The 72,089-nt window shown below is 32.8% G+C and overlaps 2 protein-coding genes across 2 annotated transcripts; both read right to left on the reverse strand.

The window, feature by feature from the left end:
* Window positions 1-13,599: 13,599 nt before the first annotated feature.
* LOC149519034 (uncharacterized) lies at window positions 13,600-20,840 on the reverse strand. Its single transcript, XM_089758904.1, is given in 2 exon segments — window positions 13,600-17,209; window positions 17,263-20,840. Coding segments are annotated over 2 exon segments (7,173 nt in total). The 5' UTR covers window positions 20,827-20,840; the 3' UTR covers window position 13,600.
* A 41,673-nt stretch (window positions 20,841-62,513) lies between these two features.
* LOC111287814 (21 kDa seed protein-like) lies at window positions 62,514-63,440 on the reverse strand. Its single transcript, XM_022878481.2, has one exon. It carries the CDS (start codon window positions 63,396-63,398, stop codon window positions 62,736-62,738), a length of 663 nt encoding a protein of 220 aa, XP_022734216.1. The 5' UTR covers window positions 63,399-63,440; the 3' UTR covers window positions 62,514-62,735.
* Between the last annotated feature and the right edge of the window lie 8,649 nt (window positions 63,441-72,089).

The following is a 72,089-nucleotide window of genomic DNA, read 5'->3' on the forward strand; positions in this document are numbered from 1 at the left end:
TTGATCGACAGCTATTAGAGGATTTGCTTCAAAAATTTATAGATGTATTTGCTTGGTCCTACCAAGATATGCCTAGACTTAGCATCAAAATAATAAAGCATAAGTTACCATTGAAGCCATAATATAGATTAGAATAGTAAAAACTAAGAAGAATGAAACTGGAGATGTTGTTGAAAATAAAATAGGAGGTTAAAAAGTAATTCGATACAGGTTTCTTATAAGTGACCAAATATCTTGAATGGGTGGCTAATATCGTACTTATTCTAAAAAAAGATGGTAAGGTGCATATGTGTGTAGACTATAGAAATCTAAACAGAGCTAGCCCTAAAGATAATTTTTCTTTTTCTTACATTGATACTTTGCTGGATAATACAGCCTTACATTCAGTATTTTTTTTCATAGATGGATTCTTTGGCTATAACAAAAAAAAATGGCCCAAGACGACATGAAAAAGACTACTTTTATCACCATGTAAAGAACCTTTTGCTACAAAGTTATGCCCTTTGGATTAAAAATGTTGAGACAACTTATCAAAAGGCTATGGTAACATTTTTTTACGATATAATGCATAAAGAGATTGAAGTGTATGTGGATGACATGATTAACAAGTCCCAAAAAAGAGAGTATCATGTAGTCAACCTCAAAAAGTTTTTTGAAATGTTACGAAAGTTTCAGCTTAAATTGAATTCGACTAAATGTACATTTGAAGCCAGGTCAAAAAAATTACTAGGATTTATAGTCAATGAAAAAGGAATAAAAATGGATCTAGATAAAATCCAGGCAATCCATAATTTGTCTCCACCAAGTACATAAAAAGAGGTTCCCAATTTTTTGGGTAGATTAAATTATATTTCCTGGTTCATTTCTCAGCTCACCCTCAGATGCAACCCTATTTTTAAACTCCTTCGAAAGAATAATCTCGAAGAATGGAATGAATAATGCCAAAAAGCCTTCAATAAAATTAAGTAGTACTTATCAAACCCTCTAATATTAGTGCCTCCTGTCATCAAAAAACCATTAATTTTATACCTAGTAGTACATGAGGGCTCGATAAGATATGTACTCAGCCAATAAGATGAATATGGCAAGAAAGAGAAAGTTATTTATTATCTGAGTAAAAAATTCACAGAGTATGAGTCAAAGTATTCATCACTAAAGAAATGTGTTGTGCTTTAGCTTGGATAACTAAAAGACTTATGTAGTACATGCTATACCATATAACTTTGCTCATAGCTAAATTGGTTCCCATCAAATATATATTCGAGAAGCTTTCACTATCAGGAAGAATCGCAAGATGGCAAGTGATGTTTTTTTAATATGACATAGTATATGTGAGTAAAAAAGTAATCAACGTGTTACTGCTAAATTCTTAGCAGGTAGGGCCACTGATGATTATGAGCCCATAAAGCTTGATTTCCCATATAAGGAATTAATGACCATCTTAGAACTAGAAAAAAGATGACGATGAAGAAGAAACATGGCAGATGTATTTCGATGGGGCCACTGATGCCATGGGGTACAAGATTAGAGTAGTTTTGATATCCCCAATGAAGTACTACTATCCTATTACAGCAATATTAAATTTCAACTGCACCAATAATATCACTAAATATGAAGCTTGTGTCATAGGGTTATATATGGCTTTGGATAGAAAAATTGAAATACTAAAGGTGTTTGGGGATTCAACTCTAGTCATTTATCAATTGAAAGGTGAATGGGAAACAAGGGATTCTAAACTTATCCCTTATCATAAGTACATTTTAGAGTTGAGCAAACAATTTAAAACAATTCAATTTTAACACTTACCTTGAAAAAAAAATCAAATTGCAGATGCCTTGGCTACCTTGATCATAATTGTACATATTGGTGACACTATAACAATTCAACCTAGCAAATTGGATATCAAAGAAATACCAGTACATTATGCTAACTTGGAGGAAGAGAAAAATGGCCATCCCCGGTATCATGATATTATGAGATATCTAAAGAACCAACAGTACCTAGACCTAGCCATAGAAAATGATAAAAGAATCTTGAGAAGATTGGCCATGGGATTATTTTTAGACGGAAAAGTTTTGTACAAAATAGGTAAAGACCAAGTGTTACTACATTGTGTAAATGCATCTGAAGCTAAAAGAATTGTTAAAGAGGTGCATAGTGGCGTATATGGAGCACAAGCAAAAAGATACATAATAGCAAGACAAGTTATGTAGGCTAGATATTACTAGTTTACAATGAAAAAAAATTACATCAATTATGCTCGAAAGTGCCATAAATGTCAGATTTATGCTAACAAGATTCATACTCCACCCAATGTTTTGTATGTCATAGCACCACCTTGGCCATTTTCCATGTGTGGCATAAATGTCATTGACCCCATCACACCAAAGGCTTCAAATAGAAACAGATTCATTTTTGTGATGATTGATTACTTCACCAAATAGATCGAGGCTGCCTCTTTCATAATAATGACTAGATCAGTTGTCTATAAATTCATCAAAAGTGATATAATTTATAGATATAAGCTTTTAAAAAGAATCATATCTGATAATGCAAAGAATTTGAATAGCAAGATAATGTAAGAAATATGTGTTTAGTTCAAGATCAAGCATCATAATTCAATCCTATATCGTCCAAAAATGAATGAAGCAGTGAAAGTTGCAAACAAAAACATCAAAAGAATTCTAGAAAAAATGATTGAAACGTATAAGGATTGACACGAGAAATTACTTTTTGCTCTACATGCGTATCAAACTTTTGTATGTACCTTTACTAAGATAACTCCCTTCTTCTTGGTTTACGAGATGAAAACTGTATTATCAGTAGAAGTAAAAATCCATCACATCGTTAACTACTATCTTTTGATCTTTCCAACCTTATTTAGTGTTGAAAACTTAATATTCAGATGAGGAGCTGAGCTAATCATTCTCATAACATATTGACTAGGTTAACCTAAAATTATGTTATAAACTGAAGGTATGTCCATCACTATGAACTTAATAATTGAAGTGATGCTTTTTGATTCAATACCTAACAAGATCGATAGTTCAATAGTTCCTTTCACTAGTACTTGCTCATTTTTAAAGTCGATCAATATGGTAATGTATAATTTCAACATCTTTTTCTTTATACACATTCTTAACATTGTGAAATAATATAAGATGTTTGTCAAATTTTTATTATTAAATAAGATCCTCATCACTACATGATTATACATAACAATAGTGATTTCGATGGCATCATTATGTGGAAAATGGATCATTTCCATGTTTTTTAAAGAGAAAAAGATCAGTTTATCTTTCCAACTCTTCTCTTTCTTGGTTGAGACCCTAATGCCATCACTATTCCTTGATCAAATTTTTTTTTAGCTGAGGTAAAGTTCTCTCCACTTATCACATTAATAATGCTCATTATAGGCCTATTATTTATAGCTCATTTTCCCCTTTCTTGCTTGTTTTTTAGGTTTCCACCACATTTGTTTCCTTTTTCTCTATCCTCTTGATTTTTTCTTATCTTTTTTTCTAATTCCGTATTATGAAATCTACTCTGCCTTGATCTTGCCTTATTCTATCCACAAACCTATCTAATCAACCTCTTTTAATCAGATCCACTATTTAATTTTTTAACTTGATGTAATCTTTATGTTGTGATCGATGTCTTTATAGAGAGTGCATATCTTTGTAGGGTCTTTTCTTATGTTATGCCTTAGTGGCTTTTAGCTATTTTAGCTTAGAATCTCTTTTAATATGAATTAGAATCCTCTCTCGATAGGTATTTAGTTCAATGTAATCTCTGCATCAGCTTGGGCTTCTAACTTTTGGATGCCTTAATCTTTTTCTTATTAAGGAATTATAGCTTTTTTTTCCTTTTTTTTTAGCAAAAGAAAGGGATTAGTCTCTCTCACTTCAACCATCGATGAGGGGAGAAGAACCTCTCTCACCTTGCCTATTTTTTATTATAGTTTTAGCATTGATGTACTTCTCTACAATGAGTAGCACATCGACCAATGTTTTAGGCAACTCTAAAGAAAAGGATAACTTTAAAGTGATACTCTTTATCAATGAGCCCACTGGTTAGAGCAGTAATTGTAGCTGTTTGTTTCAGGCCATTCACTTGAAACATTTTTGCATTAAAATGCATGACATAGTCTTTTGAAGACTTATTTCTACCTTGTTAGATTGACATCAAACTAAGTGTAGTTTTCTTTGTTCATTGACTGCAAACAAATCAGGACAGAAAAAAGTGGCTAAGCTATTTAAACGTGGTTATGGACCTTAGTTGCAAAACTAGAACCAAGTTACGTCTTTGAGTGTAGTGGTTAATCCTTTGCAAATTAAAGCTTCATCAACCCTTTGCATTATCATATTTGTCTAATAAAGTTATAAATGATTAAAAGGGTCAGTACTACTATCATATGTTTTCAAAGTCAGCATATTGAACCTTATTAGGGGAATGGTCTGAGCTATTTCCTTGATGAAGGGCGAAGTTTCTAAAAATTTCAACTTGTCCTCAAATATAGTGCCTTTTTCTTTCAGTTCTTTCTTTATAGCTTCCATTTAAATATGCAAATCTTGGTTCAGTTGAGGTTCAAAGATGATTTTTTAGACTTTCAAATGGTAGTTTGTATCAAGACATGAGTATGGTAATGTTGGTTGGAGTAACGTTTTCTTCTCTTAAAGCTAAGAAAGCTTCAATATCATTGTAGGTTAGTAGCTTTTCTTGGTGTAACTTTCTTGGGGTGATTGGATTAGGTGTTTTTAACATTTATGGTGGAGTGAGGTTTTGGATCATCTCTTTAAGAGGCTATAGTTATCGATTTAAGGCTAAAAATTACTTCATTATAGGTTTTACTGGTGTAGGTCAATCTGTGAGTTGGCTAGTTTGGGTTTCTATCCTAATTGTAATAATTAGATCTCCTTTTTTGGCAATTTTTTTTCTCAATGGCATAGTGTTTTAGCTCAGCTAGAAAAAGAAATCCCCCTACCTAGTGCCCAAAATGTTTATGTCAAGTTGCTTTATGAGGGGTAAAACTCTAGAATCAAGAAAAAAAATAGAGTAGTTAAAGAAAAATGTTGGGAGTGGTCCTAGCATTTATACTTTAATGCTCAAGTTAGAGATCAATAAAAGAGGATAATCAGAAGAAAAATGTAAAGAAAGTAGAAGAAAGCAAGATGGTGAAATGGTACTTAGATGGTCTTATTTATACATGTAAAAAGATGGGACATAGGTAGTTTAGGTTACCCAATGTTAACACTAGAACCTAAGATGACCTGGTAGACTATACTGACCTGGACATTAACCGTCCATTCTAGGAATGACAAGTCAACATTAGGGGGCCTACTAGTAGATTAGTGAGGTGGTCGAGCTGATGTGGCCCTATAGAATCAAGTGATCTGCCACATCAACTTTACCTAAAAATAAAAATACCCTTGGCTATCCGTTGACAGTCTCTAATGAAGAAAAAGATTATTTTACCCTTTGAACCTAAAAAGTCCCCTAACAGATCCAATTAATATAGTCATATTTATGTCATGAGAAATGTTCTAGATTTGAAATTTAGGCACTTTCCTTTTAACAATAAAACTCAACTTCTATCTAATTAAACTACATAATTATTGAACACTATTTTGTTATATAATTAGATATGTGAGGTTCGAGATTTTATTTTTTAATTTTATTTGGGTTTTAATGTAATTAAGTTGCTAGTGTTTTTTTTTAATAACTAAGTTGCCTATATATTCTTTTAATTCCGTACATGATTTTTTTTTCTATTCTAGCAAGGTATAGTGTAACCATTTTTTAATCAAGTTTACCATTTTGACCATTCAAAACCAAATTTATCATTCTTTTCTATTTTAGCAAGACTCTTTTCTATTTTTACTCGGGTTTTAATGCAATTGACCATTATTGATTTATTACTTTTTGTCTTGTTATCCATAATATATAATAGCAAATTAATACATGAGTAGAAGTATAAAATAATTGCTCCCAAACATATATAGGTATACTCAATTGTGTCCTCTTCATTATTTTTTTTAAAAATATACATGTCAATTTTCATTAATTTTGAAAAATGTGAATATTTTTATTTTTTATTATTTTTAATTTGCAACTTGTTTTCTCATTTTAAAAGGAGGAAATCAGGAAGGAAAGCTTATTTTCATCAAAATCAAAATAGGGAGGCCTAATTTAGTTTCTTGGTTTGACAAACACACCATTGCTTGTCTTTGTCTTCAATTTCTAAGCACTTTTACCTTCATCTCATTTTGTTTATGATTTTGAGCTCTAAGCAGAGCTTCAACAAAATTCTTTAATTAAAATCAATGCAATTATCTAAAAAATAAACAAGAGAAAAAATATTAGCACAACTTAAACATCTACTTGGAAGTTATGGTGGAAGACAAGAATTATCACAACTTGAATATGTCATGAACGAGATAAGCTCAACGAGACACGATAGCAAAAGCCAGCCATTGCTTTTCACAACTTGAAAATTTTCTTTTAGATTCCTCAACTTTTTTGAAAGAATATGAAACAATTCTTTAATTTAAATTTCTCTTTATAATTTCCATAACTAAATTTCTTCACATTTTTCATTTTTACCAAACACCAAAAACAAAAATTTTAATTTTTGTTTTCCAAATTTTCCATAAATTAAACAAGCATAACTATTATTGAATACCATATTCATAAATAAATCTTAAACAAGTAATTAAATAATCTGCAAAGACACGTACCAGCACAAAAAGGTTTCTTACTTTACCTGTGGAACAGTGAGACTTATTAGTGTATTCATAGAGATTTTTTTTTTAATTTTAATCTATTAAAAAATTAGAATTATGGAGGCATATGCTAGAGTCTTTATATTTTAAATTGAGTATATCTAAAATTAAATATATGAAACGTAAGTTTAATAATCATAGGAAAGTTAATGCTAATGTGATTAAGTTGGATGGTGAAGTAGTATCAAAGAGTAGTCATTTTCAATATTTAGATCAATTATTTAGAGTGATGTTGAGATAGAAAAGGATGTAACTCATAAAATTCAAGTAGGATAGGTGAGATAGCAAAGTACGTTGATTGTATCGTGTGATTGCAACATATTTTTTAAGTTAAATGTGAAGTTATATAAAAAAACCATAAGGCCTAAATTATTATATGGGATTGAGTGTTAAGTGATTAAGAAATAATACGAGAAGACAATGAGTGTAGTTGAGACAAGGATGCTTGATGGATGTGTGATAAAACTAGAAGAGATAAAATCATAAATGAAGATATTTCAAAAAAAAAATTAAGGGTAATTTGAATTAAGGAAAAGATGAAAGAGGGCAGTTTGAAATAGTTTGGACATGTGAAATTAATGTAAGCCTATTTGTGTATTAGTTAAAAGTAATGCCCTTTTAGATTTAGGAGAAAGCAAAACTTCTAAAGATAAATTACGAAAAACATGGATACAATTAAGGAAAAAAATGAAAAGGTTATTTTTTATAAAAATAAGTGGCACAAGAAAATTCAAAACTATGGTCTCACATTATTTCTTTTTTTGGCTTTTCATACAACAAATCCTAAAGTTATGGGATATAAGGTTTAATTTATTGTTGTTTTATATTTATCTTATTAAAGAGAATATTACACACATAAACTCCTTGAATTTATAAACTTTAAGTGTCAACTTCAATATCATACAAATTGATCTAAAAATCAATTGGGAATATATTCATTTAGATTTAAAGTATATATAAATGCTCGATAATTATCAAAATATTTTCTTCTCACAAATAGCTATCAATTTATCACATCAAGTAACATAGGTGCAAGATTTTTCATTTTTTTTCCTTATCGTCAACAAGGGATAATTCTTTTTATTACAAAGTGAAAGAAAACAAGCTATTTTGTTAAACATCCTTTAAAAAAAATAAAACTAACATGTGATCCATAAAATTTTAAGGAAATTTTAATTTCAACCGTGATTTGAAAAGGAAAAAAAAAAACTAGTGTTTATCATCTATAGCTTTAAAAATACTGTACAATTATCTATATATTTGCTAATTAAACATTGAAAATTTAATAGAAATTGTTTAAATAACGTTATTTTATATTTAATAAATATATAATTTTTTATAATTTTATATTCAAATTAATTCTATTCACTTACTGTTATTTGATTTTGAATTTAATATTTAATATAGTATCAAAGTCAAAAAAAATTTTTATTATTTTTTTTAAATTTATTACATAATAAGTTTCTTTTATTTTTATCTATACATGATAAGAGTCTGTTAAAATAATATTATTTTATATCAAATAAATATATAATTGTTTGTAACTTTATATTTAAATTAGATTCATTCATTTATTATCAATTAATTCTAAATTTGATTCTTATCAAATCATAAAATTTTTGTATTCTCGATGAATCGCTCTTGATGCATATTAAAATCATAATTATAAAATCTTGAGACGGATCCGTAAGAATATTGGGCAACTCAAGATGTATGGTCGAGTAGTAAAATATTTGCTCGCGGCAACTCGGGGTGCACTTGGTCTCTTACCGAGACAAGCAGCTTATGCATGATTTTGTAGAAAACATTTTATTTTTAATTCTTTTTGCTATAAAAAATTATTTAAAGAATAAAAATACATTATTTATAAATATAAATATCATAAAAATTTTCATGAATTTTATATAATTTTCAATAATAATTGAGGCGATAATTGTGGAGAATAATATACTCAAATTTTATTTCGCATCTAGCATACCAACCTATCACATCAAATCAAATTAAATAACGTTGATCCAAGCTTTTCTTATTCTTTGTCTTCTTCCTTGAATTTTTCATTATAATAAAGCAAAAATAGATAGCCTTGATCCAATGCGGTCTAAACAATAACAACAACAACGTGACTACATTATTTGAGACGGACAAAACCAAATTTGACAAAAGAGGTGAATAAACCCAAAGCTGTACACGTCACCCAAAGCTTTTATAGGTAACAAACTGATTTGGCAATAATACCACATGGTGTTTTTCTCGTGCAATAATGTGAGGAATATTCTACAAGAATTCTCACGGCAAACAATAAAAAATAAAACTCTGAATTTACATTTAGGAAAAATTTTATTTACAATTTGAAATTAATTACATTTAAATCTATATGTCTTTTGTTATATATAAATGGGGTTTAAGTGCATAAACATTTGTGAGGACAAATACTTATACCTTTACTGCTTGTATTATTTTTTAAAAAATATTATATTAAAATTAGGATTTTAAAAGGAAAGATGTTAATGAAGTTAATATGATATTTATGAAAAAAAAGGTTATAATTAATATATATTCTTATAAAAAATATCGTAGCTCAACATAAAAGAATTGGACTATCAGAATCATATAATTGGGTAGCTTGTTTTCTTTGGTTGATTTTTGCTGTCGGTTTTGTAGCTCTTTTTTAGCTCGTACAACAATTCCCCACTTATTTTTGGTTAAATAAATAAATAAAAGATAATTATCGTAACGATTTTGTGTTCGTCCGATGAATTTAAAAATAAAATAAAAAAATAACGGAGTCGTCACCAATCTTTTTTAACTAAGTGCGATTGACCACCTATTAAAACATATCTTTTTAATGAAATCTTAAAATTAATTAAAATTTATTAAAAAGATAATTTTAGGATCAGCGTAACAGTCTGAGTTCGAGAGTCGGTTACGTGTGGGGAAAGATTAGTACCCCCACAGCACCCGTTAAAAAACGGTACCAATTAACAACGTGTTATTCTTTTGATTTTGATAAAAATAATCTAATTTTCGGTGTTCAAAAAATAATTTTCTTAATTTTTTATTTATTAAAAAAAATTTATTCTCGAGAAAAATAAATTAAAACTTTTTTATTGAAATAATTCTTAAAATGTTCCAGTACGTTGGTAATATTAAAAGAACTCTTTCTCACCTAGAGATTTGTTAAAGCATCTCTACTCGGAATACTTTTAAAATCTCATCTTTGGAGGCTCGAATTTATTTTTCGTAAGAAAATGTCATGTTAAAAAAAATTATTCTCTAAAAAAATAAATTAAAACCTTTTTATTGAAATAATTCTTAAAATTGTCGTAACGGTTTTGCGTCCGCCCGACGAATTTGGAAACGAAATAAAAAAAACGGAGTCGCCACCAATCTTTTTTGGCTAGGTGCGATTGGCCACCTATTAAAACATACCTTTTTAATGAAATCTTAAAATTAATTAAAATTTATTAAAAAGATAATTTTACGGTCTGCGAAACAGTCTGAGTTCGGGAGTCGGTTACGCGTGAGGAAGGATTAGCACCCCCACAACGCCCGTTAAAAACGGTACCAATTAACAACGTGTTATCCTTTGATTTTAATACAAACAGTCTTATTTTCAATATTAAAAAAAATTTTTTCTTGATTTTTATTTATTAAAAATTATTCTCGAGAAAATAAATCAAAACCTTTTTATTGAAATAATTCTTAAAATGTTCCAGTACGTTGGTAACATTAAAAGAATTCTTTCTCACCTAGAGATTTCTTAAAGCATCTCTACTCGGAATACTTTTAGAATCTCATCTTTGGAGGCTCGAATTTATTTTTCGTAAGAAAATGTCATGTTAAAAAAATTTATTCTCGAGAAAAATAAATTAAAACCTTTTTATTGAAATAATTCTTAAAATGTTCAAGTACGTTGGTAACATTAAAAGAATTCTTTCTCACCTAGAGATTTCTTAAAGCATCTCTACTCGGAATACTTTTAGAATCTCATCATTGGATTAAATTTTTTTCTTCCTATTTTATTACTTATATTTTTAATATATTCATCAATTTTTATTTATTATTCTTAAAAAAGAAAATCTTTACTGTATTGAAAAATTTTTTTATAAATACTCCAATACGCTGGTAGTATTTAAAAAAATCTTCTCACCTAGAGATTTCGTAGGCATCACTACTCGGAATACCTTTAAATCTCATCGTCGGATAAAAATTTTCTTTTCTTTCATTTTTTATCACTTTAGTATTATTATTAAATTTATTTTTATATAATTGTTTTTAAAGTTTATCTTAAAAATAAAAAAATTTAACTACAATTTCATCAATTAGTTTAACAAATATAAACATTTTAACATACATAAATATTAATAAAATAAAAAGTAAAAAATAAAAAAAAAAATTTTTACCTGAACCGGACCGGTCAACGGTCCGGTCAACGCCCGGTTTGGTTCGACGGTTCGGTTCGGTCTGGACGGTCCAGTACCGGTTCGGTTCGGTCTGGGCGGTTCGGTTCCGGTTCGGTTCGGTTCTGGTCCAGTCAGACCGGTCAGATGCTGATGAAGGAAACGGGTCGCGGGTCGGGTGCGCGGACCCAAGGTCGGGTCGCGGGTGGACGCGCGGATCCTCCTTAGCTGAAACGGTGTCGTTTTGGCCCTATGCCCAAAACGACGTCGTTTTGCTTTTAATTTTTTCTATAAATAACTTGAAAAATTTTTTTTTGTTCATTTGGTCCTGTTTTCAGAAAAAAAACGAGAGAGAGAGCTCTGGGGGAGGGGTTCGGCCGATCGCCGTCCGGCCGTCGGATCGCCTTGTCGGCCGCCGCCTGGTCCACCGTCGGCGGTGGTCGCCGGTGATCGGAAAATGGTTAGAAGGTCACGAAGACTCCTCGAGATGCCCTCTTTCCAGATCCGGTCTCCTTTTCACCGGAAGCAGCCCCGATCAGCGTAGATCGAGGTTCAAAGTTTCTGTTTTCAAGACTTTTTTCGTTTGTTTTGTTGAAACAAGATTGATGCAATTTTCTTTGCTTTTGCAGGTAGCTTCGGCGCTGGGTTCCTCTCTGCGGGGAGGACTGTGTTGTTTTTTTTTGTTTTGTGTAGATCTGTTTTCGGTTTGGGTGCTTTGGGGGGTTGCGTGAAACTAAGTTTTTTACGCGTAGGAATGGGGTCTGTCTGGGGTTGAATGGGGATTCCAGAGGGAGATTGAAGGGGATTTCAGCCAGCTCTTTTTTTTCTTTTTTCCTTTTCGAAAAGGAAATGGCTGGAGATTTTTAAAGGCTTCAATTAGGGGAATCTAGGTTTCTGTAAGGTAGTTGGTTGGTGGCTGTAGGGTGACTGGTCGGGAGGCTGGTCGGGGGGCTGGTAGGGTAGTTGGTCGGGGGCTGGCGACAGCGACGCCGTACCAACTCCCTGACTTCTAATCTTATTCTGTTTCTTTTGTTTGTTTATTTTGTTTTTTTGTTTTGTTTATTAATAAAATGGTAGACCCGGACAAAATCGGTATCTACAGTTGCCCCTCTTTGCACATTACTGAGAATCAGTAATAGGGCAAAGACAAAGACAATGATTTTGTCCGAAAATAGATCGTGAATTTTTTTTATTTTTTTTTTATTTTTGTTTTTGGAAAAGCTCCTCTGCTCTCAGCAAAAGCTCAACAACTTTAAAATTCTCATCTTGAAAAAGCTCATCTATTTTCAGTAGAGGCTCAACAACTTTAAAATTCTCATCTTGGAAAAGCTCCTCTGTTTTCCACAGAGGCTCCACAACTTTAAAATTCTCATCTTGAAAAGCTCCTCTCAGCAGAGGTTCCACAACTTAAAAAAATCTCATCTTGAAAAGCTCCTCTCAGCAGAGGTTCCACAACTTTAAAAATTCTCATCTTGGAAAAGCTCCTCTCAGCAGAGGCTCAACAACTTTAAAAATCTCATCTTGGAAAAGCTCCTCTCAGCAGAGGCTCAACAACTTTAAAATTTCTTCTTGAAAAAGCTCCTCTCAACAGAGGCTCCACAACTTTAAAATTCTCATCTTTTTCAAATTTGAGTTCTCATCTTTGAACAAGTAAATTTCTCTCTTTTGAATTCCTTTGTTTGATCATTGTCTTTACCAAAATCTTGTTTTTTTCATTACAAAATGGAAAATTTCTATCTTTGTTACAACTTCTCATGGATGCATGTACTGAGCGCTCATAATGCAATGCATGTAATGCAATCAAAATCATTCATTGTAGTAAAAAGGTTCTCGAAATCTCTTACTTTTGGCTTCTTTTATCAGAATTCTCATATGATCAATCTGTTATCAACATCTGACCATAATTTTTTCAAAAGTCTGCAACATCAATGTCTTGTCATGCTTTTCTCATCCTTTTTCATTTGCCTTTGTCAGCTTTAAAAGTAATGCTGAGATCTTTCATGTTTGTTTTTCTTTTTATCATTTTAAGTTCAAAACAAATAAAATGCAATCACATTTCTCTGATGGACAAAAATATTAGATAAGGATAAAGGAAAGGATAGGCATTATTTTTAATGGAAAGATAATGTATTTCATATGGCTGATAACAAGTGCATGTCAAAGTGTTTGAGTTAAAACAAAGGTGTCAAAAGAATGATCATAAGATAATCATGAACAAAATATTCTCAGATTCTTTCTCTAAAACTAAATCAGATGATTTCTTTGATCATTCAGAGTTCGTCAAACTACACTTGCCCCTGCATTGTGGGATCTCTCTCTCTTTTTTTTTTTTATGATGCTTTTATTTCACATCCAAGCCGCTTTTTCAGGTTTTCAGCTTAGATAAGTCATCATTTTTTTCTTTTTTTTTTTTTTTTTTTAAGCAAAATATTTCTTCACAACATCTGAATTTATTGGGGTAGGCAAATCACCTCTGTCCATTTCTGCCAAAATCAATGCCCCACCAGAAAAGGCCTTTTTCACCACATACGGGCCTTCCCAATTTGGTGTCCATTTTCCCCGATTATCATGTTGATTTGGAAGGATTCTTTTTAGCACTAAGTCTCCTTCCTTAAAGCAACGGGGATGAGTTTTCTTATCATGTGCTCTCATCATCCTCTTTTGATATAATTGACCATGACAAAGTGCTGACAATCTTTTCTCTTCGATGAGGTTTAACTGCTCGTAGCGATTTCGAACCCATTCTGCTTCCTCTAACTCTACCTCCATCAAGACTCTAAGTGAGGGAATTTCCACTTCGACTGGTAGTACAGCTTCCATACCATATACCAAAGAGAACGGTGTGGCTCCAGTAGACGTTCTGACTGATGTTCTATAAGCATGCAAGGCAAAAGGCAATTTCTCATGCCAATCTTTGTAAGTTTCAGTCGTTTTCTCCAGGATTCTTTTGATATTCTTGTTCGCAGCCTCCACTGCCCCATTCATCTTCGGACGATATGGTGCCGAATTACGATGACGGATCTTGAACTGAGTGCATACTTCATTCATCATTTTGTTGTTCAAGTTTTTGGCATTATCAGAAATAATTGTCTCCGGAAGTCCATATCTGCATATTATCTCTCTTTTCATGAACTTACATACCACAGATCGGGTCACGCTAGCATATGATGCAGCTTCTACCCATTTGGTGAAGTAATCAATAATTACAAAAATGAATCTATGCCCATTCGAAGCTTTTGGAGTGATGGGACCAATAACATCCATGCCCCACATAGAGAACGGCCAAGGTGGAACTAGAACATGTAATGTTGATGGCGGAGCATGAATCTTGTCAGCATAAATCTGACATTTATGACATCTCTTAGCATAATCAATACAGTCTCTCTCTATTGTCAACCAATAATAGCCAGCCCTCATAATTTGTCTAGCCATCATATGACTATTTGCATGTGCCCCACAAACTCCATCATGCACTTCTTCAATAATCTTTTTTGCTTCAGCTGCATTTACACATCTTAAGAGCACTTGATCTCGACCTCTTTTGTAAAGGATATCTCCATCAATGAAGAAACTCATAGCCAATCTTCTGATAGTCCTCTTATCATTTTCAGTTGCATGTTCTGGGTATTGCTGGTTTTTAATGTATTGCATGATATCATGATACCATGGCTTCCCATCAATTTCTTTTTCAACACCTGAGCAATGTGCTGGAACATCTTTCACATCCAGCTTGATGGGTTGGATTTCAGTATTTGCATCTATTTTGATCATTGCAGCTAGAGTAGCCAGTGCATCAGCAATTTGGTTTTCCTCTCTAGGTAGATGCTCAAATTGAACTTCTTTAAATTGCTTAACCAACTCAGAGATATATTTATGGTACTGAATCAGCTTAGAGTCTCTTGTCTCCCATTCACCTCGTAACTGATAGATGACTAAAGCTGAATCTCCAAACACATCTAACACTTTGATCTTTTTTTCAATTGCTGCTTGTAGACCCATAACACAGGCCTCATATTCAGCCACATTGTTTGTGCAATTAAAATTTAATCTGGCTGTGATGGGGTAATAATGTCCATCAGGAGATATCAAAATTGCCCCAATACCATGACCCAAAGCATTAGCAGCTCCATCAAAATACATCCTCCATGATTTTTCAACAGGTTTATTTTCTTCAATGGCCATCACATCCTCATCAGGAAAATCTAATTTCATTGGCTCATAATCTTCGGCTGCACGATCAGCAAGGAATTCAGCTATTGCACTCCCTTTAATAGCTTTTTGAGCCACATAAATGATATCATATTCTGAAAGCATAACTTGCCACCGTGCTATTCTTCCTGTCAATGAGGGCTTTTCGAAGATATACTTAATAGGATCCAGTTTTGCTATGAGCCAAGTAGTGTGATAAAGCATGTATTGTCTAAGCCTTCGAGCTGTCCAGGTTAATGCACAACACATTTTCTCTAATGGTGAATACTTTGACTCATAATCAGTGAACTTCTTACTCAACTAGTAAATTGCTCGTTCTTTCTTATCAGTTTCATCTCTTTGCCCCAGCACACATCCCATTGAATTTTTATGCACTGTTAAGTACAAAATCAAAGGTTTTCTTGGCATTGGTGGCACCAACACAGGTGGATTTGACAAGTATTCTTTGATCTTATCAAAAGCTTCTTGGCACTCATCATTCCATTCTCCAGGATCATGTTTTCTGAGAAGCTTGAAAATAGGATCACACTTATAAGTGAGTTGAGAGATGAAGCGAGCAATATAATTTAATCTCCCTAAGAAGCCTCGCACTTCTTTTGAAGTATGAGGAGGAGATAAGTTTTGGATGGCTTGTATCTTATCCGGGTCCACTTCGATTCCTTTTTCACTGACTACAAAGCCTAATAGTTTTCCTGATTTGGCTCCAAATGTACATTTGGCAGGATTCAACTTCAACTGAAATCTTCTCAACCTGTCGAACAGCTTTTTGAGATTGACTATATGATCCTCTCCTTCACGAGATTTTACAATCATATCATCCACATACACTTCTATCTCTTTATGCATCATGTCATGAAAAAGAGTCACCATTGCTCTTTGATAAGTAGCACCAGCATTTTTCAACCCAAAAGGCATGACTTTGTAACAGAATGTTCCCCACATGGTCACAAATGTAGTTTTCTCCATATCATCTTGAGCCATCTTGATCTGATTATAGCCTGAGAAACCATCCATAAAGGAAAATGTGAAGTGCCTAGCAGTATTATCCACTAGAGTATCGATGTGAGGTAAAGGAAAGTTATCCTTGGGACTTGCTCTATTTAGATCTCGATAATCGACACACATTCTCACTTTTCCATCCTTCTTAGGAACTGGCACTATGTTGGCTACCCATTCAGGATATTTTGCCACTTCTAAAAATCCAGCATCGAATTGTTTCTTCACTTCCTCTTTAATTTTCAGTAGCATCTCTGGTTTCATGCGCCTTAGCTTTTACTGCATCGGCTTACATCCTGGTTTTAAAGGTAACTTGTGCTCTACAATATCAGTGCTGAGTCCTGGCATATCCTGGTAAGTCCACGCGAACACATCTACATATTCTCGGAGTAACTCTTCTAGCTTCTTTCTTTCAACTGGTAAAAAAGATGTACCAATTTTGACCTCCCTTTTATTCTCACCATCTCCCAAATTTACTGATTCAGTAATTTCTTGGTGGGGTTCAATTGGCTTATCTTCATGTTCTATTAATTTTAACAAATCAAGAGGCAGTGTGTAGTTATCTGAATCTTCCTCATTATCAAGTTCATCAACATGAATTAAATTTTCAAAATCAAATCCGAGATTATTGCCATGATTATCTTCATGTTCATTGTTTGGGACCCTGCAAAAGGGTAATATGAAGAAAATATTGGCACACAAAAATGGAATGGCAAGAAAATGTAGGAAAGAAAAGAATGAAAGGTAAAATGAAGATAATAGAAGAAATGTGGATGCATCTTCTAAGTCTTTTATTAAAATGACAAACATAAACACACCATAAAAGATCTCCTAATACTCGTAGAAAGTAATTAGGGATTTAAAGTTTCACATTACTTTTCCAAAGCTTTAAAAACAATAGGCAGCTCCGTAACTTTCCAATTATCCAGCTCAAAATCTGAAGGACAAGGGTACACGAACAGCTCTTCACTTCGACTCTTCTTTTCTCCATCCACCATTTGAATGGCCAGCTCTGAAAATTTTTCCATGAATCCTGCACTTGAGGCTCCCGGTAAATCTGAATAAATGTATCCTCCCGAGTGAAAAGAATCATAGAGATATGGAATGACTATGGGTTCTGACTCTGGTTCATATCCCTTAAGATTAGCTATCCTCTTATATCTTTTCTCATTCCCCATTCTTACTTTATCCCCTCTTGTTGGCTTATATCCCAAGCCAAACCTGTCTCTCTTTTCATATATGGCCGATGGCTTCGTGATTCCTTGCAGGTTCTTCTCAAGTCCGGCTTCAGGTTGCCATCCCATCTTGGTAAGCTGTCTGACTACCATTTTAGTAGTCGTAGATAAGTGTGGCGAATACAATTTAGATCCTTCAGCTATATATGTTGCATTGGTAATCTCGAAAGATCTATAAGAGCATTCTAAAGCTTCATCTGCCGATTCCACATAAGGAGTATTTATCGGTTGAGTTACCAATAAATCTTCTTCTCCTGCCACACATGTTAGCTTCCCTTCAACAATGAATTTGACTTTTTGATGTAATGAGGATGGGACAGCACCTGCCATATGGATCCACGGTCTACCCAATAAACAACTATATGAAGGAGAGATGTCCATGACTTGAAATTTCACATTGAAAGTACATGGGCCAATCTGCAGTGGCACTTCTATATCTCCCAACACTTCTCTTCTGGTTCCATCAAAAGCTCTCACTATCATATGACTAGATTTCATATAAGATCCATCAACAGGGAGTTTTGCCAGAGTAGCCGTAGGCATAACATTGATGGATGAGCCATTATCAATCAAAACCTTAGCCATTATATGACTTTTACATTTCACAGTAATGTGAAGAGCCCTGATACTTCCTCTACCCTCAGGAGGAATCTCTTCATCATTGAAAGAGATATAGTTTGAAATCGTCAGATTACCAACAAGCTGTTCCACATATTCAACAGAAGCATTGTGAGACACATATGCTTGATTTAGCACCTTCAGTAAAGCATTACGGTGTGACTCTGAATTGAGCAATAATGACAATAGCGAAATTCTAGCTGGCATCTTGTTAAGCTGTTCTACCACGCTATACTCACTATGTTTTATTAGCTTCAAAAATTCACCTGCTTCACTCTCAGATACTGGCTTCTGACATTCTTTTTCTGGTGTTGCATCAAGATCACTCTGACTTTCATTTTCTTCCCCTACCTTGGCTTTCTCCTTTCTAGCTTTTTCTAGAGCCTCTAGGGTATAGCACCTGCCACTTCGGGTTATGCCTCCTACACCCGTTATATTAGCAGTATCTGGGTTGACTACGACACCATAATCGTACTTCCAAGGTACTGCTTTATCATTCTGATATGAAAAAGGGGCAGGAACTTTAATTGTCACCACTGGTCGAGAGACGAGTTTTTCTAGCTTCGATGTTGGCTTCTCATCATAATAGATAGTTACTGGTCTACGCCCAAACTTATTCTTTGAATCAATGGTAGACACTTTCACCAACTCTTCTCTCTCTTGGTAAAACTCTATTCGACCTTCATCCATCAATTTTTGCACCTCTTGACGAAATTGGTGACAATTCTCGATATAATGCCCCAGAACATCTCTGTGATAAGTGCAGCTTTCAATTGAGTTTATCATTTCAGAGTAATTTTGAGGTTCTATTGGCTTCAACATGTCAGTTTTGACCAATACTTCGAACACCTTAGCCATAGGAGTTTTGACCTCCTCTATTCTTCTTTTCACATAACTTGTTTGCCCATCAATCAAAGCATTTATTGATGGTTTGGTATGATTTGGTAGAGGGTTTCCATTGACATTTGGAGTCCTTTGTTGGCTGGTATCAAAATTTAATACTCCTTCATTGATTAACCCCTGCACTTTACGCTTCAAAGCAGTACAGTTCTCAGTGGAATGACCTGGATTCCCATAATGATAATCACAATGTGCATTGGGGTCATACCATTTGGGAAACGGAGGTTTCATAGGTTCAATGATAACAGGAGCAAGCAGATGTTTCTCAACAAGTTGAGGATACAGATCTGTATATGTCATGGGAATGGGATCGAAAGTGAATTTTTCTTGGATATTTCTTGGGGCTCGTGGACTACTATTAGGTCTCCAATCTGGTCTTGTAGGTACAACAGGACAGTTATAGGAATAAGTGGGTGTTCGAAAGGATGGTTGAAAATGAGGTGAATAAGCTGGTTGTGGTAATGACTGGTATGGTTGATGTGAATGAGGGATGGATGTAACATGGTTTACAGAAGGGTAATGGGTCTGGTATACTGGTGTAGGATAAGGTGTGAAACCTCTGAATTGTTGCCCCATATAGTTCACTGCTGGAGCTTCATTCTCCTTCTTTCTAGGAGCTCCACCTTTCTTTATTCCACTTGTCTCTCCCGCATCGAGCTTACCATTTTTTATGGCATTTTCAATGATCTCACCGGATATCACCATATCGACAAAATTCTTGGTTGCATTACCTATCAATCTTTCATAATACGGTGCTTTCAAGGTATTCACAAATAAAACAGTTGTTTCTTTCTCAGTGAGAGGGGGTTGAACTTGTGCAGCCACGTCTCTCCATCTTTGTGCATACTCCTTAAAGTTTTCAGTTACTTTCTTTTCCATGCTTTGAAGAGACAGACGATCTGGAACCATATCCGTGACATGCCGATATTGTGTAAGGAATGCCTTTGTAAGCTCTTGCCAAGAACGAATATGAGTCCTATCTAGCTGGACATACCACCTAGCTGCAGAACCCGTAAGACTATCTTGAAATATGTGCATTAACAACTTCTCATCTCGAGCATATGCTGTCATCTTTCGACAATACATGGTGATATGGGTCATTGGGCATTTTGTACCATCATATTTTTCAAATTCAGGGACCTTGAATTTAGGTGGAATTACCACATCTGGAACTAAACAAAGATCAGCTGCATCTGTGGAGCCATAAAAATTCATTCCCTCTACAGCCCTAAGCCTTTCCTCCAATATCTTCATCTTCTCCCGGGCACTGGTATCTTCTACTTTTTCAGGTGTCTGCATCCCTAGCTTTTCTCTTTTCTTGGGATCATCTAAATCAGGAACTAAGATTGGCTCAGGTGGTTTTTCCATCATAATGGGATTAACAAAATTCTGAAATTGTCCTGGAGCAGGTGTGGATGTCATTCCTGGATAAGGATTAGGATATCCACCAGGAGTAAAAATTGGTACTCTAGTTCCTTGTGAAGGTTGGTTCAGTCGTGGCTCAAACCCTGGAGGATAGACAGGATCTACCATATCTGGCGATTGTTCTTGAAAGCTAGGATTTTCTTCCACTGTTTTTCCTTTGTCAAGTTTCTTGAGCATATCCATTATTATACTAAGATCTCCTTTTAGTTCTTCTTGAGCTTTTTCAATTCTCTCAAATCGACTGGCCTGTTCTTGCTCCATGATTCTTGTCTGTGTCCTGGTATTGTATGAATGACGAGTAGGTTGGGCCGAAATTTTTGATGGGCGAGCTATTCTTGAACCTTTATTACCACAAAATTTTTTTATTTTGAAAAAGAAAAGAAAAAAATAAAATTAGAATGCTATGTGTTAAAAATTTTACTTTATGAAAAATGATGTATATGATGCATGAATGCAAGTGAGAGATATTTGTTCTTGAACGAATTTCAACATTAGAAATTTTTATTGATCTCATACAACTTTTTTACATAGGATTTATCATCCTAGAGTTATATCCATAAAAGCATTTGACTTGCTCATAATGGTCCTTCACCTCATCTAGAAAGTTCACTAGGCACTGTCCATATTCTCCTATGGGATTGACTTCTCTTCTTAATGCTTCTACCTTTTCAACCATCTCCCATGCTTTCCTCACTGCCTTGCAAACTTGATTAGTCAAGTGCTTTATGTACTGTTGCCTCCCTAAACTTTCTGCCTTCCATCTCATATGAGCATCCCTTTCTGAATCACATGTGAAGATCCAATCTTTTTCCCTTCTATGCCACTCATCTATCATTGCTGAAATATGACTTTTGTGGTCTTGCAGTTGTAGCTCTAACCCTTGGATCACTTGGTGAAGCGATTCTTTTTCATTCAATACTTCGAAGTGCTTTTTTCTTTCTTCTGCGAGCATGACTTTTAATCTTTTCTTTTCATTTTGGCATTCCACCAATCTTGCTGAGGTTGTAGAGTATAATCCCTTCCAATTCTGACATTCTTGAGAAATTCTGGTGGTCTCCTCTTGCTTTTCTTGAGCTTTGCCCTTCCATTGGTTTATTCCCTCTCGGAGCTTATCCATTTCACGTTGTCGGCCAAGGTAAGACTTGGTAACTAGTAACCTCTTATTTTCTTGATGTAGATCTTTCAAGTCACTATTAGCCAAATCTCGCTCTTTTATGACTTTTTCTAATATGCTCCCTTGTATCTCCGCTTCATATCTTAATTGCCCTACTTTTTCATGAAGTCTCAAATTTTCTCTTCTTATTTCTTCTTTTTCAGCTTCTAATTCTTTCTTAACAAGCTCAACTTCTGATAATTGCACCTCTTCTGAAAGATTAACCAATTGATATGAGCTATCATCAGGAGGGAGTACTATGTCTCTAGGCCGCATTGCTTTCCAAATCTGATAATCAGAAGTGACTTTATCGATGAGAGGCCCTAACCTCATTCTTTGTGTTCTCTTCCATGCTTGGATCAACTGCTCCGAAGTTCTTGATGGATTTGATTCCCCATAAATGAATTCTACTTGGACCAGGCCATGAGTAGCAGGAACAAACTGTTTTGCACCAAATTGCCTAAGTGCCATCAATGGAGCATAACTTACAACACCCCATAGCCCTAATAACGGAATCCATGGCTCATTTCCTCCACGATACAACAAGGGCACACGAGGCATCCAAGGCACCATCCATTCGATTTCATCCCCAGTAATCCTTCGTAAGAAAAGGACCCATTCTTCCTTAGTCTTTAATGTCGGCCATTGGCTTTTGCAAAACTCTTCGAGTGGTGCTTTATTTCGAAGATATGGTTTCGAAAATGCACTTTTCCCACATTTGAAATGACTTCTGACCCATACGTATAATAGAGATGCACATCCTATGAATCGACCTTTCCCATTTCGTCGACAAAAATTCAATGACCTGATGGTTTCGGCTAGGACTGCTGGAGCGGGATTAATTGTTTGGGTTTTAATTTGCTCGAAAAAGTCTACCACAGTTATCTCAATGTAACCCAAAGTCTTTGGAAAGATTACCATGCCATACAATGCTAGAGCAAACACATCCATACCTTGATCATTATCCAAATGCTCCTGAATGAAATTTCGAAGAAAGTCCCAACGAATGCCGAGATGTTTACCTTTAGACTTCACAAAGGAATCAATGGTTTCTACTTTAACCTCCATAAGCTTGGCTAACTTTTTACGATAACCTGATTTTGGCTTTCGGGTAAATACTTTATCTGGACATTGTAATTCTATCCCGAGCAAAATCGAATACTCCTCGATGGTTGGCACCAAATCTTCCTGATTAAAAGTGAAGCATCTATAGGATGGATCCCAAAACTGTATAGCTGCTTTGACCAGCTGTTCATCAACCACTACTGAAATGAGAGATGCAATCTGCCCATACTTTTTGCAAAAGCTTTCTTTTCTTCCTTCACTTAACTGACCCCAGATAGCAGCTAACTCTTTTAAATCATTCTGTGTGAGATCTAAATGCACTTTTTCGGGTAACTCAGACATATAACTGGTATGCAAACAATCTCCGTTCTTTTGTTGAGCCTCTTTCGACCAAACATGTACTTCATTATACGACTCACATGGCACACTGACTGAGGATGAGCAAATCTGTAGTTCTATGGGATCCATGAAAACTTCTCGGGAGAAATGTCCTTGAGCAAATATCTCGATGCAAAACTGTATGATATGATTAATGTAACAAAATTGAGTTAGTGTGAGGATGTGATTTTAAAAAAAAATTGTTTTTTTTTTTTTTAGAGATTTTTTTGTTTGTTTTGTTTTGTTTTGTATTATACACAACTTTTATTCTTGGATATTTTTTACAAGAAAGTGGATGGAGCTCTACATAAGGCTGGTTTCCTAGGCTTATTATATGCTGGGTTTGGATTGACAGGGTCTAAAGGTTCCCAAATTGTTCCTCACTGTCGTCCATATTGGACTAGTAAGGCATCCCGATCCTCACCCATTACAGGCTACTAACGGAAAGGGTTCAATTCGAGTGGAAGTATTTCGCTTGCCATTACGGAGGTTATCACCTCACGAGAGCAATAGGTACTTTACTTCCTTCTATAAAGGACGAAGCCCGGGTATAGAGCTCATGTATGAGATGCATCGTGCCATTGTGTGCAAATATATCCTAATTTATTGAAAGCAATATATATACAAAAAATAAAACATAAGAGGCATAATAAGAGAAATGTGTGTGAATTTTTTTGCTTTTTATTTTTGATTTGTTTGGTTTTGTTTTGTTTTACTAAAAATGAAGAATAAAAAATTAAGAATTTGATTAAGACTATTTAAATCAAAATTTAAGGATAACAAGTAGTTAATTTTGGCTTGACTCTCAAAAACAAAATGCATCCCCAGTGGAGTCGCCAAGCTGTCGTAACGGTTTTGCGTCCGCCCGACGAATTTGGAAACGAAATAAAAAAAACGGAGTCGCCACCAATCTTTTTTGGCTAGGTGCGATTGGCCACCTATTAAAACATACCTTTTTAATGAAATCTTAAAATTAATTAAAATTTATTAAAAAGATAATTTTACGATCTGCGAAACAGTCTGAGTTCGGGAGTCGGTTACGCGTGAGGAAGGATTAGCACCCCCACAACGCCCGTTAAAAACGGTACCAATTAACAACGTGTTATCCTTTGATTTTAATACAAACAGTCTTATTTTCAATATTAAAAAAAAAATTTTCTTGATTTTTATTTATTAAAAATTATTCTCGAGAAAATAAATCAAAACCTTTTTATTGAAATAATTCTTAAAATGTTCCAGTACGTTGGTAACATTAAAAGAATTCTTTCTCACCTAGAGATTTCTTAAAGCATCTCTACTCGGAATACTTTTAGAATCTCATCTTTGGAGGCTCGAATTTATTTTTCGTAAGAAAATGTCATGTTAAAAAAACTTATTCTCGAGAAAAATAAATTAAAACCTTTTTATTGAAATAATTCTTAAAATGTTCCAGTACGTTGGTAACATTAAAAGAATTCTTTCTCACCTAGAGATTTCTTAAAGCATCTCTACTCGGAATACTTTTAGAATCTCATCATTGGATTAAATTTTTTTCTTCCTATTTTATTACTTATATTTTTAATATATTCATCAATTTTTATTTATTATTCTTAAAAAAGAAAATCTTTACTGTATTGAAAATTTTTTTTATAAATACTCCAATACGCTGGTAGTATTTAAAAAAATCTTCTCACCTAGAGATTTCGTAGGCATCACTACTCGGAATACCTTTAAATCTCATCGTCGGATAAAAATTTTCTTTTCTTTCATTTTTTATCACTTTAGTATTATTATTAAATTTATTTTTATATAATTGTTTTTAAAGTTTATCTTAAAAATAAAAAAATTTAACTACAATTTCATCAATTAGTTTAACAAATATAAACATTTTAACATACATAAATATTAATAAAATAAAAAGTAAAAAATAAAAAAAAATTTTTACCTGAACCGGACCGGTCAACGGTCCGGTCAACGCCCGGTTTGGTTCGACGATTCGGTTCGGTCTGGACGGTCCAGTACCGGTTCGGTTCGGTCTGGGCGGTTCGGTTCCGGTTCGGTTCGGTCTGGGCGGTTCGGTTCCGGTTCGGTTCGGTCTGGGTGGTTCGGTTCTGGTCCAGTCAGACCGGTCAGATGCTGATGAAGGAAACGGGTCGCGGGTCGGGTGCGCGGACCCAGGGTCGGGTCGCGGGTGGACGCGCGGATCCTCCTTAGCTGAAACGGTGTCGTTTTGGCCCTATGCCCAAAACGACGTCGTTTTGCTTTTAATTTTTTCTATAAATAACTTGAAAATTTTTTTTTGTTCATTTGGTCCTGTTTTCAGAAAAAAAAACGAGAGAGAGAGCTCTGGGGGAGGGGTTCGACCGATCGCCGTCCGGCCGTCGGATCGCCTTGTCGGCCGCCGCCTGGTCCACCGTCGGCGGTGGTCGTCGGTGATCGGAAAATGGTTAGAAGGTCACGAAGACTCCTCGAGATGCCCTCTTTCCAGATCCGGTCTCCTTTTCACCGGAAGCAGCCCCGATCAGCGTAGATCGAGGTTCAAAGTTTCTGTTTTCAAGACTTTTTTCGTTTGTTTTGTTGAAACAAGATTGATGCAATTTTCTTTGCTTTTGCAGGTAGCTTCGGCGCTGGGTTCCTCCCTGCGGGGAGGACTGTGTTGTTTTTTTTTGTTTTGTGTAGATCTGTTTTCGGTTTGGGTGCTTTGGGGGGTTGCGTGAAACTGAGTTTTTTATGCGTAGGAATGGGGTCTGTCTGGGGTTGAATGGGGATTCCAGAGGGAGATTGAAGGGGATTTCAGCCAGCTCTTTTTTTTCTTTTTTCCTTTTCGAAAAGGAAATGGCTGGAGATTTTTAAAGGCTTCAATTAGGGGAATCTAGGTTTCTGTAAGGTAGTTGGTTGGTGGCTGTAGGGTGACTGGTCGGGAGGCTGGTCGGGGGGCTGGTAGGGTAGTTGGTCGGGGGCTGGCGACAGCGGCGCCGTACCAACTCCCTGACTTCTATCTTATTCTGTTTCTTTTGTTTGTTTATTTTGTTTTTTTGTTTTGTTTATTAATAAAATGGTAGACCCGGACAAAATCGGTATCTACAAAAATGTTCCAGTACGTTGGTAACATTAAAAGAACTCTTTCTCACCTAGAGATTTTTTAAAGCATCTCTACTCGGAATACTTTTAGAATCTCATCTTTGGAGGTCTAAATTTACTTTTCGTAAGAAATTATGTCATGCATGCCATGCAAAATATTTTCATGTTTATGCACACATTTTATTCTCATTCAAAAATTTTATTAATTATTTTATTAATTTTTTAATTTTAATTAAAATTTTGAAGAAAAAAGAATTTAATTATATTGGAGATTTTCTATAAATATTCCAATACGCTGGTAATATTTTACAAAAAATCTTCTCACCTAGAGATTTCTTAAAGCATCTATACTCGGAATACTTTTAGAATCCCATCACTGGATTAAATTTCTTTTCTTCCTATTTTTATTACTTATATTTTTAATTTATTAATCAATTTTTATTTATTACTTAAAAAAAATTTTTTTACTGTATTAAAAATTTTTCATAAATACTCCAATACGCTGGTAGTACTTAAAAAAAACTTCTCACTTAGAGATTTTCGTAGGAATCACTACTCGGAATACCTTTGAATATCATCGTCGGATAAAAATTTCTTTTTCTCTTATTTTTTATTAGTTTAGTATTATTATTAAATTTATTTTTATATTATTGTTTTTAAAGTTTATTAACATAATTACATAAAAAAAATTAACCATAATTTCATCAATTAGTCTAACAAATATAGATATTTTAATATGCATAAATATTAATAAAATAATATATAAAAAATAAGAAAAATTCAAAAAAAAATTTTTTTTACCTGAACCGGACCGATCAACAATCCGGTCAACGTCCAATTCGGTCCGACGGTTCGGCTCGGTCTGGTTGGTTCAGCGGTTCGGTATCGGTTCGGTTTGGTCTGGGCGATTCGATCCGGTTCAGTCAGACCGGTCAGAGCTGATGAAAGAAGCGGGTCGCGAGTCGGGTGCGCGAACCCTGGGTAGGGTCGCGGGTTGAGCGCGGATCCTCCTTGGCTGAAACGGCGTTGTTTTGGCCCTATGCCCAAAACGACGTCATTTTGCTTTTAATGTTTTCTATAAAAAACTTGAAAATTTTTTTTTGTTCATTTGGTTCTATTTTCAAAAAAAAAAATGAGAGAAAGAAAGAGGGCTCTGGGGGAGGGGTTCGGTCGGTCGCCGTCCGGCCGTCGGATCACGTGTCGGCCGCCGCCTGGTCCACTGTCGGCGGTGGTCATCGGTGATCGAAAAATTGTCAGAAGGTCACGAAAACTCCTCGAGACACCCTCTTTCTAGATCCGGTCTCTTTTTCACCGAAAACAGCCCCGATCAACGTAGATCAGGGCTCAAAGTTTCTGTTTTCAAAAAAAAAATTTTGTTTGTTTTGTTGAAACAATATTGATGCAACTTTTTTTGCTTTTACAGGTAGCTTCAGCGTTGGGTTCCTCCCTACAAGGAAGACTGTGTTGTTTTTTTGTGTAGATCTATTTTCGGTTTGGGTGCTTTGGGGGGTTTACGTGAAATTGAGTTTTTTACGCGTAGGAAAGGGGGTCTGTTTGGGGTTGAATAGGGATTTCAGAGGGAGATTGAAGGGGATTTCAGCCAGCTTTTTCTCTAGCTTGAAGGGGAAATGGCTGGAGATTTTTAAAGGCTACAATTAAGGGGATCTAGGTGGCTGTAGGGTAGTTGGTTGGTGGCTGTAGGGTGGCTGGTCGGGAGGCTGATCGGGAGGCTGGTAGAGTAGTTGGTCGGGGGCTGGCGACAGCGACGCCGTACCAACTCCCTGACTTCTGTCTTATTCTGTTTCTTTTGTTTGTTTACTTTTTTTTGTTTATTAATAATTTTTTTATTAAAAATATTATTATTATTATTATTAAAACAATAGATCCGGATAAAATCGATGTCTACAATAATTATCCTAAAAAATTAATATATCTTTAACTTCAAATATTTAAGAATTCTGTCTAAAAAAAAATTAATTAATAAAACACAAATAATTTTATAATTTTATGGGGGTAGAGTGCATATCAAGAGTTTGGCTCATTAAAATACCATTTCATTGATTCTACTTTTATAATTAAAACATAAATAATTAATGATTTTTAAAATGATTTGGTCTATAACTACTTTTTTTTAGATGGACTGGTGTAACAATTTTATTCATTGATGTATATACAATATAATCAAAATTTTAAAATAAGAAAAATAATTATATTTTCGTTTATTAATTTCCTTTCCATGCTAATCGAATATAACTTTAATACATATGAAAAATTATTTTATGTGAAAAAAAAACAAATTTTTTCGATTAATCAACATCAAAAAACTTTGTTCGTGACAGTCCAATATTATCGTACGGAGGCAGAAGATAAAACGGTCCAAATGAGTAATTAATGCTTTTCACAATCAGTCAATGACTCATTCACATTTCAAAGCACACGTAGCAACCAACCCGCCACATCAAACGACACTATTATTTGGTTTTCGCTGTCAACAGCGTGAACACTTTACATTTGCAATATTAAGAAGACAGACACAGAGTCTGACGAGTAAATAAATTCAAATCCGTAAAGATTTTGGATGGTTGGACGGATATATTCAGGCATAAAATTTAAATTAAAATTTTTTTATAAAATGTACATTTATTGTTTTATTTAAGCAAATAATTTAAATTTAAATTTATTTTTTATAATCATAATATCATATTTTTCTTTAAAATCTTCAATAATGTTTTAATTTAAAACAAATTTAATCAAAACGTAAATAAAACTACAATTTATTTCAAAAATCTAATTTAAATTTTGTGGGTGAGCTATATATCTTATCCATCCAGCCAAAATCTTATAGAATTTGAATTTTATTTTCGTTTCAGATTTTTGTGGTTGTCGTCTCTTCTTAATTGCTGTAAATGCTAGAATTCATAAAAAAAAAAAAAGATAATGCCAGAAGATGGATGTACCATCTCCGAATAAAATAGTCAATCAAAATTAAATTTTATAGGTGAGATTTGAATTTATAGGATTTGAATTTATCCATCCGGCCAAAATCTTATAGGATTTGAATTTATTTTCTTTTCAGATTTTGTCGTCTCTTCTTAATTACAATAAATGCTACAATTCATCCAAAAAAAGATAGTGTCAGAAGATGAATGGACCATGTCTGGATACAACAGTCAGGGCTAAAACCAACAATAATTTTTGATGTGATGGGCTGATAGCTACCTGTGCTTGAAAATGTGAATGGCTAACTTTGAAGGCATCAATACTCTCATTTATACTATTTTGTCCTCTACCTTCCATACGAAAATACTGTAGAGGTGTTACGATGAATATTCGCATATCCGAGTTGCCGCGAACAATTTTTTTTAAGTTGTTTCATAGAAAATATCTGTTTATGTTCATCTGTATAATACCAATAAAGTTAATATTAGATTAGCATGACAAGGAAATTAATAAATGAAAATATAATTAATCTTCTAGGTTTAACATTTTGATTATATTGTATATATAATATAATATATATCAATAAATAAAATAGTTTCACGACCCTATTAAAAAAATAGTCAGACGAAATCATACTTTTGATCAGTTATTTGCGTTTTAATTATGAAGTAGAATCAATAAAATAGTGTAGATCAGCTGAATTCTTGATAGGCACCCTACCCTCTTAAAGTAAATTTATTTGTGCTTTAATTAGTTTTTTTAGCGTGAATTTTTTTAGTATTTTGAAGTTAAAGATTCATTGACTTTTTGAGGATAATTAACCTTTATTTATTTATACAAAAATAAGTTGGAAACCCTTCTACAAAATGAAAATGAATTACAAACCAAACGATAAAAATCAATCATAGGAAACAAACTACAAAACCAAATCAAATATATAAGTGTTATATTCCAATTAAAAATAATTATAACCATAAGGATTAGTCGATTTAATAAGAAAAATAATTCTCTCTTTATCAATTAGGAATTGATTTTTGTGAGAAATGTTTGGGAAGTAAAAGTTTAAATACACAAGACAATGTGCACTTAAATTTAACACCTTCATGCAAATATATTACAATTCAAAATTTTTAAACAAAATTTTTCCAAACGTAAATTCAAATTTTTTATTTTATTTTTTGTTTGCGATGAGAATTCGTCTAAAACTCTCACATTATTGCAAGAGAAAAACACCATCTGCTATTTGCCAAATCAAGAAGTTACCCATGGAATCTTTGGGTGACATATACAGCTTTTGATTTATTCACGTTGGTTTTGTCCGTCTCAAATAATGTAGTCAAGTTGTTGTTGTTCAGAGCTGAAACCAATAACACGAGGGTATCTATTTGCGTTTTATGAAAAATAAAAATTCAACAAAGAAGACAAAGATAAAGAAAAGCTTGGATCAATTTTATTAATTTGATTCGATGTCGTGTTTGATGGCTGCCTTAAAATTTTGTGTGAAATTTAATCAGTTGATATTTTAATTTTTATAAAAATAAATAGAGTAAAAAATTACAATAATTTGGACAGTTAAATATAATTTAGAATTTTTATTTATAAATAAGTTGATTCCTCTTTTTTATATTTTATATATATATATATAGAGAGAGAGAGAGAGAGAGAGAGAGAGAGAGAGAGAAAGAGAGGAGAGACAGAGAAAGAGAAATGGATCAATTACACAAAAAAATTTAACACATTTTCTAACAATTGGTTTTAATAAATCCAGTAGATGAAATTAATTCACTTTTTCTATTTTTCACATTACTTTCCATCTCTTAAATTTGTTAGAATTAATAGTTAAAAAAATGTAAAACTTTTTAGTTTTAAACTAATATAAATTTATCGTTCCTATATATATAAAGAGAGGGATTAATTGACACAAAAAAATTTTATACTCTTTTTTTAATAATGATTTTAATAAATTAAAAAGATGAGAGAGACAAGTGAAATAAGGAAAAGAGGTTTAATATTATATATATAAATATATATATATATATAGAGAGAGAGAGAGAGAGAGAGATCAACTTACATCAAAAGATTTTATATTTTTTTAATATTTAATTTTAATAGATTCAAGGGATATGTTTGTCAAAGTTAAAAGTTAGTGTTGAAAGGTAAATTAAATATTGTATTCATTTTTTTTCTGGAATATTGTATTTTTTTAAAAAGCCCAGAATTAGGATTAAAAATCATATATTTGGTAAAAAAATCACTTCTAAATTTTGTATCCTTTACCCTCTAACTTATTTGTTTCACGGTTGATACTATGAAAAACTCACAAAAATACGAACAAATGTAGGACTGTTACTCAACATGCTAGCATTAGTAGAGTTGTTTGAACTTCATAAAGCGTTTTCATGTGTCCAATTTTTAATTTAATTTTTTTCTTATAATTAGTGTTATAAACAAAATGTGATTATAATGATATAAACATATATTAAGATATGTAAAAATAAATATTTTAAAATATAAAACAAAATTTATCCTATAATAAAACAAGGTAAAATTCTATCAATATTTGGACGATGAATTTCAAGGAAGGTTTTTATTTGGCAAAATAAAATTTGAAATTATCAAAATTATTGAAATTTAAATGAAGAATTTTAGAGTACTCAAATTCTCTTTTCAAATTTCACCAATGTAGGTGAAATTTGTAAAAATTTTTTGTTTTATAGTAAGAAAGTCAATATTTACTATGTTTCCTTTTTTATGCAACTTTTATTTTTTAATTATTATAAACACTCATTTTTATTCGAGCCCAACTGAGTCCATTTTGGTCAAGCCCAATTAGGCCCATTGCAACCCATTCTTGTCCAATTATATTATTTTTTTTTCTTTTTCTGCTCAATTTGCACGTGAATGAAGATTAGAATTGTAATATTTTTGGGTCAACATAGAATCAAATTAATACTTCTAAAATTTTGCGCCTAAAATCTCATTTGAACAGAATGCAATCCCAGGAATCAAGCATGTGATTGATTCTATCCGTTTCTTGAATTGATCCTAGGTTGCTTGCAATTAGACCTATTCTGCAGAGCAAGAACACACAAAAGACAAACAAAAAGATAGAGAGAAAATCATTGAAAGAAGTTTGGAAAAATTTTGGGCAGAAAGGGTTCTAGAATTTGGTTTTAGGATTTTGGGGTTAATTTGTGATTTTGGGAGTGAATTTAGGTTTTTGGGGTGAGTTCAGGGTTGTAGAAGGTTCAGGGAAGGTTTAGAACCATCTAGGAATTTTTCTGGATTTTTCTGAAAATTTTTCAATTTTTTCTAAAATTTTCTAGGTTTGGTTGAATTTTTCGACAAAGTTTTTAATGACTAGTTGAATTTTTTGATCAAATTCCAGCCAACTTCCTAGAAACTAGTGGTTTTGCAATTTTTGATTGAATTTTTTAGCAACTTTCCCATAAATCAGTGGGTTTTTCGATCCCGATTGAAGTTTTTGACGAAAATTTCTAGAGAGAATGTAAAGCTTCTTAACCTAGAGATGAGGGCAGAAGGAATTCTGAAGTAAGGGCATTAGAATTGGCTTATATAGCTGCTTGAAATGACATCGTTTTGGTAAGCCATAATCCGTGCATTGACCCGAAGACTCATGCGCTGACCTGTATCCTAACTTGACCTAATCACATGTTTTTCTTTTTTCATTTTTATTTTATTTTTTGATTTGATTTGATTTTGTTTCTAACCCATTTCTTATTTTAGTATTATTATTATTTTTTAAAAAAAACAAGCGAATCCAAAAGTAAAGAATAAAAAGATTACTTATGCCACTGATATTTTTTTTTTGAAAAATATACTTCAAAAAAGAAAAAAATTGAAAATAATGTTTTCAAAATAATAAATAAATGAACAAAAATTTTGAAAAGGATTTTCTGTTCTAATAAAATTCATAAGTTATTTGGTAAATTATAAAAATGAGTAAGGCTTGGATAATTCAAAATCAAACTGGTACCATCCCTTGGATGGGCGTTTTGGGGGTGCTACAACCTTTTCCATACATAATCGATTTCCAAACCTAACCTCTGTTTTATAAATCAACTTCAATTTAGTGACCAATCACACCTAATCAAAAAAGATTAGTGACGACTCCTTTTTATCCTAAGTCTAGTAATAGGTCCACAGATTTATACATTATGACAGCTTGGTGACTTTATTGGGGACCTATTAGAGAGTTAAGCTAATAAAAGATTTCTTGTTATCCAGGCCTTGTCTAACAAATTTGAAATTACCTATTTCCATTGTTTATATCTGTTTTATTATTGTTTATTTATCTACTCTATTATTCAGTATTTATATTTGCCTAAATATCTACTTATTATATCTATTATTCATTTGAATATGCATAACATAAGCTTTCCACCTAGGCTTTACCTTTAGGAGGGAGTGAAGTACCTATGCCCTCATGAGATTTCATGTCTCCTCATAGGCCTATAAAACACTCCTATTTAGATTGAACCATTTTTGCTTGAAATCTATAATGGATAAAGATTGGGGTGTCTTACTAGTCTATAATAGACCGCGATGTAGGGAACAATTTAGGAATCTTTTAGAACTGGCCCAAACCATATATAGTTGACTCTAAAAGCCTAACCGTAGATAGAGCCTTATTTCCCACCCTCTGTAGATAATCTAAAATTTTAGGTGATATTGTTATCTTTACTATTATGTTTTCCCTATATTAAAATGACTAACTAATTTCTTTGTCTTCTTTTATTTTTACACACATTCATGAACATGTTCATAGATTGTATAGTATTCTTGCTTCAAAACTATTTCAATAAAAATCCTCATGGATTCCACAGAATGATAGGTTTGCGCCTCATCCATCCTGTTCAAATGTGATTCTCTCATAGAAATGAAGATTGAATTAGAAAAGAGACAGCTGGAAGAATGAGATTGTTTGCCACCTGGTCATGTCCCTACACTATCAAGAGAAGTCTACCTACTTCTTAAGCACAATAACTTGAAAAGCTTATCAGACATATGGAATGGTGTGGACCCTTCAAGGCAAGAGGCTTTTTGTGAGAAGTTTGGACATATAGCATATTTCTTATCAATAGAGGTTGACTATTTATTTATCATAGTGATGGTACAATTTTAGGATCCCTCCTATTGGTGTTTCATCTTTAATGAGGTCGATCTAGTATCAAAAATTAAGGAATACTCAACTCTGATGGGTATGCATCTATTGTATCCAGACAGAATATACATGAAGAAACATAAATCAAAGAGTTACAAAAAACTGAGTCAGATGCTAAGGGTGGGAAAAAAGAGTATAGATTCATACATTCGAGAGAAAGGTGATCACAAAGGTATTCTGTGGGGGGTCGTCCAAGATTTCATTATCAAGCATTCAGATGATGATCAGGGAATGAATGCATTTACTTTAGCCATATATGGGTTGGTCATTTTCCCTAAGGTCTTAGGACACGTTGAGATAAAAATGGTGGATTTATTTGAGCAGATTGAAAGAGGTTACAAAACTTCACCAGTTATCTTGGTAGAAACTATTAGATCCCTGAGTTTTTATAGGTAGATGGACAAAGCACATTTCATGGGTTACATACCCTTATTATATGTATGGATAAAGAGCCATTTTGAATGCAAGAAAAATGTCTTTACCAAACTTTATCTCCATTTTCAGAGTTCGATTAGAGAATTCTATCAAAGTACTTGGCTAGAGGCAAGAATTTAAAAGGAGTGGAAATGTTTGCTACAAGAACTCATAGCTAATTAGGTAAGGTGGTTGGCTCTATAGATGGGTAGAAAACATATGCTATACCAATGTGAAGATGAGATAAAGGTCTCATTCTAGGCCTATAGGGGTTAACAAGTCATGCCTTATTAATGGTAAAGAGGTAGCATGGAGTTGAATAGTTTATTCCTATAACCCACAAGCTCAGCCAGTTTGACTGCTTATATAGGAAACTCGAAACCTTTCAAAAGATTGATAACATGATTAAAGCCTAGAAGAAGCCCAAAAGAGTAAGCCCAGAGTTATTCACTGAACGAGTTACTCAAAGGGATTTGCTTTAAAGAAATAAGAGAGGTCAAGAGATTGCACTTGGCCCTTAGGATAATCACTTACCAGTGGGTCAAGAATCCAAGAAAAAGCTTTCCAAATTAGAGCATGAGATGAAATAAGAGAAACTAAGATAAGAGGTCTTGAAGCTGCAAGAAAAAAAAGACCAATGGTAAAACAAAGTAGAGATATTAGAGGTCTAAGCCCATAGAATTTTCAAAGAACACAGTAAGGCCTAGAAAGTTGTTAGAGAATGGGACGATGCCCTAAAAGAGCTAAAAAAGTTACAATAGGAGCAAAAGAGGTTATGCATATAGGTACAAGCTAAAAAAAATAATACTAAGTTGGCTCATAAAAATGAAGAGTTGAAATAAAAGCGTAACCACATAGAAAGTGCTTTCATAGAGGTTAAGCAGGAAAACCAATGGCTTTCAGCCACATTCTGACTCTGACATCAAAGTTGAGTGGACCAAAAAATCGTGTCAAGTTTCTTACAAAAATATCAAGTGTGGTGCAGCAAAAGAGACAGGTCATAGAACACCTCATTGCTTAGATAGGCAAGGCTGTGATCCAAGCAGGCGAATAGCAAAAAAGGCTAAGACTCTAAGATCTTTAATCACACCAGTAGGGGAGCATGGACAGAAATTGTTGAACTTCATTGAGGAAGCTAAGGACTAGTATGAGCAAGTTAGACATTTCTATAGAGGAACAATATTAGGTTTGATGTAAAACAGATTTTTGTGGAATAAATGAAAGTTTTTTTTTATTGGATCTTTTTCAATGGGCAAATGTTTTTCTTTTACTTTCTATTTTCTTTCATTTGCATCACATTCACTCATGCATTCAGTATCATAACATTATTATTAAATCTTTAATCGTGGTACTAAAGTGCGAGAATAGCTACTCATCGATACATTACTCGAGCTCGAGCTAAAAAGATGAAATAGGATAATACAAGTAGCTTTGAAAGGATAGAGAAAGCCTAAGAAGCATTACATGAAAAGTTGAGTCAAATTCTAAAGGCTTTGAAAAAGATAAATATAGGGAAATCAGTGGAAGAAGATATTTCACAAGAAGTTACTAATTTGGCATATCCTCTAGGCTTTGACCCATCACAAACTCAAATCGCACCATTCTTCCAGCCTCAACAAGAAGCTATTTTGAAGAACAACTATCTAGGTCATGAGAATGTCCTGTACACTAGGTCATAAGAATGTCCAAAGCTATGATAATCTTGTCTTTGTCGAAAAAGTAGCTAAGCCTATTCAACTCCCTACTGTAGATGAGGTAAAAGAGAAAGAAAAGCCACAGGCAACTATGCCATTGAAAAATTCTAAAACTAAACATGCTATGAACAAGCTTAAAGAAAGGCTAAAGGCTATAGAAAAAATAGATTTCTATAGATCCATGGATGCAATGAGATTTTACCAAGTACTAGATGTAGTGATGCCAACAAAATTTAAAGTACTAGAGTTTGAAAAGTACGATGATACCAAGTGTCCTATCATGCATATCACTACGTATTGTCACAAAATAGTTGCACATGCTAGTAATGAGAAACTACTTATGCATGTGTTTCAAAATAGTTTGACTGAATTTATGATAAGATGGTACGTTCAATTAGATAAAACTCATATTAAAACATAGAAGGATCTGACCAAATCTTTTATTAACTAGTATCAACACATCATTGACATGGCTCTCGATCATTTTTCTTTTCAAATAATGGAAAATAAGGCATTTGAATCTTTCAAGCAATATGTTTAAAGGTGGCGAGATATGGCTACCTAGGTACAACCCCCTTAACAGAGAAAAAAATTATTGTGTTGTTTGTGAGCACTCTAAAGTCATCTTATTATGATAGTATGATCGAAAATATGACTAAAAATTTTATAAACATGATGATTTTGAGAGAGATCATTAAAAATATTATTAAAAATGATAAGCTTGAGGGAGGTGAATTTTTTAAAAGAACACTTAAGAAGAAGGAAAGTGAGACTCAAGTTGTGAGTCTTGAAGGATAGTAATTTAGAAGTTACACTTGACTTACTTACCCTACATACCATCATATAGTAAATCAAACTTTTGCATCTCCATACCAATCAATCACTTGATCATTTTATCCATCTTCTTCAAGATCCCCTGCACACCTAGTCACCACCACAAGCAATACCAAAAAACCACAAACTATAGAATGACCAACCTTTATCCCCATACCCATAAGTTACATAGAGCTGTATCAAGAGTTCTACAAAAACCATTTAATAATCCCTGTCTTTGCAAATAAGTTTGAACCTCTTTACCTTAAATGGTATGATTCTAATGCCTATTACAAATACCATTTCGGAGTAGCAAGACATTCTACTGAAAACTGCATTCCCTTCAAACATAGGGTATAGAGTCTAATTAAGGAAGGACTGATAAGCTTTGATACCAGTGGAAGCTTTGCACCTAATGTTAATAGGAATCCTTTGCCTAGTCATACAGTTAATGCTTTGGACACGATGAAAAACAAGTGAAAAAGAGGGTAGAAAAGCTTAAAGTGCCACTTGACTATCTATATGAAGCCTTATGTAAAGCTAAAATGATACAACTAGTGGCTCCATGTACTAATGTGGGAAAACATAGCCCAAGTCAAACATGTAAATATCATGGTAGGGCATTAGGTCATTCAATTAATGTCTGTAAACAATTTCATAATAAAGTCCAAAAATTGATGGACTCCCACCAAATAAAGCTATATAAAGATTTGAGAGCCTTGGAAGACACCGAAGTGGCTATGATAGACAAATAGGTGCCAAAACTTGTCACTATACGTTGTAAAGAGAAGCCACAATCATTGAGAATAAGTTTGTTCACAAACCAGTAGCCCTCAAAGTTTCACGCCCATTTTCATATAAAGATAACAAAACGGTCCTTAGAATTATGAATGTGGGGTAACAATTCAAGGGTAATAAAAGGATGTGTTAAAAGCTAAAACTGCCCATATAACAAGAGTAAGGGGCATAACTAAAAGTGAAAAATGTTACACTCTAAAGACTTTGAATAAATCTAAAAAAAAAAAAAGGAAAAGCAAACTAAACCAGAGATCCCAAAGAATGATACATCAAAATCTATGCCTAAAAAGGAAGCCTATGAGTTTTTAAAGCTAGTTAAGCACAGAAAGTATTCTATGGTGGAGCAATTGAATAAGATGTCATAAAGAATTTTTCTATTATTATTTTTCTTGAACTTTGAACCGCATTGTAATATCTTGTTAAAGGTATTAAATCAAGCTTATGTGGCTCATAATGTCTTCGTAGAGTATATATGTAGACGCCCAATTTGGTCCAGGCCCGGATCAATTGGGCCTAGTCCAAATGGGTAGGTCCAATTTATTTCGTATTTTGTATTTTATATTTATATTTATATTTTTTTATTTTATCTTATGTATTTATTTATTATTACTATTTATTAATATATATTTGTTTTTTTATGTTAATATTTATATATATTTATTATTTATCTATTTATATATTATAATTTATCTATTATTATTTTTATTTATCTGTTAATATTTTTATTTATCTGATTATTTTCTTTTAATTATCTATTAATATTTTTTATTTTTTTTTCTTTTTTTCGGTTGAGATTGGAATCAAATTTGGGGAATCCTACCGTGAATGGGGATTCAATCAGAGTCTATATTGGATTCAATGATTGAATCCCAATCTAAGGAGGAGTTGGGATTAATCAAAAACTCTTCTGATCAATCCCTATAAATAGATCTACGAATCAAAGGACCAACACACACAGAAAAAGGTAGACACTGGCTGATAGAGAGTGAACAGAGAAGAAACAGAAGCTAAAAAAGGGTTTTGGTGCGTTAGAATAGCTCTAGGAATCGATGAAAATTTTTTAAAATTTTTGATAAATTTTTTTCTGAAAATTTCTGAAAAATTTTTAGATTCCGATGAATTTTTCGACGAGGTTTGAATTTTTTGGTGACTTTTCCCGCCAAGTTTGAATTTTTTGGTCAACTACCCAGTTTTCGATGACTATTTCCAAAAACCAATTAGCTTTTCGATGAAAACCCGAATTTTTGCTAAAATTTCTAGAATTCGACGAGATTCAATTACAGTTTTTCATGATTTAGAGAGAAGAAAGAATAAAGAAAAGAAAGAGAGAGAGAGAGAGAATGATTGGTCTGCTAAAAAATAGAAGGGATAGCCTTTTATACCCGCTGAAAATGACGTCGTTTTGGCGTTACTATGTCTAAAGGATCCGCGCGTTTTGAAATCGGGCGACCCGACCCAAGCGTCAACCTGCTTTCGACCCGCGTTCAACCCGAGTGCAAGCCGTTTTCGGAGTCGAGCCGAGCCATTCCCAGGTTTTTTTTTCTTTTATTTTTTTATTTTTTTATTATTACTATTATTATTATTATTATTTATTGATTAGATTAGAATTGTTTAATACTTTTTATTTTATTTTTATTTTTCTTTATTTTTATTTTTATTTTTATTTTATTTTCTTTAAATAAAATTCAAAAAAAAGTATCAATTTTTCCTATACAAAAGAAATCATTTTTTTTATTTTCTTAAAATTTTTTTAATGTTAAATAATTCGACGATGGAGTCTCCGCAAGTGAAATAATAGTTTTCTTGCATACTCTTGAAGTGAGAGAATTTTCTCAAATTTATGCTAAAAGTATTAGATTCAATTGAGAATAATTTCCAATAATTAATTACTTGGTAAATTTTTAAGGCTTATTGGATAACACAAAATTAAGATGGTACCATCTTTTGATAGGCGTTGTGAGGGTGCTATAACCTTTCTCACACGTAACCGAACTCTCAAACCTTGTTCTGATTAGTAGACTCGAACCTATTCTTTTTGGAGCCCTTAAACTTAGGTGTTCCCTGAAAGGATAGATTCTTTAGGTAGCCAATCGCACATAGATAAAAAAATATTGGTGGCGACTCCTTGAAGTCAATGTCTAGCGATAGATCTCCGGATCTAGACGTTATGATAGCTTGGTGACTCCACTGGGGAACTCTGAGAGTCAGGCTAGCAAATAAATTTGTGTTATCCAAAAGCCTAATAAAATTGAACCTTTTTGTATATATATGTTATTATTCATTCATGTTTATTTACTTTATTAATTATGTCATTCATATGCATATGCATAACATGAGCTCTACACCTGAGCTCCGTCCCTCTAAGAGGGAGTAAAGTACCTATTACTTTTGTGAGGTTTAATGCCTCCGCAGTGGCTAGCGAAATACTCCCACTCAAATTGAACATTTTTCGTTTGTAGCTTGTAATGGGTGAGGATTAGGATGCCTTGCTAGTCTGTGATAGACAATGATGTAAGAAGCAATTTGGGAACCTTTAGACTTTAATCTTAAACCACATATAGTGAACCTTAAGAGTGCCTAACCTATGATAGAGCCATCACTCTTCCCTTTTAGAATTGACCAAAAGCATAAGATTCATTCCGCTTATTCTATGTGATGCTTTAATTTACTTAGTTATTTATTTATTTCTTTTTTCTGGGCATACTAACTTTTTCTTTCATTCTTTTGCATTGGTTCATGCTCATATCATAAAGTTGCATAAAGAACATTTGCTTGAAAGATGATCTTCAAAAAATTTTTTTTTATGGACTCTACAGAACGACTAGTTTGTTTTTGATCTGTATTAGCACCTTGTGAGACATCCAACAAAGTAAGAATCCAGTCAGAAAAGATTCAACTGAAAATGCGAGATTGTTTACCAATCGGATATGATTTTACCTTGTCTCAAGAAACATCTATCCTCTTCAAACAAAATAATCTAGAGGATTTAGTTGACATATGGAAGAAGATGAGTCCGTCAATACAAGAGCAGTTTTACCAGAGACATGGTCATAAGCACACCTTCTAGTAGTAGTTGTTGATGATCAACTAATTAGAGCTGCAGCATAATTCTGAGATCCTGCATACAAGTGTTTCATCTTTAATGAAGTTGATATCACTCCAACCATCGAAGAATATTTGATTTTATTGGGTTTGCACCTCAAGGCTTCTGATAAGATATATGTCAAAAAACACAAGTCAGGATATCGTAAGGGTTTGGCTCAACTCATGAGGATAGACAAAGAAGTTATGGATTCTTATACAAAGAAGAAACAAGAAAAAGTTTGCTTACCTTGAAAGTTCTTTCATGAGTTTCTAGTGTAACATGCCAACGAAGAACGAGGGTTAGATATATTTGCCTTAGCCATATATGGAATAGTGATCTTCCTAAAGGTTTTAGGTTATATTAAGATAGCAGTGATTGACTTCTTCGAGAGTGTGATCAATGGCTGTAATCTTTCAATGGTAATATTAATAGAGACTATCAGATCTTTGAGTTACTGTCATCAGAATGGAGGGCATTTTATAGGTTGCATACAATTATTGTACTTATGGATGAAAAGCCATTTCGAACGGGAAAAAGGTACTTTCTTGAAGCTTTATATCCGTAATCGAGATCCGATAAAGGAATTCTGTGAAAGTGAATGGTCAGAACGAAAGTCTAAAAAGGAATGGATAACTTTCCTACAAAGATTGACCAGTATTGAAGTAAGATGGTTAGCTCCATAGATGAATCGTGAGCCTATGTTGTATCAATGTGGGGATAATAGAGTGGTCCCACTTCTGGGTTTATGAGGAGCGACAAATTATGTACCACTCCTAGTGAGAAGGTAGTTTGGTGTAAAACAGTTCATTCCTATGACGTTTGAGCTTCATCAGTTAGATTTCTCTTACAGTGAGCTAAAAGCATTTCAAAGGATAAATAAGATGATTAAAGCATGAAAAATCCTCGAAGAGTGAGTCCTGGATCGTTTACTGATAAAGTCACTCCAAGGTGTTTGGTTTGGAGAGCAAAACGAAGACAAGAAATGGTATTCACTTGTGAAGCTTTCAACCACCAACAGAAGAAAAACTTGAAGAGATACCATCAGAATTAGAGCTTGCGACAAAAGAATTTGAGTATGAAAATGGTAAGTTAAAGCAAAAAATCCAAAAGCTTTAAGAAGAAAAAGACCAGTGGAAAGATAGAGCTGAAAGTCATGAAGCTAGAGTTCACAAGATTGCTAGATAACGTGATACAGCTATTGAAGACTTAGCAGAGCTACTCTAAAAACATAAAAGGTTATGTGTGAGAGAAAAGGCCAAAGAGATAACCATTGTTGAGCTGACTGAAGAAAATGCAAGATTGAAGCAAGAATATGCTGAATTGGAAGAAAAAAGTACCCAAGTACAGACAAAGAATAACATGCTAAATAGCTATTTATATAGGCTGAGACAAAAGTTGAATGAACAAGAAAACCACATTGCTGCATTGGTTAGGGAGCATAAAGAGTTATTATACCAAGTCTGGTGTAGGAAAAGAGAGAACTTAGAAAGATAGAAATACATTGAGCACCTAACGACTCAAATTTGTAAAGGGGTATGCAAGGCAAAAGAGATGATGAAAAAGGCAGAGGTATTGAAACAAGTGGTAGCCTCAGTCGGAGAACATAGACAGCGTCTGTTGAACTTCATCGAAAAAGCCAAGGCCCAATATGAATAGATCAAGCAATTTTATGGTTATAATTCTAGGATGATAAACTCAATGTAAATAAAAATTTTTTGGAATAAATGAAATCTTTTAGTTAAATACCGTCTTTAAGGTAAATGTTCTTTGCATACATGCATTTTTCATTCATTGCATTCTTATTCATTACACTTAACAAAGTAACTATGAGATAGTCATGCAAATTTACTAATTCTAAGATATGGTACTCAAGGTTCAAGGATAGCTCCATCTAGCGAGAATCATGTCCATCGATACAACACAAGAGCCAGAGGCAGACAAATGGAGTAGAAAAACTCTCATAGATTTGAAAAGCTAGAAAAAGCACAGAAAAAGATTGAAAATGAGTTGAACAAGATTTTAGATGCTTTCAATAAGCTGAACAAGGGAAAATGAGTAGAAAAAAATACAAGCCAACAAGTTTCCCTATTACAAGAAGTGGCTGATCTTTTGTATCCTCTAAATTTTAGTTCACCTCAAGCCCAGTCTATACAAGAGGTTCCACCACAACACTTCGTATATCCTACATATCCTGGAATGCCATTAGCCTCCAACCCAAAGTATTACCATAGCTATGTAAATCCTGTCTTTACTGAAAAGATAGTAGAACCGATTTTTGATCTAGATGACTTGAAAAATAAAGAAAAAACAAAAGTAGCAGAGTCTCAAGAAGATACAAAGATTAGTATGCTGGAACAAAGGTTACGGGTTATAGAAGGCATTGAATTTTATGATTCTGTTGATGCTGCTGGGCTGTGCTTAGTTCCAGATGTAATCATTCCACCAAAGTTTAAAGTACCAAAATTCGAGAAATATGATGGTATGAAATAACCCAAAACCCACATCACCATGTATTATTGGAAGATGGCAGCCTATGCTCATAATGAAAAACTCTTAATGCATATTTTTTAAGATAACCTTACAGACTCTGTTGTCAGGTGGTATGTTTAGCTGGATAAAACCCGTATTCGCTCTTGAAACGATATGGCTCATGACTTCATCAGTCAATATCGACATATTATCGATTTGACTCTTAATCGTTTGTCTTTACAGAACCTTAAAAAAAAAGACAAATGAGTCTTTTAAAGAATACCCCCAAAGATGAAAGAATATAGCTTCTTAGGTACAACTTCCTCTGACTGAGAAAAAGACTATAATACTATTTTTTAGCACTTTGAAACCTCCCTATTATGAGAAGATGATAGGAAATGTAACCAAAAATTTCATTGACATGATAATTTTGAGAGAAATTATTGAGAGTGCCTTCAAGAATGGCAAGTTGGAAGGAGGTGAAACATCCAACAAAAGAGTCTCAAAGAAGAAAAAGACTGAAACTCAGGCTGTGAGCTTTGATAAACAACAATTTGAGGGTTATCAACCTTACTCACCATAAGGATACCTTTCATAATACCCTACTGTAAATAACATTTTCCTTTACCCATATCAACCATTTGTATAGTCACCTTATCCCCAAACATATCAACCTTCTCTTAGGCCTCAAAATACCACATATAGTCCTAACACTTAGCCTACCCCAAGACCCCAAACTCGTCCAGCTAACCTAATGGGTGGTTCACGAGAGCAACGAACTACTCTAAAAAAATCTGTATTTGACCCAATCCCAATGACTTATACAGAATTATATCGAGACCTTTACAACAGTCATTTGATTGCTCATAGTAAGTTAGAACCCCTCAAGCCACCTTACCTTAAGTGGTATGATCCCACAGCCCGTTATGACTATCACTATGGGATTGCTGGTCACTCCACTAAGAATTGCACCATCTTGAAACACAAAGTATAACGATTGATCAAGAATGAAATGATTAGCTTTAATACAAGAGGGGTGACTGCATCAAATGTTAGTGGCAATCCCTTGTCTAATCATAATGTGAATGCTTTGAGTGAAGAACATGAACGTCATTTGAAGAAAAAAATGGCAGATATTAAGACACCTCTCAACCAACTGTTTGATGTTTTATAAAAAGCTGACATGATACAACCGGTGGGTCCACACAGCTATCATGGAGTATATATAGTCGGTACTAGTTGTAAATATCATAGTGGGACAATAGGTCACTCTATTGAAACTTGTGAGTAGTTTCACCAAGAGGTGTAAAAACTCTTGGATTCATACCAGATGGAGGTCTATGAAAAAAGAGAAGACTTAGAAAGTATTGAGGTATCCATGACTGATAAGCCTGCAAAGCTATTTCTAAAGCCAGTGACAATTCATTGTGGGAACAAGCCAAAGTCAATCATAGACAAACTCATTCTCAGGTCGATAACTTTTAAAGTTTTGACTCATTTCCCATATAAAGATGATAAAGCTGTACTTTAGAGATATGGCTGTGATACAATAGTTTAAGGGCAAGAAGGGGATGTCTTTAAAGCTGATGCTTCCAATATAACTAGTGTAGGAGGTATTACCTAAAATGAAAGGTGCTACACTTCAGAAATATTAGAGAAGGCTAGAAAAGAGAAAGCTAATGAAAGAGAAAGATGAAATAACCCCGAAGTAGAACCTAAGGAAGATCGTTCGAAGCCAATGTTAGAAAAAGAGACTTGTGAATTCCTGAAGCTGGTAAAACATAGCGAGTATTTGATTGTTGAATAGTTGAATAAAATGCCAGTATGGATCTCATTATTATCACTACTATTAAATTCAGAGTCACACCAAAACACCTTACTGAAAGTATTGAACCAAGCATATGTGGCACATAATGTATCTATGGAATATGTGAACCACCTGGTTAGAAATCTAGTCATGCCGAGTCATATTTCATTAAGTGATGATGAGATTCCCTTTGAGGGAAAAGGAAATACCAAGGCTTTGCATATCACGATCAAGTGCAAGATCCATATCATAGCCAAGGTCCTTATTGATAATGGCTCTGCTATTAATGTCATGTTTATGTCAACTTTGGTAAGGTTACCCATTAACTACTCTTATATAAAAGACAATCAGATGATCGTGAGAGCTTTTGATGGGACCAGAAGAGAAGTTCTGAGGGATATTGAGATGCCCTTACAAATTAGGCCATTCACTTTTAATGTGAAGTTTTAAGTGATGGATATCTCTCCATCCTACAGCTGTCTATTGGGAAGGCCATGGATTCACATGGTAGGAGTTGTACCCTCTACCTTACACCAAAAGATCAAGTTTAATGTAGAAGGTCAATTAGCAGTGGTAGTTGGAGAGGAAGACATGCTAGTGACCCAATCGTTGAATACTCCGTATGTAGAGGCTATCAAAGAAGTATTAGAATGCTCCTATTGATCTTTTGAATTGGTTAATTCTGTAGGTGAAGGACTTAAAAATTAGTCTTTTTCAAGGATAGTGATGAGCCAAGTCATCAATAAGGGTTGGTATCCAAGATTAGGGCTGGGTAAAAACTTACAGGGAATAAAGGAACCCTCGACAGTGATAGACAATAGTGAAAGGTTAGGCCTAGGCTATGAGGTAGTAAAATGGGAGATCAAGAAAAAGCCAACAAGAAAAATAGTAAGACTAATGGTTATCCCACACCTGTACGAGACTTTCAGACCTGGAGGATTCATGTACCCAGATACAAGAAAAAATGTGGAAAGGGCTTTTGCCCAGTTAACCATTGATGCTATTGAAGATGAAGTGGAGATTAATCAAAAGGGGTGGGTTCGTCTTTGTCCGTCAGATTATGAACTGGGTAATTGGAGTACCGTTGAAGTGCTTTTAAAACTAATACAATATAATTGGAACATCCCAATAGCTATTGCCTATGGCATTTGGGTGATTTTTTTTATTTGGGCCATTTATCTTTAATTATTTTAATAAAAATTAAGAAAAATGCATTTTCATTCATTTCTTCTTGTGTCTTCATTATTGCCATTTTTTCAAACACATCTTGCCAACATATCCCATTTCATCCCATTTCAGGTCTTTAAATAAACATGAAGATAATTATGATAACAATCAAGAGGTTAGTTTTGAGAATTCAATTAACACTGATAAACTTGACAATGAAGAGAATTCTGAGGAATATGTTATGCCTTCGAACCTAATGAGATTGATCGAACAAGAAAATAAGCCAATTGAGCCTTATTAGGAGATAGTTGACTTAGTGAATCTAAGAGATGAAGAGAATAAGGAAGATGTTAAAATTGGCACTTCACTTTCATTAAGAGATAGACAACGTTTGGCAGATCTACTTTAAAAATTCGTAGATGTATTTGCTTGATCTTACCAGGATATGCTAGGGCTGAACATGGAGATAGTAGAGCACATATTGCCTCTAAAGCCAGAATATAAGCCAGTTTAACAGAAACTGAGACAGATGAAGCCTAAAATGGTACTGAAGATAAAAAAAAAGGTAAAAAAATAGTTTGATGTAGGTTTTCTACAAGTGGCTAAGTATCCAAAGTAGGTAGCCAATATAGTACCAGTTTTTAAGAAAGATGAAAAGGTACGAATGTGTGTAGACTATCATGACTTGAATAAGGCTACTCTAAAGGATAACTTTCATTTGTCTCATATTGACACATTGGTAGATAACACGGCTAGGCATTCAATTTTCTCTTTTATGGATGGTTTCTCAGGGTATAATCAAATAAACATGGCTATAGATGATATGGAAAAGACCACTTTCGTGACTATGTGGGGAACCTTTTGTTACAAAGTCATGCCTTTTGGGTTAAAGAATGCTGGGGTAACATATCAAAGGGCCATGGTAACACTCTTCCATGATATGATGCACAAAGAGATTGAAATGTATGTAGACGATATTATTACAAAATTTTATGAGAATGAAGATCATGTCACCAGCCTCAAAAAGTTATTTGAAAGATTGAAAAAGTTCCAGCTCAAGTTAAATCCAGCTAAGTGCACCTTTGGGGTAAAGTCAAAAAAATTACTAGGCTTTGTGGTTAATGAAAAAGGAATTGAAGTCGATCCAGATAAGATACGGGCCATTCAGAATTTGTTACCTCTGAGTACACCAAAAGAAGTTTGAAGTTTTCTGGGAAGATTAAATTACGTTTCTCGATTATCTCTCAGCTTACCTACAAATGTGATCCTATATTTAAGCTTTTTGATAAGAATAATCCTGGAAAATGGAATAAGAAATGTCAAGTGGCTTTTGATAGAATTAAGCAATACTTGTCAAACCCTCCAGTGTTGGTGCTACTTGTTCCAGGAAAACCTTTAATTCTATACTTGACAGTATGTGAAAATTCAATGGGATGTGTGCTGAGGCAACAAGATGAGTCTAGTCGAAATGAGAGAGCTATTTACTATTTGAGTAAAAAGTTCACAGAGTATGAATTCAAGTATTTCTTATTGGAGAAAATGTATTATGCATTAGCATGGACTGCCAAAAAACTCAGACAGTATATGCTCTATCATACCACATGGCTCATAGCAAAACTGGATCCAATTAAATATATCTTCGAGAAGCCTTCTTTATCTGAAAGAATTGCTAAATGGTAAGTAATGCTCTCGAAATATGATATTATATATGTAAGCCAAAAAGTAATAAAGAGAGGTGCTATAGTGAAGTTTTTTATAGATCATGCTACTGAAGAATATGAACCAATGAGATTAGAATTCCTTGATGGAGATCTAATGACTATTTCCCAATTGGAGAAAGGCGAACATGGAGAAAAATGTTAGAAAATGTATTTTGATGGAGCTGCCAATGCCTTAAGACATGAAATTGGGGTAATTATGATCTCTTCAGAAGAACAATAATGTCCTGCAACAGCAAGGTTAAATTTTAATTGCACAAATAACATTGCTGAATATGAGGCATGTGTCATGGGCTTACAAGCTGCTATAGATAGAAAAGTGAAAGCATTAAAAGTGTTTGGGGATTTAGCTCTAGTTATATATCAATTGAAAGGGGAATGGGAGACGAGAGATTCAAAACTCATTCCAAATCATAAGTATATTCTAGAGTTAATAAAATAATTTAAAGATATCCAGTTTGATCATTTACCTCGAGAAGAGAATTTGATTACCGATGCATTGGCTACCCTGGCTGCAATGATTCGAATTAATGACAATACTAACATTCAGCCCATCAGGCTAGATGTTAAGGATATGCTAGCTCATTGTTCTAATGTAGAATAGGAAAAAGATGGGAAGCCCTGGTATTATGATATCCTACAGTATATTAAAGATCAGCAATACCCAGTTCAAGCAATAAAAAATGATAAAAGGGTTATCCAAAGATTGGTTATGAGCTTTTTCTTAGATGAGAATGTTATGTACAAAAGAAACCGTGATTAAGTATTACTAAGGTGCGTAAGTAAGGTTGAAGTGAGAAAAATCATAAAAGAGGTGGATGATAGAATATGTGAGGCACATGCTAGTTGACATATGATGGCGAGACAGATTATGAGAGCAAGATACTACTGGTTGACAATGGAAAGTGATTGTATTAACTATGCTCGTAAATGCCATAAATGCCAGATATATGCTGATAAGATCCAGCTCCACTATCTACTTTACATGTTATGGCACCACCTTGGCCATTCTCAATATGGGGCATGGATGTCATTGGTCCTATCATCCCAAAGGCTTCTAATGGGCATAGATTTATTTTTGTGATGATGGATTACTTCACAAAATGGGTGGAGGTAGCATCATATACAAGTGTAACATGATATGTGGTTTGTAAGTTCATAAAAAAAGAGATTATCTGTAGATATGAACTTTTAAAAAAAATTATTTTAGACAATGTCAAGAATCTAAATAGTAAGATGATGCAAGAAATATGTGTTCAATACAAGATCAAGCATCATAACTCAACACCATACTGTCCGAAAATGAATGGGGCAATTGAGGCAGCCAACAAGAACATAAAAAGAATTCTTGAGAAGATGATCGAGACTTATAAAGATTGGCATGAGAAGTTACCATTTGCACTGCACGCATATCGAACATCAGTGCACACCTCTACTGGGGCAACCTCATTTTTTTTAGTTTATGGGATGAAAGTTGTACTACCAGTAGAAGTGGAGATCCCATCTTTAAGGGTTCTAAAATAAGTTGAGTTGAAAGAAGCTGAATGGATTCGAGAATGCTATGAATAGTTAAATTTCATAAAAGAAAAAAGATTGACTGTATCGTGCCATGGTTAGCTATATCAAAGAAGAATGATGATGGCTCATGATAAAAAGATTCGACCTCATTACTTTCGAGAATGAGAGTTGGTCTTGAAAAGAATCCTCTCAATCCAGCACGATAATAGAGGAAAATGGACTCCGAATTGGGAAGGGCCATATGTGATGAAACGGGCTTTCTTAAATGGAGCGCTGATACTGACTGAGATGGATGGAAATGATTTACCTCGTCTTATAAATTCTGATGCTGTGAAAAAATATTATGCTTGAAAAAAAGAAAAAATGAAATGAAAAATGAAAAAAAAATGAAAAAAATGAAAAAAGAAAAAAAAGTGAATGAAAAATGAAGACTCAAGACGAAAACCCTAAAAGGACGGTTTGAGTCATAGGGGGTTTATCTAAGTTGAAAACCTGAAATGGCAGCTTAGATAAGGAGAATACAACATCAAATTTAAAAATCCATTGGCATGAAAAATAACAAATTCGGAGGAGCTCTAAGTTGTTAAATACATCAGATGGTTGGGTTTTCAAAAAAACCTTGAGATGTGTTATCATGATTATCTGATTATCCCCCATACTTATCCTTGTAATTCTTTCTTGCACAAAGTTTGCCAACATTTTGCTAATAAAAAAAAACATTATATTTCACTCTTTGTGTGCCTCTTCTGTTGACTGTTTCTCAACCATTCTTATTCTTTTCTTCTTAACACTCTACAATGAAAGAAATGTGCAAATGCATTCTTACTTGTTAAGTTTGAAATAATGATTGATAAATGAATGATGGCATGAAAGATTTTACATTACATTGAAAAAGTCAAAAATGATAAAGGCAGAATCGAGATGTTCAGTTCTTGATAAGGACATTGAACTTGGAAAGAGATTTCTTACAGAAAGAATATGAGTGAAAGAGATGATTGAGAGCTACACTGGCTCGATCTTAGAAGAGCAGCATAATTTGATCTTTGAAGAATCAAAGGGTTCGATGCCTAAGAAAAGAGCTTGAGAAACTTGAGTACCACAATTGAATAGGAATTAATTAGCCAACATTTGCATAGCATGCATTGAATTTCACACGCATTGCATAGCATATACTCAAGAAGTAGGGGTATTCCAAAATCCCATATAGAGAAGACAGATGTGAAGATAGTTTCAAATTTGAGAAAAAGCTTGTCAGGTAAGTTTCTAATCCTTGAAATAGGATATCTCTCAGTATCAGGGTTGATTTGTAAGACCTTTAGGCATAATCTCCTGAAATTCCTTCAAACACGATTTTTAACTCCTTTGGACTTAATCGTCAAGGAGCCATTTATTTTCAAAATCGTTGAGCTTCTGATTAAAGGAGCTTTGTTTATCTTTCAAAGTCGTAGAGCCTCTGATTAAAAGAGCTGTTTATTTCCAAAAGTCGTTGAGCCTTTGATTAGAGGAGCTTTGTTTATTTATTTTCAAAAGTCGTAGAGCCTTTGATTAGAGGAGCTTTATTTATTTATCTCCAAAAGTCATTGAGCCTTTGATTAGAGGAGCTCTGTTTATAATCGTTGAGCCTCTGCTTAGAAGAGTTTTGATCAAATTTTTAACACAAAAAAAATGAAAAAAGAGGTCGAGTGGAGTCTTGAATGGGTGTCTATATCTTTTTGCAATTTTTGTTTCATAGAAAATGTGCAAAGAGGGACAGCTGTAGACATCCAATTTGATCCAGGCCCGAATCAATTGTGCCTAGTCTAAATGGGTAGGCCCATTTTATTTCGTATTTTATATTTATATTTATGTTTTATTATTATTTTATCTTATGTATTTATTATTTATTTATTTTTACTATTTATTAATATTTATTAATTTATTTTTTTATTAATATTTATATATATTTATTATTTATCTATTTATATATTATAATTTATCGGTTAATATTTTTATTTATCTTATTATTTTCTTTTAATTATCGATTAACATTTTTTATTTTCTTTTTTTTTTTATTGAGATTGGAATAAAATTTGGGGAATCTTACCGTGAATGGGGATTCAATCAGAGTCCATATTGGATTCAATAATTGAATCCCAATCCAAGGAGGAGTTGGGATTGATAAAAATTCTTTTGATTGATCCCTATAAATAGATTCACGAATCAAAGGACCAACACACACAAAAAAAGGTAGACACTGGCTGAGAGAGAGTGAACAAAAGCCAAAAAAGGGTTTTAGTGTGTTAGAATAGCTCTAGGAATCGGTGAAAATTTTTTAAAATTTTTGACGAATTTTTTTTTGGAAATTTCTGAAAAGTTTTTAGATTTTGATTGAATTTTTCGCCGAGGTTTGAATTTTTCGGTGACTTTTTTGACCAAGTTTGAATTTTTTGGCCAGTTACCCAGTTTTCGATGATTATTTTCAAAAATCGATCAGCTTTTTGGTGAACTTCCGACGAAAAACCCAGATTTCGATAAAAATTTTTAGAATCTGACGAGATTCAATCGGAGTTCTTCATGGTTTAGAAAGAAGAGAAAGGAAAGAAAGGAAAAAGAGAGAGGGAATGATCGATTTGCTGAAAAAATAGAAGGGATAGCCTTTTATACCCGCTGAAAATGACATCATTTTGGCGTTACTGTGCCCAGAAGATCCCCACGTTTTGAAATCGAACAACCCGACCCAGACGTCAACCTACTTTTGACCCGCGTTCAACCCGAGTGCAAGCCGTTTTCAGAGTCGAACCGAGCCGCTAACTCCCGAGCGCATCTCCGAGCCATTTTTCTTCCTCGAGCCGAGCCGAACCGTTCCCAGTTTTTTTTTCATTTTTTTAGTTTTTATTTATTATTATTATTATTATTTATTATATTAGAATTGTTTAATACTTTTTATTTTATTTTTATTTTCATTTTTATTTCATTTTTATTTTATTTTATTTTCTTTAAATAAAATTAAAAAAATATATTTTTGAGAAAAAGTTGAAAGTATCAATTTTCCTTGAAAATAAGCTTTCTAAAAATATTTTTGGAGAAAAGTTGAAAGTATTAATTTTTCTTGAAAATAAACTTTCTAAAAAATATTTTTGAGGAAAAGTTGAAAGTATTAATTTTCTTCGAAATTAAAGTTTCTAAAAAATATTTTGTGAAAAAGTTAAAAGTATTAATTTTTCCTATACAAAAGCAATCATTTTTTTTCTTTTTATTTTCTTAAATTTTTTTTAATGTTAAATAATCTGACAATTAAGTCTCTGCAAGTGAAACAATAGTTTTCTTGCATACTTTTGAGGTGAGAAATTTTTTTCAATTTTTTGTTAAAAGTATTAGAGTCAATTGAGAATAATTTTTAATAATTAATTACTTGGTAAATTTTTAAGGCTTATTGGATAACACAAAATTAAGCTGGTACCATCTTTTGATGGGGGTTGTAAAGGTGCTATAACCTTTTTCACACATAACCGAACTCTCGAACCCTGTTCTGGTTAGTAGACCTGAACCTATTCTTTTAGGGGCCTTAAACTTAGATGTTCCCTGAAATGATAGATTCCTTAGGTGGCCAATCTCACATAGATAAAAAAGATTGGTGACGACTCCTTGAAGTCAATGTCTAGCGATAGATCCCTGGATCTAGACATTATGACAATATGAATCATCTAACACATAATTTAGTGGTTTCACACAATATCTCCTTCAATGATGATGAGATTCCATTAGAAGGTAGAAAAAGCACCAAAGCATTGCATATCACTATTAAATGTAAGGGCCATATAGTAGCCAAGGTCCTTGTTGATAATGGGTCAGCCATTAATGTTATGCCCATGTCCACTTTGGCGAAGTTACCCTGTGATATGTCTCATATCCAAGACAGTCAAATGGTGGTCCAAACATTTGATGAGACTAGGCGAAAAGTATTGAGAGATATTGAGCTACCTATATAGATTGGTCTGTGTTTTTAATATAAACTTTTAAGTTATAGATATCTTTCCATCATATAGCTACCTATTAGAAATACTATAGATTCATAAGGTAGGCGTTGTTCCTTCTTCATTACACCAAAAAATCAAATTCAATGTAGAAGGGCAATTGGTGATTGTGGCCAGGAAGAAATATTTGTTGGTAACCCAACTTATAAATGCCCCATATGTAGAAACAGTAAAAAAATCATTAGAATGCTCATACAGATCATTTGAACCTATTAATGTAGTGAGTAAATGGCTTAAATTCAGTTGGATTGTGATTAATTAGATGGTTAACAAGGGTTGGAGTATTGGGTTCAGTTTGGGTAAGAACCTTCAAGGGATGGGAGAATTTCCAAAACTTGAAGACAATAGCGACAGAGCATGATGGGTTATGAGATGGATGAAGTACCAAGCCTTAACAGAAGGGCAAAGAATGAGTCAACGATTGTTTCTCACTTAAATGAGACTTTCACTTCTGAAGGATACATGCTTCCAAAAGCTAAAGAGGACACAAAAGAAGAACCAAAATGGGAAGAAGCTTTTGTCAAGTTATCCATTCACATGGTGGATGATGGAAGCCAAAATGAGAAAGCTATGGTTTATCCTTACCTGTTAGGATATAAATTACAGAATTAAAAGGTTATCCAAATGCTTACTGTTTCTAATTTTTCTTCAATGTAATCATATTTCCTGATCACTTATGCCCAAAGCATTAGGATGAAATCTTATGTTTGGGCCTTTTATTTTTCATTATTTTAATAAAAGTAGGAGCATGCATTTTGTTCATTTCTTCCATTCCATTCATTTCACCATCAAAATTTCTTATCAATATTTTCTATTTTATTAACTTTTAAGTCCTCAAATGAATGCAAAGGTAATCATGACAATGATATAGGGTTTAACTTTGAAAATTTGGTTAATATAAATAAATTCGACACTGAAGAAGATTATGAGAAATATACTTTATCTTCATGTTTAATGAGACTAATTGAATAAGAAGATAAATCAATTAAACTTCATCAAAAAATGGTCGAATTGGTCGATTTGGGCAATGTCAAAAATAAAAAAGAAGTAAAGATTGGTATTTCACTTTTAGTTGTTGATCAACAGCCATTAGAAGATTTGCTCAAAAAATTTACAGACGTATTTGCTTAGTCCTATCAAGATATACCTGGACTTAGCACCGAAATAATGGAGCATAAGTTACCATTGAAGCCAGAAATGTAGATCAAACAACAAAAATTAAGAAAAATAAAATCGAAGATATTGTTAAAAATCAAAGAAAAGGTTAAAGAGCAATTCGATGCAAGTTTCTTGCAAGTGGCCAACTATCTTAAAGGGTGGCTAATATCATACTTGTTCCTAAAAAAAATGTTAAGGTACAGATGTGTGTAGACTATAGAGATCTGAACAAAGCTAGCCTTAAAGATAATTTTCCTCTTCTTCACATTAGTACTTTGGTGGATAATACAGCCTTACATTTAATATTCTCTTTCATAAATGGATTCTTTGGCCATAACCAGATAAAATGGCCTAAGATGACATGAAAAAGACTACTTTTATCACCATATGGAGAACCTTTTGCTACAAAGTTATGCCTTTTTGGATTTAAAATGCTGGGAAAACTTATCAAAAGGCTATGGTAACATTTTTTCATAATATGATGCATAAAGAAATTGAAATATATATGGATGACATGATTACCAAGTCCTGAAAAGGAAAGGATCATAGTCAACAGTAGAAAGTTTCTTGAAAGGTTACGAAAGTTTCAACTTAAATTGAATCCTACTAAATGTACATTCAGAGCTAAGTCAAAACAATTACTAAAATTTATAGTTAGCGAAAGAGGAATAGAAGTGGATCCAAATAAAATCTAGGCAATCCATAATTTGTCTCTACCAAGTACACAAAAGAAGTTTATAATTTTTTAGGCAGATTAAATTATATTTCTCAGTTCATTTCTTAGCGTACCCATCATATGCAAACCCATTTTTAAATTCCTTCAAAAAACTAATCCTGGGGAGTGGAATGAACAATGCCAAAAAGCTTTCAATAAAATTAAGTAGTATTTATCAAACTCTTCAATATTAACACCCCCTATCATTAAAAAACTATTAATTCTATACCTAGTAGTACATGAAGAATCGATAGGATGTGTGTTCAGCCAACAAGATGAATATGGTAAGAAAGAGAAAGCTATTTATTATCTGAGCAAGAATTCATAGAGTATGAGTTCATGTATTCATCACTAGAGAAAATGTGTTATGCTTTAACTTGGATAGCTAAAAAACTCAGGTTGTACATGCTATACCATACAACTTTGCTCATAGCTAAACTGGATCCCATCAAATATATCTTCGAGAAGCCTTCACTATCAGAAAGAATCACAAGATGGTAAGTGATGCTTTTTTAATAGGACATAGTATATGTGAGTTAAAAAGTAATAAAAAAAAAGTGTTATTGCTGAATTCTTGACAAAAAAGGCCACTGATGATTATAAACCCATAAAGCTTGATTTTTCAAATGAAAAATTAATGGTCATCTCGAAACCAGAAGAAAATAATGATAAAGAAGAAACATGGCAGATGTATTTCGATGGGGCCGCTAATGCCATGGGGCATAGGATTGGAGCAGTTTTGATATCCTCAATGAAGCACTACTATCCTCTTATAGCAAGATTGAATTTCAACTACACCAATAATATCACTGAATATAAAGCTTCTGTCATGGGGCTACACGTGACTTTGGATAGGAAAATTGAAATACTAAAGCTATTTAGGGATTTAGCACTAGTCATTTATCAATTGAAAGATGAATGGGAGACAAGGGATTCTAAACTTATCCCTTATCATAAATACATTTTAGAGTTAAGCAAACAGTTTAAAACAATTCAGTTTGAACACTTACCTCGAAAAAAAAATCAAATTACAGATGCCTTGGCTGCCTTGATCGTAATGGTACAGATTTGTGACATTGTAGAGATTCAGCCTATCAAATTGGATATCAAAAAAATACTAGTACATTGTGTCAACTTCGAAGAAGAGAATTATGGCCATCCTTGGTATCATGATATTATGCGATATCTAAAGAACCAACAGTACCTAAACCTAGCCACAGAAAATGATAAAGGAATCTTGAAAAGATTGGCCATGGAAATCTTTTTAAATGGGAAAGTTTTGTACAAATGAGGTAAGGACCAAGTGTTACTACATTGTGTAAATGCATCTGAACCTAAAAGAATTATTGAGGAGGTGCACAGTGATGTATGTGGAGCAGATGCAAATGGATACATGATGGCAAGACATGTTATGCGAACTGGATATATCTAGTTGACAATGGAAAAAGATTGCGTTGATTATGCTTGAAAGTGCCATAAATGCTAGATTTATGCTGACAAGATTCATGCTCCACTTAATGCTTTATATGTCATAGCACCACTTTGGCTATTTTCTATATGGAGCATGGATGTCGTTGGCCCTATCACACTAAAAGTTTCAAATGGGACTAGATTCATTTTTTTTATGATTGATTACTTTACCAAATAGGTCGAGGTTGCCTCTTTCACAGCGATGACTAGATCAATGGTCTGTAAATTCATTAAAAGAGAAATAATTTACAGATATAGACTTTCAGAAAAAATCATATCTGACAATGCAAAAAATTTGAATAGCAAGATAATGTAAGAAGTATGTGTTCAGTTCAAGATCAAGCATCATAATTCAGTCCCATATTGCTAAAAAATGAATAAGATAGTGAAAGTTGCAAACAAGAACATTAAAAGAATTCTGAAAAAAATTATTGAAATGTATAAGGATTGGCATGAGAAATTATCTTTTGCTTTACATGCATATCAAACTTCTGTATGCATCTCTACTGGGCAACTTTCTTTTCTTGATTTATGAGATAGAAGCTGTACTGCCAGTAGAAGTAAAAATCTCATCTCTAAGGGTCATATGAGAAGTGAGATTAAAGAAAGCTGAATAGATTTGAGAACGTTATAAGCAATTAAATTTTATTGAGAAAAAGAGATTAACGACCCTGTACTATAGCCAGTTATATCAAAGAAGAATAATGAGAGCTCATGATAAAAAAGTTAGATCTCGATAATTCTGAAAAAGAGAGTTGGTATTGAAAAGGATTCTTTCAAGTTAGCATGATGATAGAAGAAAATGGACCCTAAATTGAGAAGGGCCTTATGTGATGAAAAGAGCTTTTTCGGGAGGAGCTTTCATCTTGTCAGAAATGGATGGAGATGAACTTCTTAATCCTGTCAATTCTGACACAATAAAAAAGTACTTTGCTTAATTAAAAAAAATAAAAAAAAAGAAAGGTCAAATCAAAAAATCAAAAGAGCGATTTGAACCACAAAAAAAGCGAGGGAGAAGTTCAAGTCGAAAACTCGAAAAGGCAACTTAGAACCAAAGGAAAGGTCGAAACTCTGAAAGGCAACTGGAATTGGCATATTAGGGATAATAAATTTCAAAGAGCTTTGAAGTGTTAGGATATCAAGTTTTAATTGAGTTTTTGAAGGAGATCCAAGATTTGTTGTCATGGTTATCTAATCATTTATCCTGGGGCACTGTTACCCCAAAATAGTCACTCATGTGCATTTTTTTCTTTTACACCATCATTTGTAACTGATTATCCAAATAAATAAAAGCTTTCTTATCATTTTCTAAATCATATATATTGCTATTCTTCTATATGTCTTGCTATGAATGGAAGAAATGCATAACTTGCATCCCCATGCTTTGAATTGAGATAATGATTAATAATTGAATAAAATCTTAAGAAGTGTGTCATTTTGAAAGATTGAAAGAGATAAAGGCAAAAGATGAACCATAAAAAAAAAAAAATTGATTTGTCTTGGTCACTTGATCTTGGTTCAGTCTAAATCATTTCTTATGATTCGTGGTTCTGTCTCGACCATTTATTCTCAACCTTGACTTGGTCCGAGTTGCTTTATTTTGACTTCTGGTTTCATCTCGATCACTTGATCTTGGCTCAGTCCAAATCATTTCTTATGATTCGTGGTTCCGTCCCGATCATTTATTCTTAACCTTGACTCGATCTTGGTTGTTTTATTTTGACTTGTAGTTTCATCTTGGTCACTTGGTCTTGGCTCAGTCCACATAATTTTTTATGATTCGTGGTTCTATCCCAATCATTCATTTTTTACCTCGACTCGATCTTGATCATTTTATTTGACTCATGGTTTAATCTCGACCATCTAACCTTGGCTCAATCCAGGTCATTTTTCAAACTCATGATCAGAGTGGGTATTTAGGTCTTTGCAACATCCTTGTCTAACAAAGATGTGCAAAGAGGGATAGCTGTAGATACCCATTTTTGTCCTAGCTCAACTGAGCCCATTTTAGTTAAGCCCAACTAGGCCTATTACAGCCTATTCTGGTTCAATTAGATTTTTATTGTTATTATTATTATTATTATTATTATTATTTTGCTCAATTTACTCGTGAATGAAGAGTAGGTTCGTAATATTTTTAGGTTAACACAGAATCAAATTAATACTATTGAAATTTTGCACCTAAAATCTCATTTGAACAAAATGCAATCCCAAGAATCAAGCCTGGGATTGATTCTATCCATTTCTCGAATTGATCTTAGGTTCCTATAAATTGAACCTATTCTGCAGAGTAAGAACATGCAGAAGACAAATAAAAAAATATAGAGAAAATCATTGAAAGAAGTTTGGGAAAATTTTGAGCAGAAAGTGTTCTAGAATTTGGTCTTAGGATTTTGGGGTTAATTTATGATTATGGGAGTGAATTCAGGTTTTTGGGGTGAGTTCAAGGTTGTAGAAGGTTCAAGGAAGGTTTAGAACTGTTTGGAAATTTTTTTGGATTTTTTTGGGTTTGGTTGAATTTTTCAACAAAGAAATTTTGAATGAAGTTTTTGGTGACTGGTTGAATTTTTTGATCACATTCTGATCAACTCTCAAAAACTGGTAGTTTTCTAATTTTTGATTGAATTTTTTGGTAACTTTTTCAGAAACGGTGGGTTTTCTGGTCCCAATTAAAGTTTTTCGCGAAGATTTCTAAAGAAAAAGCAGAACTTCTCAACCTAGAGAGAGAGAGAGAGCAAAAGAAATTTTGAAGCAAAAGCATTAGAATTCGCTTATATAACTACCTGGAATGACACTGTTTTGGTAAGCCAGGATCCATGCGCTAACCCATGTCCTGACCCGACCCGATCGTAGGTTTTTTTTTAATTTTTATTTTATTTTATTTTTTGATTTCATTTTATTTTATTTTATTTTTAATGCATTTCTTATTTCATTATTTTTATTTTTAAAAAACAAATGAATAAAAAAATTAAAAAGATTACTTTTGCCATTGATATCTTTTTTTCAAAAAATATAATTCAAAAATTTTTTTGAAAATAATGTTTCCAAAATAATAAATAAATGAACAAAAATTTTGAAAAGGTTTACTACTCTAATAAAATTCATAAGTTATCTAGTAAATTATAAAAATGAGCAAAGTTTGAATAATTCAAAATCAAACTGGTACCATCCTTTGAATGGACACTTTTGGGGTGCTACAACCTTCTCCATGCGCAATCAACTTCCAAACCTAACCTCTATTTTGTAAATCAACTTTAATCAGGTGACTAATCACACCTAACAAAAAAAGATTGATGGCGACTTCTTTTCATTTTAAGTCTAGTGGTACTTCCACGGATCTATATATTATGACAATTATTATTACAAAAAATTATTATAAAGTTTTTTTTTTTTCATATTATTAGTAATTTCTACACAATTTTATAAATCTAATGACATTTGCATATATTTTCTAGTATTTTGTTTTTCTTATTAATAATATCATTATTTTTTTATTATAATTAATTTATATCTTATCAAATTGTAATAATTAAAATTTCTTTTTAAAAAATAATTATCTAAACAACACAATTATAAATTTTATTATTTTAAATTGATGCATTTCAAAATACTAGTATTTCAAAATGCTTCAAATTTTCAAAATTGTTTATCCAAAATACTTTTAGAGTGTGTATGGATGGAGCATTTGAAGGAAAATTTTCATTGCAATCAAAATTTTAAAAAATTCAAAAATAAATTTACTTGTTTAAATAAAAATAATAATAAATTCAAAATTTAACTAAGGTAAGTTTTAATAGATGGCAAATCATACTTAGCTAAAAAAAGATTGGTGGTGATTCATTTTTATTTATTTAAAATTTGTCTAGTGATCCTCAAAATCGTTATAATAAATTCGATTTTGAAAACTCATAAAAATTAAAGGAATGTTAGATTCGAACTGGGTTAGACTTTTAAAGACCTCATAATTGGTTAAATTTTGTCCAGACAAAATTAGGTGGCTACATATTGCATGTATACTCAAATTGTGATTGGGCTGCTGACAAAGATACATTCACTTCCATGTTGGCTTAGTTCGTTTATCTAAATCATAATCCTATTTCTTAGTGATCATGCAAACAAAAATCAATGACAAAGTTATCCACTAAAACCAAGTATAGGGCATTAGCCTTAACATCAGCTGAAATGGCTTGGATATAAAACTTACTTACAGAACTTGGTTTTAAATCAACTGCTCTTTCAATGATTTTTTGCAACAATACTAGGATTACCTACTTGAGTATTAATGCAATTATGCATTCTAAGATGAAACACTTTGCTATTGAACTTCATTTTGTTAGAAATAGGGTGTGTAAAAATTTTCTTAAAGTTTCTCGTATCTCCAATTCTAAGCAATTAGCTGACTGCTTAACAAAAGCATTGCCTAAGCCATGTTTTTAGTATCTACTATACAAGATTGGAGTCATTAATGGATCATCCATCATGAGAGCGCAAATGGAACCAGGAGGTCAAGATAAGGATAATGATAAGAATAGAGAAGCGAGCCTCTTGATAAGAACATGGAAGCCAAGTCCACCTCTCTTATGTCAAACATCAGATAATGTGCAAAATTTGTGTCTTGTATTTTGTATTATCTTAAACTAGAAACCTATCATAAACTTTGTATAAATTTATAGCTATTATGTTAAGTTTATAGTGAAGTATATTATATCTTTAATCTTGCCTTTTCAGCTATTCAGTGTGAGGATGATCATGTTATTGAAAAATTGAAAGAAATGGAGCTTATGGATCTAAAACACTTGAAAGTGCTTTTGTAATGAATTTGGGCCAAATATTCTTTTGTTTTATATCTAGGTAAAGTTACATGGCTGTTTTGGAGTAATTCTTTTATTAAATTCTTTAGTATGGTGATTTATGTAGTAACGGTCGTTTATTTTCCGATGGAATGCTAGCTAAGATAGAGTATATGGAAGATTTTATTTTTTTGGATTTGTTTAAGAAATATATGGACAATATGTTTTTGGCTTGATGATACTTTGGCTAATGTGGACGTGAACAGAAATTCAGTGGATGCAATAACAGTTTGGTTGAAGACCTGGAGGCTTGTTGGACATATGTTTGAGGTTATTTTATGGACGAGGACAATAGATATTTGATGGGATGATTTTCTGTGTTTGTTATCTCCATTTTTTTCAATCATATAAAGTTTTTGGTGTTCGGATAATTTTGGGTTCATGAATTCGATCTATTTTTTGAAAGTTGTTTCCGTTCGTGTTGCTAGTAGTTCTATAGCTTTGCAACCATCTGGCTGCTAAATAAACTTTGTTCGGCTTAGAAAGGAAAAACATTTATTCGTAAGGATGAAAGAGCACAAAACTGGGCTCCGACCCAGTCAGTAGAAAGCCCATACACCCTCGAACAATAGCAGCACAGTAGCAGTACATTTACCGACTTTCTGGCAAGCATAGACTTAACCATTTATTTAGTGGAAATTAAAAGCCGGCTAGCGGTGCTATTTTGGCAGTACAGTAGTTCATATAAAAACTACTGCACTTAGTTCTTCGCATAAACAATTTGTTTGATCGTGGAACTTGCTTTCTTAAACACGAAAGGCCATCCTCTTTCAGCAAGAGCCAAACGTATTTGTCCATCATCTCCATATCTTCCAATATCGCTGCATAAAGTTACGCATGACTCGCAGACTGAAGGACAGAAATTAAATTTGTAACCCAAATTACCCGACTTCTCAATTTTAAACCAACTTTGCAAAGTCTGAGGACCGGGGTTCCCTATAACTCCATTAGTTGTCACCCACCATTGCCCAGTGGAAGTGTCATAATCGTCAATCTTCCACACAGTTGATGTTAGGCACAATCTGTCTCTGATGGGAACGAACTCTACGTTGAAATCAGTAGATAGGCGGACGATATCATCCTTGGTGTCCAAATTATGAAATATTACTGGAGTACCATAGTCCGAGTCGGATCGTCTTTGAACAACAATTTCTGGGCACTTTTGATCTGTAAGCCTGCCAAGAGCCAACCCACCACCACCAGGACCCCATATTGCGGATACGACGTAATATTGCTCCCCTGCTCGGAGCTCCTCACCATCAATGTCAAGCACAGGCTCATTTTTAGCGTTGGCTACCCCAAAGAAATATGATTTTGTTGTGAAGGCAAAGAGAAACAAAACTAAAACAGTTGTGGTCTTCATGGTTAATACGTTGATCAATATGTGTTGTTTTTTTATGCCGGTTGCTTGGTTTGCTACCTCAATTTATAGAGGTTGGAAGGATTCGAAACCTCGATTAGAGGCCATCCATTACTACATCATAATCCATGAACGCCACAAACTTTTAAATAACACGTTTCAAAAATGGACCTGGGACCACAGTTATATGAGTGGAAAAGGTTCAAGAATACATGTGACAATTAATCAAATACTCAATCGTGGGACCATTTTCATTTTATCTCACCTTTATGAGATAAAGAGACAAAAATTGGTAAGGCCCCTAGGCCCCCATTCTTCTTTTCTTTCCTTTTTTTTTCTTTTTTAAATATATAATATGTAGGTGACGTGATATATCTGGTAAAAGTTTAGCGGCAACTTTTCTGGACATACTTGGAATGGAATCATCTGAACTTAAACTACTCGTCATAACTCAAGCATAAATTAAGGTATTTAGATAATGCTCAAGACACAAATGTTTTTTTTTTGGTATTAACGCAGAGTAAGTTGTCTAATTTTAGTAACTTATTTTAATAAATCTTATTATAATAACTTTTTTTTAATCAATAGTCCGTTAACAATTTTGTAAGTTTTTTTATGCAGAAGATTCATTACAATGATAATTGCAAAGCATATTATTTATATCACTACAAATCATAATAATAAAATAATAGATTGATCAACTACTATACTAAAAAAATATTACATAGAAAAAGTTTAAAAACTTATAGTTTATATTACACATAATTTCTTACTAGAAATTCTAAAGATTGATGCTATTCTGGTGAAGGAATTATAACATATTTATAGATTTAAAAAGTTAATTAGCACCGCTGTTACAAACTAAGATGTTTAACTTATTGTTTCCTTTAACAAAGAAAAATAAAAAATAAAAAAAAAAAGATAAAACTCCCCCAAAGCAATCTTTTTCAAGTACATGTTTTTTTATTCTTTGGGTGTATACAGTAAATAACAAAGATCAAAAGAAGAACAAACAAATAAAAAAACAGAAAATGTTAGTGGGGAGTTAATGGGGAATTTGCAGAAAAACTCCCACGGAACTTCACGCATTGTTCTACCCTTGTGAAAACGTCTCTTCAGCAATGACTACCATGATAGACATACGTAAATCATGACATCAGAAAAAATTAAACCAGTCCGTGACCACACATTATAAGCTTTCAACACTATGGGCTATCGAGAATTCGTAGTTTTTTGTTAAATAAATCTAATAATTTAAAGTGCAATATGATTTTATAATATGAATATGGTTAAAAAAAATTAAAGTAATACATTTAAAATTTTAGTAAAAATATTATATGGGATTAACAAAAACTAAAATATATATTACGTGTTTTTTATATCAATATGAATTATAACATATAATTTTTATGCAAAATATTATGTAAATATATGAATTATTAATGTTTTACAAAACATAAATATATGAATTCTCAAATCTATATGGTGAGGGAGTGACAGTAAAAAATATTAAAAGGGAAAATTATTGTTTAAATTCTTGAACTTTTTATTAGAGCTTTTTTTTATTTTTTATTTTTCTAATAGAAAGTGAAAGAATAAAAATAAAAATTAAATCAAAAACAAGAAAAAAATAAAAAAACAAAAAACAAAAGTACTAATCAAATGTAGCTTTAATTATTTGTGGAATTGCTATATGTGTTATTTTGGTGATTTTTGAGTTGTAATTGCTTTCCTTTTTTTAACGAAGGAATTACCTATTGCATAGCACATCTGACCACAAAATGTCATTAAATTTAGGATTAGGTTTTAATGAAATTCTTTAATAAAGTTTGTGAAGTTTTTTTTATTAAAAATGACCATTTAATAAATTTATTGATTGATAGAGTTTGATAAAAGAAGATTAATACTATTAAAAATAATTATTATAAATAATATTTACGATCAAAATTTACTTGATACTTATTTAATGATAAAAATTTTATTAAAATTTTTATTAAAATTACCTATCTAAAAAATATATTTAAATTTATTAATTTTTTTTCAAATTTAGTACACATAATATATGTAAAAAAATCTTTGAATTTATAATTTTGATTTTCAATTTTAATTTTATAATGTGATGGTTTTTAATAAAAAAACTTTAAGAATATTTCCTAATTTAGAAATTTCATTTAGGTCATATCTTTAAATTCATGCAGTGTACCAACATATAGATTTAGCTGTATTAATTACTATTATTTTTGTTATAAAAGTACTAGGGTTTTATTAAGTGATAAATATTAATGATTGAAATGGATTGAGAGCATAAACCAATAAAAATAGGAGAATGCATAAATATATACTCCTTCTATCACATTTTTTTATCCATCTTTATTTTTTGGTTGTCTTAAAACTATTTCCTTTTTTAATACCCAAAACTTATATATTTTAAAATTATTCTCATATATTTTTTACTTTTTAATATTAAAAATAAAAAACTTTAATTATAAAAAAATTTAAATTTTTATATTAAATATATTAAAGTCAAAATTTTTTCTTAAATTCTATAAAAATTAAAGATTCCTAAACAATTTGAAACCATGGGAATACAAAATTATGCCATAACAAAAGAATATGAGAAAACCAAAAACCTAGATACCTTCTAAGAAAGAATGAACATATTTGTAATGAACTACTTTTAGAAGGGTAAAGCTCTGAAATCAAGAAAAAAGAGAAAGAGAGTGGTTAGAGAAAAATATTGAGTAGTCCCAACATTTGTGCCTTGACATTCAAGTCAAATATTGGCAAAGAAGGTTAATAAGAATGAGAATGTAAGGAAAGAAAAAGAAAGCAAGATGATGAAATGGTACCTAGATAGTTTTATTTATACTTGTAAAAAGAGGGGACATGGGTAGCCTAGGTTTCCTAAGGTCAACTCTAGGACCCAGGATGACTTGGTAGACCAAGTTAATCTTGATGTTAGTGTTAACCTTGAATTGATCTTTATTTTGAAATGACAAAAAATTAAAGCTAAATAAACTTGATTAAGATTTTAAAAAAGATTTATTTAGTGCATGTTCTTAAGTTTTATATTTTTGTACTAAATAAATAATATGATTTTCAAAGTTTAAACAAACCTTTCTTGGTGTCATATTTCTCAAATCAAATCTTCCTTTATTTTGAGCTTAAATGAAAGTCCAATTGTTATTTTTAAAGTTAACTTATTCACTTTTGACTTAATACAATTTTGATAATATTGGTTTTGGGAAATAGATTAACTTAGGAAAGTTGCTTTACAAAAACAAAGTTTTCCAACATTGAAATTATTTTATTTTTCTGTATAAATTCACAAGGTTTTAATATTTGAATTTTATATGGTTGGAAAGCTCTTTGAGTCTACTTTCTAATGGATCAAACAAAATAAAAATCCAAATTTTCTAAGAAACGATTTTGAATTTTTACTAGACACACTGCAGTTGTCTAAAAAACTGCACAAGGGGTAGAGTTGAAAATTAACTATAATTTGTACATAGTGAATTAGGTGATGAACTTTACATGGATAGAAAGCCCTTTAAGTCTAATTTCTAAATCTTCAAACGGTTTGTAATTTGAATTTGTATAACTCAAGTTATAATCAAATAAGTGAGTAGAGTACAGAACAGGAAACAACCACCAGCTTGGACAAGATTGATACCCTCTAGAAGGGATTAATTGCTTCCTCAAACAGAATGCCCCCCAAGCTGAAAATCCAGAAAATGGATCGATCCCCCCACATAAGGGATCAATCCCCTCAAAGAAGGGATCATTGGGTAAGTCTTTTCAAGCACAAAATCATGCTTGAACCAACATGAACCAACTGATCCCCTCAAGAAGGGATCGATCGGTTCGGGCGTGAAGACCTCCAATGGCTACTTTTCATCATTTCAATAGGCATTTCTTCACTCCAAGCTTCCCCAATGGCTAGTTCCTCAATTTCTCTATAAATTGGCCACTCCAACACACCAAGAAGAAGATGGATCAAGAGAGCAAGACCCAATAAGCTACATTTTCATTCTCTCAAATAATCAAGAGTTTTTAGAGCTTCAAAGTCTTTATCTTTCCATTTATTGTATCCAAATTATTTTTTTTTTGGTCATTCATCATTTTCTTGTCTATACCATTGTATACTTCAAATTAGCAAACACCCAACCTTTGAGAGGTTCTTAGAGTTTGCAAAACACTTTAAACAATTTGTATTGTGTAAGCTTAAAGGGGAGGATAACCTTTAATATTGTGTAGTGTTGAGTTTGTAAAGCTTTGAGAAGCTTGTTTGTAATCTTCAACACATAGTGGATTGGAACTTTAGTGTGGATAATCAAGAGAGAGGACGTAGGTGCCTTGTGAAGAAGGATCGAACCTCTATAAATTATTGTGTTTGATTTCTCTATCTCTATTTCCTTATAATTCATTATTGTTCATATTTGATTTTAAGTTCATTAATTGTTATTGTTTTTATTATATTTTCATCAAAAGGGCTTATTGTCTTAATTTCCATTCAACCATATTGAAATCATTGTTTGGGAAGAATTTGGAGAGATCCAATTCACCTCCATCTTAGATCACCATCTAACCTATAAAGCTAACAGTTAATTTTTCACTTTAGGAATGACAAGTCAACATTTAAGGAGACCTAATGGGTAGATTGGTGATGTGGCGGAGCTGATGTGACTTTGCAGAATCGGGTTGATTTGACACGTTAGCTTAGCCCAAAAGTAAAAAATACTCCTGATTGTCTGTTGACAGTTTCTAATGGAAAAAAAAAATACTATTTTGCCTTTTGAACCTAAAACTACCTCTAATATTCTATCCCTTATCTAATTGTCTAAATATCAAATTGACGAGCATTGATTGAGTAGATCTAATATGTAGTTGATGATGTTGAGCTTAAATTCTTGAACGTGTAGTTTAAGCTCTTTATTCAGTTAATCCGATCTAAATTCAACGAAGTGAATGACCAAGAATGCCAATATGAACAAAGGTTGGATCAAGCAAGCCTATAGGTGGTTGTCAATGTATTTTGTAGTCCAACATCATGCCTAGTTGTAATTTGTTGACTTGTTATTATGATGACTAACGTGAAACTTATGCTTTTTGTTGTTTTTGAATTTTTTTTTGTATTAGTACATAGTTGATCTAACATGTTGCTGTTGTTTGGTCGATGTGAATTATCTTTGCTGAAATGATTAGTGTACCCCTTTTGTATTTAATTAAGAGAGAGAAAATTAGGCTATAAAATGAATTAAAGCTAAGAATGTAAAGGGTCATCCTTAATAACCATTTTAGCTATACGACACAATTTGAAGTATTTATCTAATTTCTATGGTTGCTATATAAAAGGTTCTCTGGGCCTCTATTTCTCACATTATAGCCTTTTAGCTCTCGACCGACTTGATTTAACCAACCTCCAATATTTCTAACCTTATTTCAATTGACCTTCTTTTTTTTTTTTAACTCTTCAGTATATTTTTTATCCTTTTTCTTTATGTCTTTTAATTCTAGCATGTTTGGGAATTTAAGGGTAGAAATAAGGGGAGGTTAGCTTGACTATCAAGATTTCTCCTCAAATGATGAGGTCTCCTCTGTTATTATAAGAAGATATTATAGTTGAACTATTTTTTGGTTAAATATGATGTCTGTTGAGGGCCAAACACAAATTAAAGACAATGCTCGCGTAATGAGAGAGCGAGATTATCATGGGATGAATGAAATTCTTTTTGCATAGATTCTAAGACCTAGAATCTTCTAACTTCAATGCTTGAGATCGATTTAGCTTCTCAAACTAATTTTTTCTCTTCTTTTTCAGACCTCTCTCATTCTTGTCCTCACCTTTCTTACCTTTTTATTATTTTTTGAAGACCTTTTAAGTTAAGTTCATGGTCTAACTCTAGCTCGTAATCTAAGCCTGAGAGGTATTCATGCTCATCATTACTTTCTTATTCTTTTGATGAAGTAAAGGTCTCAGTTCTTACTTAAGTGCAGAGCCCTACTTCTTACTCAAAAACTAAGTCGTTCGATGATGAAGCCTTTAAAAATGAACATGTTTTAGACAAAAAAAAAAAAGGTTTGACCAAGACAATGATGAGGATAAAAGTGAAAGAGAGAAAGAGGTCACCCAAGGCAATGATGTTAAAGATCTCACCCTATTTTTTACCCCTTCTAGCTTAGGTATAACCCTAAAAGATGTGATATAAAGCTTAAAGGGCATAGTCAACCTTGAGGGCTATCTTAACATGTGCTTGGTGATCACTCTAATGCTTTGAAGGTCAGATTTGACCTTTTAAAGAAGACGTATAACACAATAGCACTGACCATCGATGATTGAGTTATTACTCTCTTAGACACTGATAAAATTTAGGTACATTGAGAGTCTATAGTAGCAGGTATAAGATTCTTTTTATATTTTTCTATAGTAGAATTTTTTTTCTTATGGTTTAACTATCGTTTAGTTCATTCTTAAATTTTTTTCGATATATTGTAGATTTTATTATTCTTTATAGAAAGTTAAACTTAGTTTTTCCTACCTTTCTATTTTGAGAATTTTTTTGTAGTTAAAAACCATCCACATGATAAGAGTCGATTCTATGAGACAACTCAACCCACTAAAAAAAAATTTATAGATTACTCATGCTCAATAAAGAGTTAGAAGCTACTTTTCCTTTATATAAAGAAAGAGAATAAAGGGGTATGAGAGGTAACAAATAGGTTTGGCATTTTTTAAAATGTCTAGGTTAGCCTCCTCACCAACAACAAGCTTGAAACTTGAGATAAAATAATTAACTCCTTTAAGGCAAAGTGTTGGTTATTAATGTTTATGAGTTGACCTCCCCTAGTATTGTCAATAAGGTTTAGTATTAGGGTAGGTGTAAGGTAACTTCATATGTTGTTTATTTTTATCAAATTTTTTTCCAACTTTCAGCTTATTTTTTCTTTGTAGATGTGTCGATCCAAGGTAGACCTTTCAATTAAACCTATTTTGTACATACCCTAAGGTAAAGGGCAAAGGTAAATCCCTATCCAGTTTAGTGCTCTTTCAAAGGCCATCAAAATAATTAATCCACATTTTCTTCAACCTTGATCTAACTCTGTTGCACAACAAAAATGGCAAAAAAAATGATGTAGAGGCTTCAGAAGAGGCAGAGGATAAGGCTTTCCTTTCTAGGCAACAATCAGACTGTAACCCATCTTGGAATGGGTGGCAATAAATACGGAGTTCAACACAACAAAAAATGCATTTGAGGATCCTGAAATGGTAAGAAAGATTACATAATTTACCTTCTCGTCGAAAAGTTAGTACATTTTTTAGCTTAATTTATTCTTGTTTTATAATTTGTTTTATTGCCTAAGTCTAAACTTGATTTTTTCAAGTCTAAGCTTGGTTTTTGTCATTTGTAGTCTCTGAATAGCTTCCAACCTTTATCTCAAAAACTATGAGGTACGATTTACTAAGCACCTAACAAACTCTTATGTATTACCATAAGATCAAGAAAAACCTTAAAGCCTATGCTCAGGATCTCAATACTACCATAAAAGCAAACAAGAAACTGAAGGCCCATTATACTGAAATGAAAAAGTCCAATAAAGAGCTCAACAAAAAGCTCAATGACATAACTCTTAGGCTTAATGACATGTCAATCCAAAAAGCCATAGTTGAGTTTCTATAACAACAAGCCAATATTAGGCTTAATGAGGCCTTGGTCAAGGTAAAGAGGTAAAGGTCAGAGCTTGAAGCTAAAAAAAAGGCCAGACAACAAGTACTAAAAAATTTCCTGGCATCTGACGAGTTCTACAATATGGAATTGAAATTTGCTTAGGAACATGTCTTTGCCTTTTTCAACTTAGTGTTAGAAAAGGTGAAGTTCTTCTATGTTTACTTGGACTTGTCTAGGATCAGCCTTAATAACTTAAAGTTCAAGTAAGCTCTTATGCCAACTGATGTTGTTGAAAGTAAGGAGAACGTAAAGATGGAAGCTGCTATTGACACTACCTTTAGAGCTGAGGTTGAGGTTGAAGTTGGTAACTTATAATGCCAGTTCCTAAAGAGCAAAAAGAGGAGCTCTAAAATAAGGATGCTCAAGATAGATTTTCATTTTCTCTTTTAATAACTTTTGTAATTTTTGTTCAAACTAACTAGATGTTGTAAATAATTTTTGGTGAAATGGAAATATACATTCTTTACATAAGTTTCATCTTTAAATTTATTCTCTTTTACTTTGTATCTCATCTTTCTTTAATTCTAATAATCAAGTCTTAGCTTATTATTTCATAAAATAATTATATAAGTTAAATTAACTTAAGAATCTAAATTGTACAAGTGCCTACTCGGTATAGAAGTATTATCGAGGTTCGTACTCAAATCATAAATCTACTTCTCAAGTTTAGTTTTTTAGTGTAAGATCGATCAATTTATTTTACTAATTGGATCAATAGACTTTGAACTTCAAACTTTATTGTTAACTTAAATGTATAAGAGTTAGCACGGTTCATGCTCGAGTTTTAAATTTCATGTATAACTTTAAATCTAGTATTGTATGTTTTCAATAGGGTTAAAGCTTTTATTCAGCTTAAAGAATAAGTAGTACAAACATTTTTTTTAAAGTTAAAACTATTAGCTTGGCCTTTTGCCTTTTACTATTAGTAAACTTTTAGGTTGTTCACATTTCATGTCCTCAAAATAAG

The sequence above is a fragment of the Durio zibethinus genome, chromosome 4 (genome assembly GCF_047325235.1).
Source record: "Durio zibethinus cultivar Kanyao isolate XHJ-2024 chromosome 4, ASM4732523v1, whole genome shotgun sequence".
Taxonomy (NCBI): domain Eukaryota; kingdom Viridiplantae; phylum Streptophyta; class Magnoliopsida; order Malvales; family Malvaceae; genus Durio; species Durio zibethinus.

Bases quoted from the DNA above. Each gene is read 5' to 3' on its own strand.
- LOC111287814 (XM_022878481.2), bottom strand. From the start codon at position 63,398: ATGAAGACCACAACTGTTTTAGTTTTGTTTCTCTTTGCCTTCACAACA.